Genomic DNA, 72,089 nt, shown 5'->3' with positions numbered 1-72,089 from the left:
TAAAATTCCACAAAAGCATCTGTTATCCCATCCATATTAGTTACCATATTACCCATTGAGTCCTTGATTGGGAGGATTCTATTAGCATTTCTTCTTGCCTTCATGTAGCTATGAAAGTATCTGTTGTTTTGGTCTCCTTTTCAATCATTATACTTTACTTTTTTGTCTAAGAAACCGGTCAGTTGCTTCCTTAAATCTTCTATAGTTGTTTGCCAATTCCTGCTCCCTATCAATAAGTCCAGTATTTGTAGGGTATTGTTGCATCTACTTTTGGCATTCCTCAAGTTCTACCTTGGATTGTTCTGCTTTCAGTTCTATATCATTGAATTTTGTTTTGTTCAATTGCTTTAGTATCCTTTTCAATCTGTTCATTTTTCCCACTGTTTGGTACATTTTAGTCCCTTTAATTCCTGCATTCCAGCTATTGGCCACTTTAAACTTAAAGTCAGGATCCATGCTCCACATGTTGAAGTATTTAAAAGGTCTATTAATCTTCTGTTTCCCAGTCTCCTAGTTGATGATTGTTGGACAGTGATCAAGCAGTCTCTCAATTATATAGTGTACTGTTGAGGCAGGTAGCTGTGATAGCCATCCAAATTAACCAAAACTCTTCAATTTTGCTCAGCACTCTGTCTGTTCCACTCTGTTTGTTGTTCCATGTATAGAAGGCCCCAGTTGATTTGAGTTCTTGAAGATTACATGTATCCACACATTGCCTAAAGTCCCTTGTTTCAGCCACTGTCACGATGCTCCCAATTCTATCATCTTTATTCAACACATTATTGAAATCCCCCATCACAGCCCATGGCCCTCTATTGTTGTTATATAAGTCTATTAACTCCTTCTACAGGTTCCTCCTGAGAGCTATGCCATTGTATGCATATACCATGGTTACATTGAATGTCATCCTTGTACCTTTATGTCTCACAGTAGTGTGTATTATCTGATCAGTAGCTCTTAGTATATCCACCTCGAAGATTACTGGTTTCCATAATATCCAAATTCTCCCTTTAGGGTGTTGTGCCAAGTTTGTAGTAAATGGCCATCCATCACAAAGATTAAGAGAAGCTCTCTGAGCTTTTGTTCTCTTAATCTTTTTTTCCTTGAGAGCAAACAAGCTAACTCCACTATTATGCATAAACAAATGTATATCTCTTTGTTTTTCTAGCCTGTTTAGTCCCCTGACATTCCAGAATCCTAGCTTATCCATTAGGTAGGGGCTTACCCCTACCCCTCCCACGTTCTGGACCCACCACCTTTAGTTCTCCCTCAAGGCAGGGAGTCCTTGGTTTGCTTTGCCTTACTTCCTCTGCATTCCCTCCTTTGTCAAGCACTGCAAATAAGTTCCTTATTGGTAAGGTTTTAGGATCATTTTGTTGTATCTCTATCCCTTTGTCACTAGTTTTATTCCCTCCCTTGTTGTGCACATTAGTCTGAGGTGGAACTTCTGTTGTTTGTGTCTCCTGCTCAGTTTGCTTCCCCTGCTCAGTTTGCTTCCACTGCTCAATTTGCTTCCTTTTGGTTTCTGCTTCTTCCTTATGCAGTTTCCTGCAGTCTTGCAGATCATGTCCAAAGTTCTTACAATTTGAACACAACGTAGGCTTTCATTCATAATACACCTCTTGTTTTATTATTTTCCTCACTTCATTCTCGAACATTACTTGCTTAGGATACTGCTGATTTATTGACACTTCATCTAGCACCCTGGCAAATGCTAATCTCTCCTTATTAGTTGTTGCTCTGTCTGCCTTTAATGGTTTTTCCACCATTCCTGATATCTTAGTAAGGGCTTTCTTCCCCCCAATACTTGATATCCAACCCTTTAAGCCTTATCCATACTGGAATTCTATCTACCTTTTCCTTGCTTACATCCACATCTGGTTCCCATGGCCTCACAACTACAGGCTTTTTGTCGAACATCTGGACTCCATCATCAATAACTTTGATTCTGCTTTCAATTGTGTAAAATCTTATCAGGAAGACTCCTCTATTAACTTGTGCAATTTTATCAATCCCCAAACCTCCCCATATTCTCCTAAATTATCCATCAATTACATTCAGTGGGGGATTAGATCCCAACACGTAACATATCACAGCTATTTTCCAGTAGGTAATTTCTTCCTTGATGTCGTCCATTGTCATTTTTACATTTTCTCCTGCCAGTTCCTCACAATTTAGGTTTAATCCCTCATTGTTCGGTGTTGTGCCCACAATTTTTCTCCTTGAGCTTGTTTCATGATTCAATTGTACCTGGCTTGTCGCCCCTGTCTCTATCATTTCCGCCTCTACTCTGTCCGCCCATGATCCACCTGATTGTTCCAGTGAAATCATCGCCGGAATCAGTGGAGTCGTCTCCGACTCTGTAGAAGTCGTTGCATCTGCGATTGGCGTCCTCGATGAACCTTGGCTTAACCCTAACAACATAATACCTTGAATTGCATTTATGTTCCTCGTCTTCTTTGCATCAGCTGACTGAGGAACTCCATTCCTTCTCAATTGAGTGCTTGAATTTCCTACCGGACATTGTTGCCCTCCCCCTCCATTCTTCGTTTTTCTTGTCATGTTCAGTGTTACCTAAGAGAGAAAGTCATTCTAGAGAGAGAAAGTCTTTTCGGGGAAAGAGATCCGGAAAGACTTTCCATGAAATAATATCCACTCTCTTTTATTTGTTATTTTTACTTTTTGCACATCCTTGAGAAAATATTAAATAAAAAATTAATTTGATTAAATTAGCTTTATTTATTCTTTAATCTCAATTTATTACTACTTCTAGCTTTCACCATATTAATATCTCTCCACATTTATTAAAGTAACGGCAAAATTGAAAAAAATATTTTCTATTTTTTTATCTAAAATGATAAGTATTGTAAAATAACTATTTTTAGTAAAGTGACAGTTAAAATGAAAAGGAGGGACCATTTAGTTCATACAAAGTAAGACCACCAAAAGACGTGGTGCAGTGGATGAGACTGATCTTCCCTTAACTAGAGGTCTCGTGTTCGAGTCCTGGTATGAAAAAATCCTTGGTAGGGAACGCTTCCCCCCGAATGGGGCCCTACGCGGCGCAAATTCGGATATAGTCGGACTCCAATGCGGGTACCGAATGCCAGATGGGAAACAAAAAAATACAAAGTAAGAGCAATTAAAATAGTTATTCAAAGTACTTTGAAAATTGACATCACCTACATCCAAACATGTTGCCAAACAAAAAACAAACAGCTATTAACACACAAGAAGTAGTATTAGGCACGCGCATTCGGTTTGGAAGTTGGAGTAACTAGCATTCGCATTAAATTTGTCCGTAGTGGCCACTGCAATTAATTAATACAACAAGTATATACTATTACAATCAAAATTCTGCTGGCCTAACTGACGATCTTTATCGGTCGCATGATTGCTTAATGGACATCATCGCCCCATTATTTTTTAATGGTTGACTTAAACAAACTCTTTGAGACAATTGGGAAGTGATTAATTTAATCCTAACCCATCCATAGCCCAAAGGGTTAAGGGCCATCAAATCCAAACATATCTGAATCTCGATTAACACAGCACAACACATATACTTCCATTGATCTATTTTAGATGTTTAATTTAAAGCCAAGGATGGAGCCAGGAAGTAGCTCTTTTGGGTGGGGGCACAGGAAGATTATCTTGATATACCATATAATATTCATGATACATTAATAGTATACAAAATATTTGTATTATAATGGCTTTTAACTTGTGATATTAGGTCAGTTACCATTTTTATTATAGATTATCAGTTACAAAATATTTATTATACAAACTTACTTACAATTACCTTGTAAGTCACCTAAGTGTGTAAATATTTTCTATATCATTAATGCATTAATTTTAAACACTTAATAAAGTGATAAAATTATAGCTGTAATAATTAGAGTGGAAAAGAATATACAAGATGATCAGTAGCAAAGTTTTTTTTTTTTCATGATTTGTACTTCTATAGCAGTCGAAATATACGGCAACGACAACAATAACAAATTCAGTATGATCTCACAAGTGGGGTTTGAGTGGGTAATGTATACGCATACTTTACCACTTTTGAAAGTAAAGAGGTTGTTTCCGACAGACCCTATGCTCAAGGACAAAAGAAAAATAAGCAGTAACAATAAACAGTAACAATGATAAGATGACCGAAGTGAAAGAAACAACATGTAATAATAGAAATCTAAGAAAAGAAAAATATGAAAATAATACTAATATTACTGGTATGGGACAGAATTACGCTCGACTACCTGTTGTAAAATATTGGATTATGGAGAATAATATTTAGCTTGAGACGTGTCAAGGACACTGTTCTTAAGGATATTTCTCTCATACCGTAATGAATATAATTAGGCATATCCCCCAAGATTCAACAAGCTCTTCTAGTATAACTAGGAGCAAAAACAACAAAGATTGTATAAAAGAAAACCCGACACAAAAGGAAAAAGGAGAAGAAAAGTTTTATTTTTTCCACACTATCACCTAATGAACACAAGGACACATCTCTATGACTCTATATATAGTCCAAAAATGAAATGGACATCTGATGTAAAAAACGTTAAAAACCATTTAGTATTCAAACAAATGTTAAAACGTTAAATCATTTAAGTCTACAGATTCCATAACTTAAATCATTGAAAGTTATCAACGTAAAACTCATTTAAAGCCAATAGAAATGGTTAGATTATTTTGTCCCAATTGAATTCAAAATTACACTAATTTTATGTTACAAAATATTTAAAATATTTACTACAATAATAAAAACTTACTAATAGTATGAACCTAGACATTAATTTAAATATTCTTTTTGAAATATTATTTTCTTTAACAATCCCCCATATAGCTCAAAAAGAATGTCATAATAAAATAAAAAGAATTTGCTGGGTTTTCACAAATAAGCATAATGTGTCGAATCTGGTGTCTCTTGGACTATGAACCAGACCTAGATAAAATAAGATTAAACTTACAGAACAAATGGTGAAGTTCAGAACTTTTATGAACCAAGAATTCTTTTGTAAGTTTAGTGCCTTATCTATCACATTATATTCACACACACTTTATTGTTTGTCGCGATTTTGCGCTAATAGGCCATGCGCGCGCCTGGTTTTCATGAGTGCTCTAGAAATTTTTGCCATAAATTTCATAGGAGCGGCCCCACTCCACACTCATATAGGTCCATCCATCAAGTGTATTCTGCAGCAAATACACCATCTATAAAAAGGCTATGGATTATTGGATTAAGAGTTTAATAACTCAGCCTCCCATTTATTGCAGTCTTGCACTGCATATACACACACCATAGGAAGGGATATAATTTAATAGTTTACATTTGATCAACTAATGTCTTGTTATTACCCATATGAACCTACTTCATGGGTGTATACGGCGAAATCGGAGGGTCCAATTTCTTGTCATTAAGGCATTTTAGGAAATCATCTCGGGACCTCGAGGTTGCAAGACTGTGGTCGAGTTCCCTCTCTCAAGGTTCATTGACGCCTGACCTAACGACAATGTTGGCCACGGTCGTGATGGGACTGGAGAGCTCCTTAGGCATACAGCTAATATTGGCAGAGCTTGGTGTCATCTAGTTGTCCCATCACCCTACTTTTGTAATTAATGCTTTTGTACTATGTTGGAGTTCCCCTCCTATACAAAGGGGTCCTTGACATTTTGTGGGGCTCGGGTTTTTTGCTCCATCCGCTCCTTAAGAAATATAGAAGAACATTCCTTTTGCTCTCTCATACACTCTCTCTATATTATTGCTTTCATTTACTGTCTTCATATTTGTTCATCATTCATTGCTTATCATTGGCCATAAAGAGCCTTCATTGATTATTTCATAACTGTTAGCCCTACCCCGATCACCCACGATAGCTCGAGTTCGAGCCCTGAAATCGACTTCGAGGCCCCAAATCGACCGGCTCGAGGCCCTGAATAGCTGACCCGACGGTTTGGTTATAGCTCTCTCCTTAACTCTATTTCGTCTCTAAATCTCATATACTTAGCATCAACTGCTTAACAAACTAGCATAAAAATAGATCACGTATTTTTAGAGTCTCATCAACAAATTTAATTGTCATTACCATTTTTTCGGTAAACAGTTTGGCGCGCACCGTGGGGCTAAAAATAATAGTGATTATTTTCTTGCTGGTTTTACTACATAACGCAAGTTATCTTTCATGCTTTTCTTGTCCAAAATCTTCGATTTCAGGTCAAAATGTCTAACTCGGTAAACGGAGATGAAAACAACAATTTTAAGGACCATGGGGAAAATGGTGTGGCTGCTCCAGGTGTTGTTGTGCCACCACAAAACCCTGAGAATGCACCGGAGCCAATCCCCGTGGACGCGGTCTCACGTAGGAATGTGCATTTGGATCGAATATCTGAAATCCGATCTGATCCACTCTATTTCAGATTTTTGGATTTCAGATTTCGAATTTTCGGATTTGATACAGATTGTGTTTTATAAAATTTTGGATTTTCGGATTGGATTCTGATTGGTATTATTTTCATCCGATCCAATCCGAAATCCGGAATTATATGTACTTATATAAATACTACACTAAATTTTTAGGGTTAGGCTTATTCATTTTTCACACACACCCTCACTCACTTAGATTTTTCCGCCTCTCTTTTCTTCAGTGAAGACTGAAGAGTCTCAAAGACTCAAAGTCTCAAACTTCTGATTTTACTTTGATTTTTATGTCTCTTTATTCCGCCTCTCTTCTCTTCTCTTCTGTCTTTTATGTCTTTTTCATATTCTATTCTTCAAATTTTGATTTTACTTTGATTTTTTTGTTTTGTTTTGGTAGATGAAAGATGAGACAGAGACATTGAATGAACTTCAAATTGTTGAAAAATTTGGTAAAAGTGATGCTTCAACTGATTCCACAACCAAAAACAGTGAATCTCAATCTGATTGAATGGTGTTTTATGAGATGAATGATGTTTATTCACTCAATTTTTTTTGATTGTGATTGAATGGTGTTTTAGGAGATGAATGGTATTTTCTGATTGAATGGTGTTTTAGGAGATGAATGGTCCTAAGTCCTAACCAGCAATTTTGTAACAATCCGATCCGACAATCCAAATATTATCCGATCCAAAGTTTAAAATCCGATCCGATACAATGTTAATTCGGATCAGATTCGGATTGCCCTTTTCAGAATTCGAAATCCGAAATTTGAATCCGAAATATGCTAAATCCGATCCGATCCAATCCGTACACAGCCTTAGTCTCACGCGACTCCCAGCGCATCGACATAAGCTCCCACACTGACAGGAGCATGCACCAAGGTGATCAACAAGGAGCGCAGAAAACCCCAACTAGGGAAGAACGTGAGGTTAGCTGTCACACCTCCTTTTACCTACCCCCGGAAGGGGTATAAGAGAGTTTTTTCTAATTTAAGTGACAATCGAGACATGATTTATTGATTTATTCAGAGTCTCCACTTGGAATGATTTATGGTGTCCCAAGTCACCGGTTTAGAATCCCGAATCGACAAAAGATTGACTCTGTTTTTCAGTCCGCGAACACAAAAATTCGGGTAAGGAATTCTGTTAACCCGGGAGAATGTGTTAGGCATTTCCGAGTTCCGTGGTTTTAGCACGGTCGCTCAACTGTTATTATTGGCTTATTATCTAATTTAAATACACGTTTTAGCCTATGATAGATTTTAATTTATTAACCGCCTTTAATTAATTTTGGGAAGATTCAACGCTATTTAAAATACGCCTTGGACCACGCCACATGAAATGCACCCGCGGTTCGCAATATATTTTATCTAACGCTGTTGAGATTTGGATTTGGGTCACATGAAATACACACCCGAGTTTAAGGAAATTAATTTAAATTACGCGCCTAAAGCAACTACGATTACGTATTTTTCAAGTTTGTGAGGGCCATGGAAAATTCAACTAATGGCACACCTCGATTCCAATTTCAATAGATGTTTGAACTACTCTTGTGAGGGCCATAAATTATGTGTTTGTCTAATATGACACACCTCAAATCCATTTTAAGAGCTTAGTCAATTAAGGGATGCTTAAAGAAATTCTAATTACTTATTAAAGCTAAAGGTTCGAATCTACTTGGTAGCTAATCGGCATCGCATTAAATAACCAAATTATTTGAGGAAAATTGCTTCAACAACAACGACTAAATGAGAAAAACTGGATTCAATGAAACAAAACAGGCTCAAATAACATAAAACATACAACCCCATTTGCAAGTGCCTTCAGACTTGGGCCCAAGATGAGCCCAATTCTTTCTAGAACCTGGGTCAGCGAGTGCAGGACTCGAGATCGAGTCCTTATGGAACACAAGTAGTGTTTGAAAATCACAGGGTATCAACGTGAACCCATCTGGCTGTCAATGAAGCACTACTGTATATGCAATAGGATTTAAATCAGTCTCTAAATACTCAATGGATGATTACAGGAGATTGTAACAATGATATGATTTTAAAACAATTAAAAAAAACATCCAGTTCTTTGGCAACTGTACAGTATGTGATTTTAACTTTTAAAACCCCAAGCTAATTTAAATAATGACATGAGAATCTGAACCTCAAATAAATCTCATATTAGCAGAACCTGGGGGATCGACATTAAGCAATCATGATTTTAAAACATCAGGTCTAGCACCATAACATTCAAACGCCAGCAGACAATTTAACACAGGCCTAAGTGTTACTGCAAACATAACCAAAGCATTTCTTTCACCTATAGCCAATTTCAAACAAGGCTGATAACTAAACAGAAGGAACAGACCACTTAAAGCTTCAATCTCATGCTATGACATCCCATTCATGATCAATATACCAATCAACATATCTCTAAAGCTAAATATTACAACCATACATGATGTTAAAGGAAGAAGAAGTAAAATTCAACAACAACAACATCAGTTTTATCACATTTCCAGATCCAAACTCCATATTACACTTAAGTGATGTCCATAATGCCAAAGGAATACCTGGAAAAAGTCAAGAGAATACAAAAAGAGTGAGGGAGTATGCAACAATAGCAAACCAAACGGCAATGTAACAGTAATGAACTAGCAAATCTGAGTGAAATACAACTTCTTCACACCAGTAGGAAACAGACCCAATGAAAACCAATCTATGGAGACTCAAATACTCGGATCAATTATGCAATTTGGGGCAGAATTAAACCAATGCAAGAAATTCAGTTGCTCTTCCAAAACTTTCAGACTCAGTTGTTTCTAATTTCCTTTTGTTCTCCTCTCCCCTATTTTCTGAGAAAGCAGTCTTATATAGAGGGCTTTAGGGCAGTAGAAATGAATTCACATTTTCACATTTTCCCCTTCCCCAATTTTCCTTTTGTTCATTTTAAACCCTGATTTAAAACCTGTTTGACAAACCAATCCCTTCCCCCACTTTCCTGGCAGCTTCCTTAGGCAGCTACAAAAGATTCCCCTGCTGACCTGCTCAATTTTCCTAAACTGACCTTTGAAGATTTACTAATTGCCAAGACAGGCCTTTGAGCCAATATGCATTCTGCCTCTTGGGCTTCTACGTTAGCAGACTCTAACACCTTTGGGCTTCTTTCACTAGCAAACCCAGATTCCCAATAACTCACAAGGGGTTTCGAACCCTTTCTCTCATTTTAAAGGAAAACCAGTGAAGAGGAACAAGGCAGAAACGAACGAAATTCTATATGTTAACTAAAATTGTTCAATTAACCAATCTCTAAATTAAAAGGCATATTATTTAATTAACCAATCTCTAAATTAAAAGACCTATCATGCAATAGATACGGATTTGGACAAGAAAGAAGAGAAGAAGAGGGACACTAGGAGAAGATGAAGATAGAAACATGCAAAATAAAAGAAAAGAGAGAAAATGAAACGACTAACCACAACAGATGAAATAAAGGCGAATCGACTGGCCAACTCGAACTGCTTCATCAAGGGTGGGAAACTCACCCTAATGAACTCTCTCAAACAAGAGTGCTCCGTCAAGGCGAGCTTCGAACCCTGATGAGCAAAATACACTTCAACTCAACTCTAGCTCTGAAATACGGATTGAGCCCTAGATTCCAAATTCGGTAAACTCTAGGGTTCATTTGGGCAAATTGTCCTGAGTTTTGGGTTTGGGGAGACATAGTGAAGGTAGGGTGCAAATTTGGGGAAATTTGGGTAGGTTAAGGTTTGAGTGTCCGACCTTCGATCTTAGATTCGAAGAGTTTAAGGGTGATTCAAAGGGAACGGGTTGTGGATTTGGTATGAGGGGACGAAGGGGATTCTATGGTGTGATTTTGAGGCGGGTTGGGGTGGTGTAAGGTTGTGCCGCCACCGGAGATAATGGTGATCTTTTGGGGCAGCGAGTTCTCTAGGGTTCGAGGTTGGAGACGAAGAAGACTGAGGGAGGTGGGGATGTTTCGGACACTTATATATTAAGGGGGGTCGAGTTCCTAACCGTCTGATTGAAAGAGATCAACGGCTCAGATCTCTCACTTCACGGAACGACGCCATTTCAATTTGGGGACTGGACCGGGTATTGGGGTGGAGCTGGGCCATCCTGATCGGGTTTGGGGTGGGAAATTCATTTAGGCCTGCCATATTGGCCCCAAATCACAGCCCTTTCCTTTTTGATTCTTTCAATTCTTTTAATTAATTTTTCCTATTCCTAAATTAAATTAAATCCTAAATAAATCTTAAACTAAATATTTTACCAAATTAAGCTAATTACTCAAAATAACATTTACCACAACTAATTAGTTCCAAATTAAAAGAAAGATACAAAATTCAAAGCTAAATAAAAAAGCAAAAATGAGTTATTTTTGTGATTTTTCTATTTTTGTCAAACAAATTAATTTACTAATTAATCTAAAATGTAAAATTAAGTCCTACATGAAAATACACTGCATTTTTTGTATTTTTCATGAATTAAAAAAAACAAACGTGCACAGACAAATGCAAGCAATTAAAAAAATGCTACAAAAATCCACGAAATTGTAAACAATGGGAAAATTTTATTTTGTTTGAATTTATGGGAATAATTCATATAGGGCAAAAATCATGTGCTCACATTAGCCTTCATGTTATTTTTGAAATGTAGTAGGCACAACAGCTAGCTATTGCTCAGCTGCAAAGTCACCAGAAACTCCTAGCACGGTAGCACCGGGAACGGCTCCCCCAGCCAAACAGGTACCTGAGAGATCGAGCAATAACAGATCGATAGTCGACCCTGTCATCGTAAAAATGCTCGAGGACCTCACCAAAAGGATTGAATCGGGCGAGAAAATGATAGAAACCAACGATAAGAAGGTCGAGACCTACAACTCCAGGGTCGACCAGATTCCAGGCGCACCCCCGGTCCTGAAAGGTGTGGATTCGAAGAAGTTCATACAAAGGCCGTTCCTAGAGGAAGCGGACCCGAAACCTATTCCAAATAAGTTCAGAATGCCGGAACTCCCAAAATACAACGGGACCTCAGATCCCAATGAGCACGTTACTGCATACACTTGTGCAGTAAAGGGCAACGATATAAGGGACGACGAGATCGAGTTCGTCTTAATAAAGAAGTTCGGGGAAACACTCTTGAAGGGGGTAATGATGTGGTATCACAACCTAACTCCTAACTCCATAAATTCATTTTCCATGCTAGTAGACTCCTTCATAAAAACACATGCCGGCGCCATCAAAGTAGCAACGAGGAAATCCGACGTGTTCAAAATCAAGCAGAGAGAGAACGAAATGCTGTGAGAGTTCGTATCTCGCTTCCAAATGGAATGGATGGAGCTACTACCAGTCTCCGACGACTGGGCAGTGCAAGCTTTCACTCAAGGTCTGAATGAACGAAGCTCTGTGGATTCAAAATAGTTGAAACAGAATTTGATCCAGTATCCAGCTGTGACCTGGTCGGATGTCCACAACCGGTACCAGTCAAAAATCAGGGCCGAGGATGACCAGTTAGGAGCCCCCTCGGTCTCAGTATATCCAAGAAGGCTCTTGGCGAAGGAGCCAAAGCCAAACAAAGAAAGATACCAACCATACACCGAAGACAGAAGGAATGCTTCGGGATGCAACCCACCTCGCAACGATCGAAGGATGGACCGAGGATAGAACCCTCGGGGACATTTCAACAGAGCCGGATTCGATAGGAATGCAGGGACAACGGAGGCGCCTCACTTATCATAATACAACTTCAATGTCGATATATCGAACATCGTGTTCGCCATCAGCAAAATCAGAGACGTCAGATGGCCCAGACCTATACAATCGGATCCTTCGCAACGAAACTACAATTTAGTATGTAAATTTCACAACACACATGGGCATAGGACCAAAGATTGTCGGCAACTCTAGGAGAAAGTGGCCCGGTTACTCGACCGACCATCTTCGGAAATTCCTCAACGATCGAGCCAAAAATCAGTCTCGAGAAAAGGAAACAACCAAAAGGGATAAGGCAGACGAGCCGCAACATGTCATCCTCACGATCTTTTAAGACAACTGCCACTAGTCGAAACGTCGAAGTCCCCTCCAATAGAGGGACTAAGAGATAAATCGACAAAAAATAGCAGCTACAAGACCATCTTCAAGGTTCGAAAGCACCATCGCCACTAAGGTATAACCATCTCCTTTTTGTTTTATATTACATTTCATGCTGACCCTTACGCTGGCGCCTGACCGAAGCAATCCAAGCGTTGATCTAGCTCAAAGAACTTAAGGTTTTAAAGCATCCGTTGCACTCTTTTCCTTCGACTGAGTTTTTATCCCTATAAGGGTTTTTATCGGCAAGGTTTTTAATGAGGCTACATCTACATGCTACCTAAGGAAGACTCGACAAGTATTCCAGGCTTCTTTTTGCAATCAACCCCGAATACTGGAGGGCATCCCCCGATGGTCCCATTAGTAAAATGATGTATCAGGCCAAACAGTCGAACGAACCATGCCTATTTAGTCGGACCCCCGACAACGAAACTATGTATACTTGTGTCAAGCAATCAAAGGATATTTTTTGTCAAAGCATCACATACTCCAAAGGAAACTCAGCATTTTCGCTAAAACGATTCCTCCATCAAAGACGTCCCGAATATTTAGAGACTAGCGTCAACAATTCCATACCCGTATGACCTCAGGTTCGGAACTCCACACTCATAAGCACGAAACATATCCAAGGCCAAAAGCGCCCCGAACACTCAGGGACTGGTGCCGATATCTCCAAAAATGCACGACCTCAGGGTCGGGATCTCCAAAATGGTAAGCCCTCGATGAGGCAATGCAAAGTTTGCTAATAATGGCTCCCGAGTCAAGAAACCCTTGATGACTCAAGGACTGCCGTCAAGCGCCATCTCCATCTACTTATCAAGACCCGAGGCCGTAAGACCCCGAGCAGGAAGATTTGGTCTCGTAAGACCTACACAAGGCAGCAACTATATATGTAAGACCTCAAGCAAGGCATGAACCATATTTGTACCAAGTGACAAAACTGTAAGACCTCAACGACATGAAAAACCTGTAAGACCTCAACGGCATGAAACATCTGTAAGACCTCAACGGCATGAAAAACATGTAAGACCTCAATGGTATGAAAAACCTGTAAGACCTCAATGGCATGAAAAACTTGTAAGACCTTACTAAAGGGATAAACCTGATCTCAAAGTTTTGGCTATATATCGAACTTGTAAGACCCCTAAAAAGGCATACCCTCGATATAGATGCCGAAACTATTTCACTCGGGACTCAAAGGCTCCGGCCAAACACAAATGACTTCGATCATACGGTTGTACTAGCCGAACTAACGCAACTCGGGGATGCCCGACCGTCGCTACAAGGCATAAGAGCCATTGTCGCCAGCCCACACAAGCCTTCAAATTACTCCGAATCTACTTCGGAAAGAACTGGCTAAACAGGCTACCCTCGGCATAGGCAAAAGAGCTTTGACTTTGTCAGCTCCGAATCACAGGCTTCAAACTACTCAGCCTCCGAGCCAAACCTCTCGAGGTGCTCGAACATCGCCGCAAGTTACTCGAAATCGAGGTTCTTCCCGAACCAACGATGAGTCAGGAAAAATTTACTTCAAAAGTCCTTAACGAGAGGAAAATAAAGCCTAATGAGCCTCAGGGACATACACACAAAAGGTCGCATCGACCTAAAATGTAAGAGCCACTGTTGCCAGCTTGAAATCTGAAAAAACTTGAGGGTCAAAATGAGCTTGAGTCGTAACCCGATTCGGAGACTGGACCCAAAATAGTTAACTATATATGCCTAAGGGCAAAGCATGAGAGCCATTGTCGCCAGCTTACATTAAAAGGTCGCTTCGACCCAAAGCGTAAGAGCCACTGTCGCCAGCTTACATTAAAAAGCCACTTCGGTCCATGGCGTAAGAGCCATTATCGCCAGCCCACTGGAACGTAAAAGCCTGAGGGTCAAATGAGCTCAAGTCGAAACTCGACTCGGAGACTAAACCCAAAATGGTTGAACAAAAGCATAAGAGCTCAAAGTCCAGCTTATACTAAAGGTCGCATTGACCTAGCGTGTAAGAACCCCCTGGGCTAGCCTAATGAGCCCTAAGGTTGTATCATCAAATCTAAAGACTCCTACTAACTAAAGAGATCAGATTGATCTGGCCAAAATCTTGGCAAATAGAAACCCAGACGATACAGAACCGCGAGGTTCCCCTCTTATACATACAGGTAATAGAATACAAGCTTCGTTTACAACATACTATAAAAGCTATATACACAAGAACAAGAAGAAAGAAAACGTCCCCCTTGGGGACTAAGGCCTGACGGCCTCGTCCTTGCCATCTTCGGCATCGGACATAAGGAACTTGGCATCATACTCCTCCGCCTTGGCTTGCTCGATCTCTTCTGAAAGATCGAAACCCCTGGCATGAACTTCCTCGAGAGTTTACCTTTGAGATTTGCACTTTGCATACTCTATATTGCTGCTCGCTCGACTAAGATCTCTCCTTAGCTCAGCTCTAGCAGTGGCAGAACTCTTCAAATGGGCCACCGCCCTCTGATCCGCCCTAGTGCTACTCATCACAGCCTCGGCCCAGGCGTTCACCACCTTGGCCTTCGTCTTCGAAATCTCATACTCGAGCCTTGCAATCATGTTCGCCCGTGCGGAATCACTCGCACGAGCGGTCCGGACTTGCATCTCCAGGGTGGAAAATTTAGCCAAAGCACTCTCTTTGGCCGCAACTTGGGCATCTACATGGGCTTGCAGCTCGTTGAACTCATGTTTGACCCTGCCAACTTTGCCCTAGAGTCGCTCCAGCTCCTCCGTTTTGCTCTCCAACTAAAATATCAAAACGTTAACCTCCGAAAGCAAGAGAATGAGCATACATCAACATGAAATACAAGGTACCTGTCTCTCGAGGCAGCTCTCGCGGCTCCGGCTTCGATCCGCCTCACACCGCAGGGGCACCAGCTCGCCTTTTTTCACACAAAGAAGCTTAAGGGATTTCTCCCTATCCAAAGTTCTCCGCAACTGAGCCTCATAACAAAGTAGCTCGTATTTGAGCTTGTCAAAGGCCTGCAAAAGAAAATTCAATGATAAAGGAAGGGTGTGAAACCGGAATATTCCTATGCCGTTTACCAAACTTACCATAATGCCAAGCCGTTGAGCCTCACCAAAGGTCTAGCTAATGTCCGATGGCTTAGTATCCCCCGGATAGTCTTTGTTAGAAGAAGAAGGCACCACGTGCCCCTCGCTCTTAGAAGCGCCATCAGCAGAAACGGGGAGTGTTCTTTCGAGAGCGGAAGTCCCAGAAACCGAATTGTCAATGGAACCATCCGGATTTGTCAATGGACCATCCCGATTGAGCTTCTTCTTAAAAATCTATTTACAACCAATGGGTTTAGCTCCCGGAGGTAAATCAACTAAAATCCAAGTTTTATTTTGTAAAATTAAATTTAATTCTACATTAATAGCTTATTTCCAAGATGAGACATCAGACGAAGAAATAACTTCAGAATATGATAAAGGATCATTATCCATAAGATAAGTATAAAAATCATTACCAAAAGATTTTTCTTTTCTTGATCTTTTGCTTCTTCTTAAGTCCTCACTTTCAAAATCATTTTGAATAATTGGAACATCTGAAATACTATCACTTAGAATAATATGAACATCAGAAATATTCTCAAATTTTAAAGGAAAAATATTTTTAAAAATTTCAGCATTTTTTGTTTCAACAATAATATTATGTTCAAGCACATCACTTTTAACACTAAAAATCTATATGTTGCACTACTTTCAGCATACCCAATAAACATACATTCAGATGTTTTAGAACCTATTTTTGTTTTCTTAGGATCGGGTAATATAACTTTGGCAAGGCACCCCTACACTTTCAAATATTTCAAGTTAGGGAAAGCCTTTCCACAACTCATATGGCATTTTACTTATTTTCTTATAAGAAATCCTATTTTGCAAATGACAAGCAAATAAAATGGCTTCACCCCAAAGATTATACGGGGCACCAGAACTAACAAGCATGTTATTCATCATTTTCTTTAAGGTCCTATTTTTCCTTTCTGCTACACCATTTGATTATGGAGAATATAGCGGAGCTATCTCATGTATTATACCTTCTTTCTCACAATAATCATTCAAAAAAATAAATCCACCACCTCTATCGGATCTAACTCTTTTGATTTTCTTATCTAATTGATTTTCTACTTCAGATTTATATATTAAAAACTTATCAAAAACTTCATCTTTATTTCTCAACAAATAAACTTTTGTATATCTAGAAAAATCTTCTATAAAAGTCATATAATATTTTTTCCCTCCTCTAGTCATAGTTTGTTTTAAGTCTCCTAGTTCAGTATGTATTAAACTTAAAAATTTATATTCTCTAAATACAGAAGCACATGATTTCTTAGTTTGTTTAGCTTCTGCACAAATTTCACACTTATCAATATTCAAAAAATAAATATTTGAAATAAGACCTTCAGAACGCATCTTCTTAATATAAGATAAACTTTTTCGAATGTCCATATGCAAATGCATTGTGGAGTAAACTGTTAGTATGGCAAGGGATCAAAAGACCAGTGTATGGATGGGATGAGGAACTAAGATGGGCTGAGAAGTGGACTAAGAGGAAAAATGCAGCAGCAGAATTATATAAAATGGCATTAGCAACAACTATGTACTATGTGTGGCAAGAAAGAAATGTTCGAATTTTCCAAGCCAAGGCAAGAGGATGGGAGATAATATGCAAGCTGATAATACAGGAGATTCACTGTCGAAGTAATAAGTATATAGAGAAAACTCTACATAGTTTAGACAGGTATCCAATGTAATAGATAGGAAATGTGTAAATAACATAAAGGTGGTAAGGGGGTGAAGCATAGGAAAGTAGGAAAATATGTAAGGGTTTTCGATTTACTTGTAAATATTTCCCTGGTAAATGAAAGTTTTAATTACCCAAAAAAAAATATAAGATAAACTAACATGTCCTAATCTAGCATGCCATAAATTAAAAGAGTCAATCAAATAAGCAGAAGTACTAGCATTTTCATCCATAATATTGAGTACAAACAATCCATGGTTATAATAACCCTTGCCAACAAAACTATTATTCTTGGTCAACATGGTCTTATCAAATTCAAAAGAAATCTTCACCCCCACTTTTCCTAGTAATCCCACAAAGACCAAATTGGATTGACTAGGAACATGCAATACGTCATTCAATGCCAAAGTTTTGCCAGATATGAGTTTGAGAAGAACTTTGCCTTTTCCAAGAACTTGAGTAGTTCTTGAATGTAACGACCCGGCCGGTCGTATCATAAGTTACCGCTCCATTTCCCTCATTTATGCTTCTTATTGCTTTTTTAGTTGTATTATATGTTATCGGGTTGATTGGTTCGGGTTCAGAGAGGTTTTGGTAAGGTTTGAGACACTTAGTCTCTTTTTAGTAAGCTTAAGTTGGAAAAGTCAACTAGATGTTGACTTATGTGTTAAAGGGCTCGGATGTGAGTTCCAATGGTTTGGATAGCTTTGGGAGGTGATTTGGGACTTAGGAGCGTGATCGGAATGTGTTTTGAAGGTCCAGAGTAGATTTAGGCTTGAATTGGCGAAATTGGAATTTTGGCGTTTTCCGGATGGTAGGTGAGATTTTGATATAGGGATTTTGATATTGGAATTCCGGGAGTTGCAGTAGGTCCGTTGTGTCATTTGGGATGTGTGCGCAAAATTTCAGGTCATTTGGACGTGGTTTGATAGACCTTTTGATCGAAAGCGGAATTTAGAAGTTTTCGGAATTCTTAGGCTTGAATCCGATGTGATTTTGGTGTTTTGATGTTGTTTTGGGTGTTACGAAGGTTGGAACAAGTTTGAATGAGGCTATGGGATATGTTGTCATGTTTGGTTGAGTACCCGAGGACCTCGGGTGAGTTTCGGATGGTTGAACGGACCATTTTAAGTTAAAGGAAGTTGCAGATTTTGGTTTCAGCTGTTGCAGACATTTTGTTCTTCGCGTTCGCGAAGGGTCAAGAAGTGAGGCTGGAGATTTGGCCTTCGCATTCGCGAGGGGTTCCCGCGTTCGCGAAGGGTCGGAATGGGAAGCATCGCGTTCGCGAGATGCCTGACCGCGTTCGAGATGGTTGGTGAGGCTGAGGCATCGCGTTCGCGATGATATGGTCGCGTTCGCATAGGAGAATTTTGGTCAATGAATTTTTTGTGCTTCGCAAACACGAGGCTTTGACTGCGTTCGCGAAGAAGGACTTCTGATCGCTAGGCAGAATGTTTAAAAGGCCATTTTCGCGAGTTTTAGCCTAAGTTCACCATTTTTTACTCGGTTTTGGAGCTTTTTGAGAGAGATTGAAGAGGGAATCAAAGAGAACTTGTTGGAGGTAAGAATTTTGGACTTAATAATCAATCCTAGTATGATTTCTACCTAATTAAACATGAAATTTGGGGAATTTGAAGTCTAAATTGGGAAGTTAGGGCTTGGAAACGTGAGACTTTAATCTAGGGATTTGAGGGGCCATTTGTGGTCGGATTTTGGTATTATTGGTATATATGAACTCTTGGAAGGATAAGGATTCCGTTGATGTAATTTTTATCTAGTTTCGAGACGTGGGCCCGGGGGTCGGGTTTGGCCAATTTCGGGATTTTTGGTATAATTTAATTATTTTCGCTTGGACTTCGATCCTTTAGCATATTCTAATATTATGATTCTGATTTTGGGTAGATTCGGCACGAGTTGAGGCTGAGGCGAGAGGCAAAGGTGTCGCGGAGTAGTAATTCACCCGGTTTGAGGTAAATGAGGTGACGCACATGCTAGGTGACGAGCGTGTGGGCGTGCACCGGTAGAGATTGTGACTTGGTCCATCCCGTAGCGACTATTAAGCGGCGTACTTGATTTGAAACCTTATGATATCTCATGCTTTAGACATTTATACTGTATTATGGGTTGTATGCCATATTTGGGGCCTTGTGTCGACCTGTTGAGACCCTTAGGGGCACTTTTGCTATTTTTCCTCACTGTATTTGATTAAAAGCATATCTTCAGTCATGTTTTACCTGTTTATTGTTTTAAACTGTTTTTATCACTCTACTTCTTAATGTGAGAACTGTTCGGATTGAGTTCCCTGATTTCTATTGTTATGCCCGAGTGGCTGTGAGGTTAATGACTGAGAGAGGTTGAGGACCTAATAGTGAGGACTATAAATATTATGGATTGGATTGCACGCCGCAGCAATATTTTATGTATATATTATGGATCGGGTTGCACGCCGCAGTAATACTTATATGGATCAGGCTGCACACCGCAGCGATATATATATTGGATCGGGCTGCGCACCGCACCGATATGACGCTTGGGTTGTAGGAGCCCCTCCGGAGTCTGTACACCCCCAGTGAGCGTAGTCGACTATAAACTATGGATCGGGTTGTACGCCGCAGCGGTTATTATGATTATTACTATTATGATGTGTATTTGAGCCTGAGTGCTGAGTGTGAGTACTGAGTGACGAGAGCTGAGTCACGAGTGACTGAGAGTCTTGCTCGAGAGGCTAAATTTATGAGTGATACCTTGCCCGAGGGGCCCATTTATGATATTTTTTGCCGATTTCGCTTTTCTTTTAAAATAAGCCTCTGTTGAAAACTGTTAAGTAAATGAATTCAAGGTATTTCAAATGAAACTGAAGCTTTATGAAGAAACTGGTTTTAAAACTATTGAGTTTAACTTGATAATCTATCGTTTATCCTTCTATATGTTTTTAAACTGCTCGTCACTGCTTTCAGACCTTATTTACTTTAGTTACTTACTGAGTTGGCGTACTCACGTTACTCTCTGCACCTTGTGTGCAGATCCAGGTGCCCGAGCGGCAGAGTGAGGGTCCTCAGCATTGTCAGAGTTTGTCGGAGATTGCAAGGTAGCTGCATGGCGTCCGCAGCCCTGCTTTCTTCCTCTTATCCTTGTTTTCCCGCATTTTAGACTTTTTATGTATTAGACAGTCAGATTTGTATATTTAGATGCTCTAGACTCGTGACACCAGATGTTTGGGCTGTGTTGGTTTAATGTTTTATTGATTTCCACACATTTTTAGTTGTTTTATGCATTTCTTATGAAAATTGAGATTTAAACTCGTGTTAGAAAATTATTTTATAAAAGAACTTTGTTGTGATTAATGGTTTGGGTTGGCTTGCCTAATAATGTGATAGGCGTCATCACGACCGGGCATTTGGGGTCGTGACATTGAGTCACCAAGATAGACAACTTCTTCTCCCTCCTCAACTTGGGTGTAAGACATAAAGTCGTTTTTGTTAGCACATATGTGCCTAGTGGCACCAGAATCTAACACCCAATCTTTCACATTGGCCACAAGGTTCATTTGGGAAACAACCGCAACAATTATATCATCCACTTTGGCTTCAGTCAAATTTACTTTAGCCTTAGTGGGATTGTCATTTCCAACCTTTTTTCGGCATTGAGCAACACAGTGACCAGGTTTGCTACAGACAAAGCAGTTGTCTTTTTCCTTGAAGATTTGGTTGTTGGTTTTGGGCTTATAACCATTTCTGTTGTCATACCTGTTACTTGATTTTCTCTGACGGTTGTTGTCCTCCACAAGGCTGCTTCTAGTAGTAATTTCTTTTCCTTTGTCAACAACATCGTGCTTGCGGTTAAAATTATCTCCACCAAAAATCATAATTTTTGAAACATCGTGAAAAGATTTGGCACATGTAATTAGCGATGGAACAACAACAGAAACAGTAGGGGCATCAGGTGTAGTAGCAACAACAACAATATTAGTAGTGTTATTCTCCATAATAACAGCGTGTAAATATCCTTAAGATTGTTGTAAAAATATTGAATTATGGAGAATAATATTTAGCTTGAGGCGTGTCAACGACATTATTCTTAAGGATATTTCACCCACACCGTGATAAATATTATTAGGCGTATCCCCTGGATTTCAACAAGCTCTTCTAGTATAACTAAGAGCAGAAACAACAAAGATTGTATAAAAGAAAACCCAACACAAAAGAAAAAAGGAGAAGAAAAGTTTTGTTTTTTCCACACTATCACCTAATGAACACAAGAACACATCTATATATAAATATAAAGTTGGGAATAAAAAAAGTGGCGTGGCGCTTCCTATGATCAGCATTAGTATTTATATATTTTTTCCTTTTTCCTGCATTTCTTCTTCATTCTGCTCTAAAAACAGGTTCGGAAAAAGACTAATGGTTTTGCTTCTGAAGGGTCACATTGGTAACGTAAAGTGATCATCTGAAAGGTCACATTGGTAAGTAATGTAAAATGCTAACCGTTATGCTTCTGAAAAGTCAGACTCAAATTAATTGCATTTAGTTTAGGCTTCCAAATATAATGACCAGGTCTTTCACGTCTTCCTTCTTCCATATTTACCCATGGAAATTGGAAAGCGCATCAATTTTAAACACACCGCAGTACAGGTATGTCTCCATTTATTTTGTCTTGCGATATCGCTCTTCTTCATTTTATGAAATTATTAACAATGATATGATTGCTTAAATTAAAGTATCGCTATTCTTCTTTGTATGTAGTTTTAATTTTGCAAAATAGAGAGATGTGCCCACCACCGGAAGTAAAACCTCGCGGTAGATGTCGCCTCAACTTTCCTATGCTTATTACTGTCTTGACGTCTGTAAATAGATGCAATCATGTACACATACCATCCCACTTGAGAATTCAACTGTTGAAGGAAAAAGTAATAGAAACAAGAGTTTGTAGCTTCATTTTTTGTCTTCAATCTATTTTTTGGGGGTTTTTTACATAAGATCAACACGTCAGACTAACCACATGATAAAAAATATCTCTCTTCCCTTTTTAAATTCTTAGCTTTTTCGTTTATTTTCTTCATGACCTATTTTAATTTCTTGATCTAAAACCTTTAATCTTTCTCAATTTCTGCCACGTTATAAGATATAATTGACTAAAGGTGTTATTAGAAAAAAATTATGTTCTAAAGAACTAAATAAGTTATCCAGAATGACAATTGCCCGTCTTATTCTATTGGAACAATGGATAAAAAAGAAGTTATAGAAGTTGAAGAAAAAATTGTGAAGTTTGGGTGCAGATAGAAAAGGTGCTTGAGTTTTTGCATCTAAAATTTCTTTAGCTCATAATATATATTGCAATTTCTTTACATACAGGACAAGACGGTTATTTCAAATTTTTTGGCATTGAAAAATGAATAATGCATACGGCCAATCAATCAATTCCCTGAACTGTATAAGCTCATTAATGCTTTGAATCCCTTTACTTGCATACCATTGTTATGCTTTGGGGTCTCTTTAGTTACTTTCAACGCAGAAGAAGAAAAAGAAAAGGAAGATTTGGAAAAAGCAAAATATGCTCATGTAATGAATTAAAGAAATAAGTAAAAATAAGTGTTAATATAAGATGTATTAAAACATGAAATCTACTTCATATTTGCTCTTAAGGGCTAAATATTTTTAATACTCAGATATTAGGAAAAAATTATGTTAGTATTATTTTTACGACCGCGTGAAGCACGATGATTTTACTAGTCTCTATATATAGTCCAAAAATGAAATGGACATCTGATGTAAAAAACGTTAAAATTCATTTATTATTCAAACAAATGTCAAAACGTTAAATCATTTAAGTCTACAGATTTCATAACTTAAATCATTGAAAGCTATCAACGTAAAATTCATTTCAAGCAATAGAAATGGTTAGATTATTTTGTCCCAATTGAATTCAAAATTACACTAATTTTAAGTTATAAAATATTTAAAATAATTACTACAATAATAAAGACTCATTAATAGAATGAACCTAAACATCAATTTAAATATTTTTTTTGAGATATTAAAAATATTATTTTCTTTAACATTACCTACTAACTTTCTACCCTAATTCTCGACTTTCACACTCTCCTATCAAGAGTTATGTCCTCAATAAGCTGCAGTAGCATCATGTCTTACCTAATCACCACTCTCCATAACCGTAACCGTCCAAATATATAAGGAAAAATACTAGGGAGGGCGGCGCTAGAAGGAAAAATTTCTTTGGACCATTAACTCTGCATATATAGGTTCATGTTTAGAGTCAATTCAAGTTTTGTTTCCTAAACATTGTATTAGAGGTATTAATTAATAAATCAAACTTCTTATTGTCAAATTATAAAATATTTACACTGCTCTTTTGGTTCATCTACTCTCCCTTCAAAAAACAAAGGGGTCTCCTTGTTCTTCTAATATATTTCCAGTTTTGGGCCATTTGACTTTATTAGTGCACCATTTTTTGAAAAAAATATAAAGGGGCGGTTTTAAACTACATTTCTTTCATATTAAAATGGAAGTCAGCGGCATGACCTTCTCTTTTATCCTAATATAAATTGTTCCTTTTACATTAGTTTAGTGATTAAGGCCAGTTGGGCCGTCCTCCAGATATGGCGGCAGACAAAATCTGTTGAGTAATGTATTGCACCGTCGGTTTTGACTTTTTTTTTGGCTCGAGGTCGAAAGAAAACTATATAAACTGAGTGTAAAGTCAGTGGTTTCAAGCATTAGCATATCCTATTAAAGAGAGTTAGTGAGAAGAGAGCAGTCAGAGAGAAAGATGAGAAGCTATCAAACAATGCTAAACAATGGCGAAACCCTACCAATTATAGGTATGGGGACTTATTCTGGCGAAAACGATAGAGAAATAACAGAGAGATCCATTAGAATGGCGCTCAAGGTAATTAAGTACATCAATCTTTACTTTTCATTAATCAATGGTATGTTTACATGGAAATTTATTTGGGTTATTGTTTCGAGCAGATGGGGTACAGGCATTTTGATACAGCAAAAATATACGGTTCCGAGCCGGCTGTGGGAAATGCATTAAGAAGAGCAATTGGTGAAGGAGTGGTGGAGAGGGAAGACATTCATATCACCTCTAAGCTATGGTCGAGTGATCACAATGATCCTGTTTCTGCACTTCACCAAACTTTACAGTAAGCTCACCATATGCATGCTTTTTAATTACATTTTGCCTGGTACTATTTCCTAAGTTCTAAAAAAAAGGATACATTTTTCTATTTGGCAACAATTATAACTTCAAAAATTCTCATTTTTACTTTTAATAGCATGTTTTTATATCAAATAAGTCATCAAAGTTTAAAACCACAAGTTCTAAAAAGATTTCTTGTTATTTTTTTTATAAAAAAAAAATTGTGTCCAGTCAAAATAAGCCATATAAATGGAAACGGAAAGAGTAGTTGTTTTCCAGTATTCCTAGAAAACCAACATGCAGCACATGAAAGATCGACCAAAGGTGTTAGCTTTTGATAATAGTACTTGAACTATTGTTTCTGCAGGAGGCTAGGGATGGAATACATAGACTTGTATTTGGTGCATTGGCCAGTGGCTTTGAAGCCATGGGTTGATTATCCTGTTCCCAGAGAAGAAGATTTTGAGACATTAGACATGGAGAATACCTGGTCTGGCATGGAAAGGTGCTTAGAAATGGGTTTGTGTAGGTCTATTGGCGTCAGCAATTTCTCATCTAAAAAAATTGAAGACCTGCTAGATTTTGCTTGTATCACTCCTGCTGTTAATCAGGTACTAATTTGCAAATTGCAATATGCCGTAGTTGCTTGCTTCTAATTTATATATGCAGTCTTGTAAACATTTGAGATTGTAAAATTCTGAATTAGGTATCTCTTTAGTTGGCCACCGTTGACCAGTTTATTCTGCTTGTGCACGATATTTGATACTAATTAAATACATGGGGTTCAGGTGGAAATGCATCCAATGTGGAGGCAAAGAAAGGTGAAGGCATTATGTAGGGAATATGGGATTCATGTAAGTGCATATTCACCTCTTGGTGGACCTGGAAATGCTTGGGGAACTACTGCTGTGGTTGATCATCCCATCATCCAATCTATTGCCCTCAAACATAATGCAACTCCAGCTCAAGTAAGAAACGTCTCTAAACAATGACACACACAAAAACACGTGCAAATATATACTACATTATAAAGCTACAATATGGAAAAAGTAACTAATTGCCCTCTTTCTTGAATGTTTCTTTGATTAGGTTGCTCTAAGATGGGGGTTGTCCCAAGGATCAAGTGTTATAGTGAAAAGCTTCAATCCAAGAAGAATGAAAGAGAACATTGGAGCCCTTCAGTTGAAATTAGACGAATGGGATTTACTTAACATAAATAAGATGGAGGAGAGGAAGATTATGAGGGGAGAGTGGCTATCCAATGACACTACAAGCCCTTACAGAACCATCGGAGAACTTTGGGATGACGAGATATAATTCTCTCTCTGGAATTGACTTTTTGGCTAACTCTTAAATGTAAAAATAGAACATGCATGAATGTACTTGCTACTTGCATATATAAGATTTTGATAAAAGAAAAGGAGTCCAAATTTACTCCTGATCTATGATTGGAAATGTTTAATATTATCTTTGTTATACTTCAGATCACTTATATTCTTGCTATTAGCAATCTGTCTTATATTTGGGCTTTACTATAGTGGAGCTCCAGCGTAGATAATGAAACTTTGAAACCATCAAAATTGTGACACTGGAAATTTCAACAACATCCTTTCAAAATCGCTACTTTCATCCTCTCTCACCCAATTTTGGCACGCTTCCATTCTCTCATTAAATTTCCTCTCTCTTTCTCTCTCTAGAATTCCGAGCCGCCGACCCGTCCCCTTCTCATCTTCGGTCCGGTACTTATCTCCATCAGCTTTCCTTTTAAGCAAGCTCATTTGCTTAAAGCTTGCGACCTTCGCAGTTGATTTTGGCATCTGGGTTTTGTTTGCCTACTTTGTTTTGAGTTAATTCTGAGTCATGGGGATTTGCTAATTGGGCTTGGTTTGATCAGAACTGGTAGTTGGTTACAAAGAAGAAAGAAAAACAGAGGGCAAAGATTGACTGGTAGATACGGCAAAAAGTTCATGTCATCATCAGTATCAAGAATTTACAGTGCAAAGATGGCGGAAGAAATTACACAATGTCTTCATAAATTTATTTTAACGGAGGAAGAAAAGGAGGTTGTGGCAATAGAGTTTCCAGATACTCAGGCAAGCATGAAAGAATGTGAAGTAAGTCTTCTTGGTAAGATAATCTCTGACAAAAAGGTGAATTTTCATGGAATTAGGAATGCTATGAACTCTGGCTTGGGGTAGCCCTAGAGGATCACAAATTAAAGAAATCACATGAAATTTTTCCAGTTCAACGTTAAAGACGAGGCAAGTTTAGATAAAGTTAAACTTGGTACTCCATGGTTATATGATAGATACCTTCTCAATATTCATCCTTGGGAACCAGGATTGGAGAGTGACTCTCCAATTTTTAACAAGAGTAATATGTGGGTTCAAGTTTGGAACATTCCTTTACACTGGATGTCAAAGGATGTTTGTCGGAAAATAGGGCATGTATTAGGAGGTATCCTAGATATTCTAATTCCTGAAAATGGAAGTAAAGAGCGTCAGTATATGAGGCTTAAAGTCAAGATTAATATTAATAAGCCATTGCTTAGAGGGAAACGGATCAAGCTAGGCTTTGAAACTATATGGGTTGAATTGAGATATGAAAATCTACCTTATGTTTGTTACTATTATGGTGTGCTAGTACATAATGATAAAACCTGTATACAGAGGGAACAAGATTTACGTTCAGGAAATCTTAGAAGCGACCAGTTCGGGACATGGCTACGAGCAGAGAACAATGCATCTTTCTCGGAAAGTCAAAAGCATCAAGATTTTAATAATGATATAGTGGGGAATACAATGATGAGAAATCGTAACTATAAATTAGTTAAGGAGAAAAGAGCTACAGGAACCAGGGAAGATTTGCAACATCTGGAAGGCGACGGAGACTCGATGGATATGCAGGATGGTCTAGAGAAAGAGAATGTCCAGGTGGAGGAAAATAGATTACAGGGGAAGGAAGTTCTGGATTTGCAAGCAAAGGACGATGATAATTTGAATGACAAAAAGAAAGTGCACCGAGTACATTCTTTGGAGGAAGAAACAATCCCAATCTCTAATAACAGTCTGCCACTTACTAATTCACAAAATAAAGATACTGGACAACTCCATACGAATACTTTGCAAAAAACTAAACTTCAAGTATATTCATATTCGCAATCACTTTTTAAAAGAAAAGGAGATATTGCAGGAAACAATCATGAAGCTGCGATTATACCAGGTAAAGGGTTAGTTGTGGATGTTTGTATACATGAGTTTGGGCCAAAAGACAAAGAGCAAGATGGTATTGAGATGACGATGTTACAGAACCAAGACAAAGTTACCGATGATGCACATAATGGAGTAAAGGTGAGTGATGTTGTTTCTGGGAATGGAGCAGTCAATTTAGAAAAGCCTAATATGCTAATTGATATTTCGATTATGGAAGAGTTTGGGTTAATGGGGTAAAACGAAAAGATAAGGAGATAGTTACACCAATACCTAGTGCAAAAAGTCAAAAAGAAAGAGGTGGGGTGGGAGGCCAGCCTGGAATGGTCTCCCTTGATGAAATGAAGTTGCTGGCATGGAATTGTCAAGGGTTGGGGGGATCCTTGACACTATCTCCACTCCCCGGATTGTATTCTTCTATGTGAGACAAAGAACCAACAATCACGACTTCAGTGGCTACGACAAAAGGTTGGGATACAAAATTCCTACATTGTGGACCCTGTTGGACTCTTTGGTAGACTCGCCTTACTCTGGCATGAAGACACTCAGATAAGTAACATTTACTCTTCATCCTATTTCATTGAGTTCTCCATTTATGATAATGAAAAGAAGATTAGTTTTTGTTGTATTTTTGTATATGCTAGCACAGATAGAGAAACTAGAAAGAAACAATGGGCTGAACTTATTACTAGATCAGTATCTTGGGGAATCTATTGGATGTTACTAGGGGATTTTAATTATATTATTGATAATTCTGAAAAATCTGGGGGAACTACGCGGGCTTCTTGGGCTTTTAAGGATTTTAATAACTTTATTTATATTCGAGGAGCGATAGACCTTGGTTATAGTGGGAAACCTTAGACTTGGTCTTGTTATAGAATTAATGAGGGACTTATTCAAGAACGCTTAAATAGAGTTTTGGTATTTCCTGATTGGAGATTAAAATATGATCAGGTTATAGTGTCTCATATTCAAAATGATGCTTCAGATCATGAATTATTTCGTTGTTCCATAAATGGACTAAATGATCGCTGGAAAAAAGATTTTATTTTGATAAAAGATGGGTTGGAAACTCTGAAGCCCGTGAATTAATTAAACAATCTTGAGTAACTAATTCTTTTGGGGATTGTCAATCCAAAGTGTGTTCAAAGATAAGAAAATGTCGAAATTCTTTAATCTTATGGAGAAAGAAGGGCGAATCAAACTCTATGATAAAGATTAAGCAACTGAAAAATCTTCTTAAGTTGGCACAAATTAATCCAAAAGGACCTGATCTAACTGTCATATCAAAGCTGAAAAATAAGTTAGGTAAAGCCTATAAGGAGGAAGAAATTTATTGGAAGCAAAAGTCTAGAGTTCAATGGTTAAATGAAGGAGATAAAAATACTTCTTTTTTCATATGTCTACTCTTCAGAGAATGAGGATGAATCTAATTAAAGGAATTAAGAATGGATCAGGGGAGTGGATTTGTGACAAAAATGGTATGGTAAAGGAAATTGAGGATTTCTGTAGGGAACTATTTACTACTTCTAATCCTTCCTCCTTATCTCATGTTCTTCAGTCTATTCCAACTTCTATCGATGAAAACATGAATTTGGGCTTGATTAATGAAGTAACTAATGAGGAAATAAAAGAAGTTGTTTTCTCTATGCATCCTAATAAGTCCCCTGGTGTTGATAGAATGACTCTACTATTTTTCCAGCAGTTTCGGCTGTTAATTTCTCATGATGTCTGTTTGGCAGTAAGGTGTTTTTTTGAGACAGCTCAACTTTTACCCGTTTGGAATCAAACTTTGATAATGTTGGTACCAAAAATAAAAATACCTACTACAGTAAATCACTTTAGACCTATTAGCTTATGCTCTACCTTATATAAGATTATTACAAAAATTATGGTAAAACGTATGAAACTTTTGATACCTTTACTTATCTCTATGAATCAAGCTGCCTTTGTTGGAAAAAGACAAATTGTGGATAATGTCGTGTTAGCACATGAATTTATGGGGGTGCTGAAAAACAAACGAAAAGGAAAAGATAAGTTAATGGCTTTAAAGTTAGATATGTCTAAAGTATATGATCCTGTGGAGCGATCTTATATCCAGCAAATGATGTTACAAATGGGTTTTCACCAAATTTTTGTAAATTGGATTATGACGTGTGTTATGACTGCTTCTTTTTCGTTTAACTTCAATGGAGAGATTAAGGGTTGTGTAAAGTGATCTAGAGGATTAAGGCAGGGTAATCCTCTATCATCTTACTTATTCCTAATATATGTTGAAGGATTATCTGCTCTATTACACTCAGCTGAACAACAAGGAGTTAAAAGGGTTCACATTAGGGAGAAGTAGTCCTTCTGTTTCCCATTTATTTTTTGCAGACGACTCATTTATCTTTTGTAGAGCTGATATGAATAGTGTTGCTACGATTAATAAAATTTTGGACATATATGCAAGATGCTCAGGACAAATTATTAATTTTGAGAAATCTGCAATTTTTTTTAGTAAGAATACTATGGAGGAGGAAAAAGTTTTAATATGCTCTTCGTTGAATAATATACGAATGTGTGAAAGGGTTATGTATTTAGGATTGCCTGCTATTGTGGGAAGATCTAAAAAAGAAATGTTGGCTTTAATAAAGGATAGAATTTTATCTAAAATAAAGGGTTGGAAAGAAAAAAATTTAAGTCAAGCAAGGAAGGAGGTTTTATTAAAGTCTGTTTTAGCTGCTATTCCCTGATATACTATGTCTTGTTTTCAGATACCTGATGCGCTATGTAAGGAAATTACTAGTTTATTTTCAAACTTTTAGTGGGGTACGAATGATGATAAAAGAAAGATGCATTTTGAAAAGTGGAAAAAAACTATGTGAACCAAAATTTAAAGGGGGGTTAGGCTTTCAGGATTTAAAGGCTTTTAATATGGCTCTTTTAGCCGCGAATTCTAACTGAACCGGATTTGTTAGTTTATCAAGTCCTTAAAGGTAAATATTTTCCTAAGGAATCTTTCTTACAGACACCGACTAATAGATATACATCTTGGGTATGAAAAAGTATTTTATGGGGGCGAGATCTATTAAGTAGAGGTGTTAGATGGAATGTTTCAAATGGTAATTCTGTAAGAGTATGAAGAGATACATGGCTGCCACGAGATAGCTCCTTTTACCCCTTAAGTATGATGACTAGTACTGCGACAAATATGAAAGTATCAGAACTGATTGATGACAGTATTAGCACATGGAATATGCAAATTTTGAATACGTTATTTAGTGAAGATGGTGTCGAATCTATTTTAACTATTCCAGTTTCTTCCGTAGGGGAAAACGATCAACTGATTAGGCATTTTACTAATTCAGGTAAATACGAAGTGAAGTTTGGGTATTATTTGGCGAAATTGCTCCTCACAAATGATAGAAGTTTGGCTAATCATGCGGAAAGTAGTTCTCATGTGTTCCCGAAATCCTTTTGGAACCATTTATGGTCTTTAAACATTAAAAACAAGCTCAAATATTTCTTAAGGAAGTGCGTCTTAAATACATTGTCTGTTAAGAATCTTATTAAAAAAAGAATTTACTCTATGGATGACATATGTCCTATTTGTGGGATGGAACCTGAAACTTTAGAGCACATGTTCTTTAAATGTCCTAGATCAATTCATGTTTGGAAAATGAGTCTGATTCATTGGCCAAATTTGCATCTGATCTCTGATTTCGCTTTATGGTGGTATAAATTAGTGTTAGACACTAAAAGATTCTCGGAAAGTAATACCTTATTGCAACTAGCAGTATCTATTTTATGGATGATTTGGAAGGCTAGGAATGATTATATTTTCAATTCGGTGATATGGCATGATAATGATGTTTTATCTAAAGCATTAGTTGAATTTAATGAATTTACAGTTGCAAAGAAACATGCTAACAATATAAGCGATGCTTCTACTAATTCACCATTACTAACTCTTTCTTCATAAAAAGTGTCGCTTTATGTGGATGCAGGTCTAGATCCAAAGACTCGCAAAGCGAGTATCCGAATAGTAGCCTTAAAGGCTAATGGTGACGTGCTTTATGCCTATGGTAGTCTAATTCCTTTTGTTGGAAAAGCCATAATAGCTGAAGCGTAGGCAATAAGAAAAGCAATTCAACTGGAAGTGAAGTATAGCTGGAAGAATATAGATATCTTGTCTGATTCCTTAACAATGGTTCAAATGCTTAATGGAAGCAGAGATCCTTCATGGGAGGTTCATACTCTTTGTGAAGATATTTGGGCACTTCAGCAACATCTGAGTGATGTACGTTTTAAATATCTAAGTAGAGGGTTCAATACTTGTAGTCATAAGCTAGCTAAATTTTCTTTCGCACTACTTAGTGAAGTCTCTTGGTTTAACAACTTTCCTGTTTGGATTGTCAACGAGGCTTCATCTGGTTTTGTACCATTGACTGTTGGGTTTGATTAATGCATGCGTTATTTCCCCGAAAAAAATAATTCAACAACAATAAAAATCCAGTATAATTCCACAAGTGGGGTCTGGGGGGTAGTGTGTACGCAGATCTTACCCACACCTAGAAGGTAGAGAGGTTGTTTCTGATAGACCTTCATCTCACGAAAAGCAGTTAACAATAAAATAAAATAAAATAAACTATAGCACCAAATAGTAACAACAACAAGATAGTAAGAAATCGAAGCGAAAAGAACAACAGGTAAAAAAGGACTAACACTAATATTCTCGACTACCTACTAGCCGTCTACCTTGATTCTCTACCTCCGCACCTTCATATCAAGGGTCATGTTCTCGGTAAGCTGAAGTAATGTCATATCATGCCTAATCACATCACCTAATACTTCTTCGGCCTGCCTCTACCTCTTCTCAGCCCCGTCTGGTAGTTCTGGTTGCCTTTCCACTCCTCACTTTGGTTTCAACCAAGCCAATCAAAGATGTCTCTTGTGCTCTTATATAATCTTTGGACTCTCTCTATTTCTCAACTTTACCGATCTTTTTGACATCCACATAAGGACCTTCATGTGGAACTATTGTTGTTTTTACATTTCCTTCGCACCTTAGTGCTACCTCTGGTTTTTCGTCTTGTGTAGCCCTTATTTGTCTTTTGTTCTTTGGCCTTTACTTTTTCCCTCTCCCCTCTTTCTTAGAATTCAACATTTATGATATGTTTTACATCTTGTTCGCTTACTCTTCATTCAGGGTGATTCGAACCAGGGGAGGATCTTCCACCTTGTTGGTCATAGCACCAGTGCTTGAACGTTTACTCTTACTGCTCTTCTCAGGTTCAACTCTTTTGTATGCCTTGAGCTTCTTGTTTGAAGTTATTTGTTTATCACAGAACAAGTTCCCTTCAGTCACGGTCATAGTTGACACTCTCATCCAGATCTTTGCCTCTATGAGTCAAATCACTCTCCTCGGGAGTTCTCTCCTTGACTACACCGTCCTCGACTTTGTTATCCAAAAACTCATCTTGAGCAATCTCTTTCGGTTTAGCAGTATCCAAATCTGGCATCTTTGCCACTTTTTGTTCAGGGTCCTCTAGAACAACAAAACGGTTCGGGTTGACTAGGTCCAGTTGGGTCATTCCACTAGCACTACTAGTGTCCAGCCCCTCTTTGCTATTGTCACTACTGGTACCTGACCCCATCAGCTCGACATTTTTGCAAACACCGACCCTTACTCAATAGGACAATTTAAAGAGGAGAACGAGGACAACTGACTACCGCTAAAATTCAAACTAAGAGTAAACATTGTATGATTGAAAACTATCGTTGCATACTCGGTGCCTTCTCTAACACAATCGCTTCAATCAATGTTAAGTCTGACTACACCGGTAGCTGATTCTCCAATAGTTGCTTTAATCAATGTTAAGTATGATTACGTCCGTAGCTGACTACTTATTGAAAGACCGAACAGGAAATGAAAATCATACTACAATAATTGTAAATAAAACATTCCGTCCCTGCTCTGACTTTGATCGACTTGCCCGCACAACGTCTTTTTTTAGAGAAGAGGTCAAGGGGCTAAGTGACTTTCGAAAGTCGTCTTTTGTATCATGTCAAGAGAAATGAGATAGATAAGATCATTGCTTAAAGAGTTTCATTGTTGAATTGATCTCGAAATTGGATCCCAATAGTTGATTCTGCCCAAAGGTGCTTTATGAAAGTCGATCCACAACGGTGAAAGTACAATTGATTTCGTCAATCGAACGAAAACAACTTCTTGTTTTTTTCCCCTCTCTGGTTTGACTACTCGGCTTGCTTAACACAAGTCTTATTTAACCTTCACGAACCATTTCCCTATCCAACAAGCTCCGGCTCAAAAGCAAGAAGCAAGGGCACAGCAGCTGCGTGAAGTTGCACCTTAGCACATCCGTTTTCTGGCTCGTTAGCGCTCTTTTTTTATTGCAGCTAGCGCGCTTGACTAATCAGATAGAAAGGGCCTTTCTCGCTTGTTTGAAGCCATATAATGCTTTCTTCAATTGGTAAGGGAAGTCTAATAGGGCTTTAATAGATAGGGATGTAAGCACAGCGGTAAGAAAAAGCCACTCAGTGAATCGGTGGATCACACACTTGGAGACAGGGACAGGGGCATGCTTGACTCTTTAGAAAGTATACAAGTGTTGAAAGGATGAAGCATGGGGACAACCGTAAACGTGAGGAATGGCACCTCCACCCTACTAAAGAAGTTCGAAAACAAGGGACATGTCGAACACCTGCCTTTCAACTAAGTCCAAGGCGAGGACCTGTTAATTGACGATGCGTTCCGTCATTAGCAAGCGATGGACGACAAGGCCCCTTTCCCCAAATATCTTGGGAAGCGAAGTGGCAGGTTTGAAACTCATTCGGTAATCTTCTCCTGAAGATAAGCGTTTCCCCAAGGCACTGGAAATTTCATTTACCAAAATACTTCAGGAAAATATTCAAATTTATTGCTCCACTTTTGACTATGTTTTAAAATTATATATACTCCATTATACTATGGCGAAAATTAATTTTATTTTATTTTTAACGACTTTTGCAAAGATTTCAAATTATAGTTCTTTTGAAGGTTTTGGTCGAGTTTTTCTCTTTCTGTACTTTAATAATTAAACTAGCCACCTCCTGATGGTTTATTGGTTATTTTTTAAAAAGAAGGCAACACTTTTAAATTAGACACGCGCTTCTAAATTGGGAGGAACTTAGAGCGAGCACCAAGTGTGCCTCTGGTGTGTACGTCTACACTAAAATAAAGTACGAGTAACTACATAATGAGTGACATACTGCAGGCGTAACTGATATGATCATTACTGGTAGCATGATTGCTCAGAAAGAGCTCCCGATTGATTTTCCAATCGTTGACTTAATAAGCTTTAAGGCTAATAGGGCAAGTGCGTTAATTAGCACTAACCCAAAGGTTCAAGGACCATTGAAAAATTCGAACGTATCTGAATCCCTGATGCACAGTTGCACTCCTATGCGCAATAACATATGCATAAGGATAGCTACTCTACAATACAATATATACAATAAAATACAAAACCTTTTTCTTTTTTCTTTTTTCTTTTTGGGGATGGAGCTGGGGGACTTGAATTTTGATGTTTAAAATGGACATTGACCGGTGGGCCACCGCATAAATGATCCAAGATTTGGGGAGGGGGAGCACCGGAGCAGCCCCCCAAAACTCCTCTGCCTCAGTCAATGTTTAAGGTCAAATTTCTGTTTAAGCATTTTACTAATAATATATTGGCTTCTTTCAAATATTAAAATAGCTACCCTTAGCACTAAACTACTCTTCCTTCCGTTGGACAAAAAAAACAAACGGAGATCTCCATATTCTGCTAATATATTTCCAGTTTTGGGCCATTTGACTTTATCAACGCACCATATTAAAATTTAAGCGGGCGGCTTTCAACTAAACTTCTTTCAAAATGCCGCTTGACAATTTTCTATTCTGTCCTAATAATAATTTGTTCGTTTTTTTTTTTTCATTATTCTTGAGTGATTAGGGCCAGTTGGGCCGTCCTCTGGATATGGCGGCAGACAAAATCTGCTGAGTTAGGAAATCGTATCACGTGAAACAAAAAGAGTTGTACTATAAAACTGTCTACACATTCTTCTCATTCAGGTGGTAGATGTAAATTATGGGCGCCTTAAAGGCAACAGAAGATACAAGATGATGTTACTCTTAACAGCTTAAGACTTCTCAGGTAGTCAAACTTTCAAAACAGAGCAGGATTGCCCTTGGCTGAATGAACTACACAAAAAACCATATGGTAGAGACAGCTTCTGTGCAGCTCATGCAAAGGTGAAATAGATCTACCATGCAAAGCTTTATACATCTGCAAAGGTAGTAGACGGACTTAATAGTTGGCTGAGTACCTTGTTCATCAAGAATATGGCTGCCAGTAATCTAGTCTTTGACTATCTGCTCATTGTTCCCCCTAGAAACATGTGCTGTACCATGCTCGATACACTGAGAAGCAGAAGAAAAAGTAAGTAATGATTTTCACTTGGATTATATCATATCCTCTGTTTCAGCTGTGTAAAACATCAGACAACTCAGATCTTTGACTTTCCCAGATGAAATCAGCAGTGACCCAGTGACAATCAACAAAGTAAGCCCCAGGAAAAGAATAACACTGACAAATTACCTGTAGAAGATGGTTGTGCAGCCAATCCAATGTTTGAGGAAAAGTTGTAGCTGATATGTTTACAACTGTTAAACCCTGTCAATAAAGAATGCAGCCCCATCGGATAAAAATTGTGAATCTATACTTTAACAAATCAATAATTCAACTAAACCTTAAAAGTCAGGATGTACTAGGTAAAAGTCGTTCAGACATATCAGACATGAAAAGAATTGACAAATGGTTACTTTCTCTTTTTTATTTAATTAATAAGTTTAATAAGAAAATCATTTCTTTTTAGCCAACTTGCACACTAATATCAAATAAAATTTTACAGTGCTTTTATTTTATTATAACCTGTGTCCATAATTCACCGTGCGTTAAATTGGTTTTTTAGTGCATGCACAGTCCCATGAAGCAGTATCAAGAATTCTAGAAAAGGATCACTCTTCCATAACTCGACAAATTTATATGAACTGCTCAGCAAGTCCCCCAGACCACAAGAAAAATATACTACTCTACATTTTTTGTACTCTGCTTTTGGTGTTCCCCATTTTGCATCTTCCACTATATTTTCCATAAAGTTATCACACAAAAAAGGAACAGACCAGCCAATAGCGAACTAAAACCCATGACTTGGATGCTATGCTCAATTTAGGGGTCCCCTTCTTTCCTCTAGCTCTATTTATTCATCTGGATAAAGAATAGAATTTGAAAGAAATGGACTCCTAGATTCAAACTACAGATACTAACTGGCTAGCTGCAAGAACACGCTATTGAAATAGCATCGTGCATGACTAGCTGCATTGAGGAGGATGGCAGTCGACTCTAGTTCAGGAAGTGTGGCAAGTACTTGAGGATTGGTGCCAACTTTTTAAACTTGAATAAGAATCAGATCTTTAATCATGGCATTGTATGGGTTATAGTAATACATGGCTTTATGCATCAAAACCATTACTCCCCCTGCGGAACATGTTTAAAATCAAATGAAAGTTTCATCACCTAGGGGAATTCCACTATTAGTAACACTCCTTGAGGAGCAATTTTTCCGTATAGCGATAGATTAGAAAGCTTTCATCACATTTGCACTCATTGGATTGCTTAAATTTGCCCACAAAAACACGAAAGCTACGTGAATTCAATACCAATAAGACTCATAAATAGTCTGGTGAAATTTCTCTGTTTCATTAGATACTACAGTAGGTTTTCAGTTTCACAATCCAGATTAGGCTCTTATTGGCAGGTTGATTAGTTCTTGATTTCTCCTTGGATAGTTTTTTATCTATCTGGAAGAAGGATTTCCAAATTTGTATATGGATGCTTATGAAGATGATAACTCAGGCTCTCAACATGTTAAGTTTATAGAAACAAACAGAAATCGAAAAAGCATACCTGTGACGTAAACGAACAGAGATAGTCCTGTATAGTCTTCAAGTTAGTTATCAATTTATCTTTGTCCTGAAAAGAAATTCAAGAGAGGATTACCAGCTAAAGAAGATAAGAAAAGGGAAAACATTCAGATAGAAATACACTATGTACATACAACAAGAATCACTAGGCCTGTGTTCCAAACAAGTTGTTTGGCTATATGATTCCTCAGTGACCATATTTCTCCATTTAAATTCATCTCAAGCCAACATTATATAGAATGAAAATAAAAATAAAAAGTACTAGAAGTTCTCTATCTTTTCTCCTGACATAAAAATCTCTAATAGGGCTAAAAGATTCATACAAAGCATAGGACCAAAAGAAAACGAACCAACATGACTAAAACTTATTCTCAACTAATCAGTATCACCTATATAGATAAGAAAAATTGTGCCCTATCTTTCCCTAAGTTTGCATGGATTCCAAGAGCAAATACACTATGTATCATGCGTGTGCTTATTCATAACACACGCATAAACATAGAGATAGGATTGAAGCCAGATATAGAGAGAGAAAGGGGTGCGAATTTTCTTAAATTCTTGTAGAACTGATAAGCAGTGGTGGAGCCACATATAAGGAAGGTTGTTCAATTAAATCCCCTTCGTCGAAAATTATACTGTCCAAATAGGATAAAGGTAATGTTTTTGTACGTATATAAACATTTGAATCCCTTTAACATAAATGAAGCTTTTACTGTAACGACAAATAAGCATTTTTGGCATTTTGTTAATCCCTTTATTAGAGTTTCTGGTTCCGCTACTGCTGATAAGCTTTATGAAGATAATTTGTTCCAGCTTTGCAACGTAGAATATCACTGGCTGTAGTAGGTATGGGGATAACAAAAATTCATTTCTTTATCTTTTCTTTTCCTTTTCTTCTTTTTCTTTTGGGGGGGGGGGGAGTGGGTATGGGGATAACAAAAATGAACTGTCATATCCCTAGCTGATGACCAGAAGACAATATGGTACTTCAATTTATTATGAAGTCACCTCACTTGGATAGATAAAAATACGAATAAAGATGAAAGGATCATTATATTGGTGATCTTCGTAATGAGTTTAAACTTGGTAATCAGTGTATATATATATATATATATATATATATATATATATATATATCATTTTCAAGCTCAAAACATTAACTATTCTCTTTTTCTAAGTGTAAGTGGAAAACTGATGTGTGAAGAAAACTAAGGAGAAACAAGGATTATATATCTTCAAAAGGGTTTTTCAGCTTTCCAAATTGAAGGAGAACAAATCTTGAACGTTTTATATGCTGCAGAAGACATCATTTTGGACAAGATATTCATGCTCTTTCTTACTCATTCTTCCTCTTTTTTTTCTTAAAAGAAAAAAATTATTCTTAATTGTCAGAAAATGTCTCCACCACTGTATCAGAAAGTTGAGGGCAGCTGCCCCCATCTGCACATGTGCAAAGATTAATCCAAAAATCAATTTCTTATTAATTTAGAGCAAAAATAAAAGAAGAGCACATGTGTATATCAATCACCAGTGATATTTTACTGATAAGGACATATATCACAGATTTTGCAGAACTCAGGTGCTACTATATCAAAATCCACCCACTTGAATTATGGATATGTTAAACTTCCATGTTCACAGATAATGATAAATAAGAGATCTCAACAACTTGTGGAACCTGGGTAGGATATTTCTCACTGCATGTACGAGTAGCTACCCACTCCTCCAGCAATGCCTGCATAAAAGACATAGTTAGTCAATAAGGTAGCCGTGGGACAAAATATGAAAAACAGTTTACTCCCTGTATCGTGCTTTATGCAATGGATAATAATTTAAGATTATGATTGAGGATGATAACAATGGACTCAAATTCAGTTGCATACCATATCGGCAGCAGGAAGGAGACAAGTCAAACAACTATATTTTTTGGGTAGTTTTCATAGATAGCTCGGTTACAGGCAAATTTGATTTGTTTAATCAATTTATAGTTCTAAGATTAGAGGACACTGTATCGCTACTATTTTTTATATAATAAAAAAAACTATCAAAACTTTCGGGATGTTTGAAAAGATAAGTGAGCCGCAAAGGAGGGGGAGGATGGAAGGAGTAAGACAATATTATGGATATCCTACTATTCCTGCGCATAACTGAGGTCCTCATAAAGTATTGGGAGCAGAAGTAGCAAATTTGGGAAGTAAAAGACTCCATAGAAGTAGATGGTTGGCTATTTCAATTTTACTCTTTTGTTCTACTGGAAATGGATAAATCTACCTTTAGTGGTTGTCTCTCTAATTAACCTCATCTCTCATGTCTTTGACTGCAGCCAATAATCAATCAAACAATTTAACTTTTGGAAGAATGTAAAAACTGAGGTTCAATAAGGAGTATTTCAACCAATGAAGATATTACATGAACCATTACAGTTTACGCTTTCATAATCAGCTGGAATATATTTACCAACCCCACCGTCATATTGCCCTTTTCTTTCCTAACTATTCAAGGGTTCTTCCTTAGTAGCTGTGGGTTGACTACTGTGCAAGCAAGGAATAAGATAAGCAACATGAGAAACATGTTTTTCCACTAAACAGGAAAAAAAATTCAAGCTATTTCATGAAGTTAGTTTAGTGTAAGTTAAGACATCAGTTCAGAGTGAATAAAAGAGGAAAGGACAGTTGGGAGAAGTATTACGGGATATGAGTAAGGTGTCATGTAAATGGGTCAACTTGTCGCTCAAAAATAGAAGCTAGAACTGGGTACTTTGGAGGGGAAGATAAAGACTACACCTCTTTGGGTTCAAACAGACTAATGAGCAGATTAGTAAGAAAAGATAGCTGTTCCAAACTGGTACTTAAAAAGAAACTCCATTTTACCTTGTCATCTCTAAGATAACAAGAAACTCCATTTTACTTTGTCATCTCTAAGATAACAAGGCTTAGAGAATTTAGATCTGCTCTTTATCTCTCAATCTATTTTAGAGAGAGCATATACAAAGATAGAAACAAGAATTTGAAGATAATATATGATAAATAGACATAAGGTGGCAACCTTATGGTCAAACTCAGCCATCCTTAAAACTATAGGTACAATTATTGGTTGAGCACCAGATTTTTCTCTTCTATGAGAAGGATTTTGGTCTGCTCCTGAATCTTTAACTGTTTCACCTGCATTACCTGATAGGCAGTGAGGAAGCATCAAGGGAGGAAAGAAAAAAGAAATAGCTCGAGTAGAGGATTAGATTTTAGAGATGGAAAACTAATAGAAATGTGCAAAGGCACTTACCCGTATTTTCAGAAACTCTATTAACAATGTCCAAGGATTTCAGAGCAGCTGTGATCTTGTTTGACTCAGAAGATTGTTCTGAATTCATATCCTCAGAACAGCAATCCTTGTGGCCACTCCGACTGCTGTCTCCAACATTACAATTGTTTTTCTGTTGTAATTCCTTCTGTTCGTCCACCTTCAGAGATTTTGGCCCTGCTTGGTTTGCTGGAGAAGACGGGGGCAATTTATTCTCTTCATCCATTAGGTAAATACTAGGATCTAGGTGTATCCCCTGCCATTGATATACCATCCAACTGGGATCACTCAATGTTCAAGCATTGCTTTAAAATTGAACTGAATACAGAGCCAAATGATTTTCGGCATTCACTACCAATTAAAAAAAAATAGTTGATGTGATACAAACACTGTGATAGAAAATTCTCAATAATACTGCAGCTACAAGGATGATTATACTAGACATCAGCCCTGCTATGCGTGCTCACATGTCAGTACATATTATTTCTTTTTTGCATAAAATGCTTTCTTGACTGCCACCACACACTCAGGCATCTGTTTTTCGAGAAAAAGTAAGGTAATCTTATTAAATTTATGGCACTAAGGGGGTGCTATGTTGGAAAATTATATTCAAGTAGGCCAAGAGCTTCCTTGTCTCTACCTGTACAGGCAGATTATAATCACATGGCATACAATGGTCTTTTACTGTTTTTCCTCGAATACTGATAGCCCAGTGTCGCATTGTTGGAATGGTAACAGCTGGTGTCTCAACTTTAGAAGACCATGTTTTGATCGGGAAATTCCAAGATTGGCTCTCTTGCTACAAGATCTGGATAAGATGACTTTAATAACTGATGAAGCAGATCAATTAATCTGGCTGAGGCAACAGAATGATATCTTTTCAGTAGGCTCTTGCTACAGTGAGTTAAACAAGGTGCTGGAGAGTACTCTCAACTTGCCTTGGAAGATGATATGGAAAACTAAAGATCCTCGAAAGGTAGCCTGTTTTATGTGGTTGTTAGCTTAATGCCTGTCTGAACCAAAGCAATTTACAGAGAAGGGGAGTGAGCATTTGCAGCAGATGCTGCTTATGCAACAAGGATGACGAGTTCAGCAGCCATCTTTTTTTGCATTGCACAGTGGCAAGGCAACAATGGAATCTGTTTTTCAATCTTTTCAACTTGTCTTTTGTCATGCCTTTCACTGTTAAAGACCTGTTTACCATTTGGAGCAAAGTGGGATCAGAAAACCAGCAAGAAGTCTGTGGGTTACAGTGCCAGCTTGTATCTGTTGGGTTTTGTGGACTAAAAGAAATGCAAGGTGTTTGAAGGGAAAGCTGTCTCTGTACAAATGTTAAAAGTACAAATGTCTTTGGTTTTTGGCTTTTTGGTGCAACTTACAGGATGTAAAGGATGAAAACAGTATGTTAGATTTCATCGATTCACTATAGGAATCAATTTCCGTATAGATATTTGCCCCTCTTTTTGTTTTTCTGTACAGGGGTTTTTCTGACTTGTACCTAAACAGCACTTTCTTAGTGCTTTGCTGTTTATTTCTATATAATATACTTATCACTTCAAAAAAATCTGCCTGTACAGCATCCCAAGGATAGAAAAAGCTCTTCCGATACTGCTATCAATGCAGATTCACCAATAATATGCTTTGGGACTTCACCTATCTCTCTTCCCTCTCTCCTAGTCTCAAATTCAGATGCTCCAGATGACCCTGGGTGGAGATTTTGTTTTTTCCTTCTCCCAGGTATCTTTCTCCTTCTACGTGTTAAATAAGGCAAATTTTCACTTTCTCATATCATTTGCTTCCCACTCATAATTTACAATGTGATTGCCACTTTTTCTAGTATTATTTTTTGAGAAAGATACAAAAAATACTAATAGAAAAAGTGGCAATCACATTGTAAATTATGAGTGGGAAGGAAATGATAGAAAAAGTGCCACTTTTTCTATTAGTAGTGATGCATAACCACATATAAAGGAGCTCAAACTGTGTTATCAGACAAGCAGCCTTTCATTTTGATGGTGCAAGTGAAAGTCCAAACTAGCAAGTGACAAGATCAAGATAGACTTAGAAGCAGAAGAAAATACTCATATCGATATCAAATGCATATATAAAGACCTCCAAGGGTTTAGAACTACTTGGTTAATTGGGAAAGAAACAAAATGCTAATATAGAAAATTAGCTCCAACACATCCATCACTTTCTTAAGTGATTGGGTCCTCTTACCGTGAAGCGCAGTACCAGATGTTTAATAAATATACAATTATTTGCTTTAGATAGATATATCAATATTAGGAGATAAAGCTGCTTTAAAGATTAAAGTCACCCTCTGGGAGATTCGAAAGAGCATGTTTCCTCCATAAAATTCCTTCAAAATTCAATTAGTTTTAACTGTGGCTGGGGCATAATGTATGATCTTAGACTTCTTATCTTTAGGACCCATTTTCTGCCAGTCGTAATGCTACTTCTTTTCGTTTTTTTCTTTTTCTTTTTCTTTTCTACAAGGACCAGTCGCAATGCTTCTTTTCCAATCAGATGTCAAAAAGAGGATTACTAAGAAAGACAGGGAGGGCATAAGAAGAAACATCTAAGCATGACAAATAAGCAACGACAAAAACACAATATGCAGTTTATGGAGGACAAATAATACCTCAATTATAATTGGTTTTCCATCTTTCATAGCTTTCTTCAAATCACCAGCCAAACCTACAAAAGATATTGAGATACTGATTGAATTCCTTGATATGTTCCAGAACAGTTATTTACACCAACAATTACCTTTCCTTACTATTCTGCATTCTCTGCAAAATTCGGTTATTATCTCCTCTGGTGAGCTGAAATCGCGTCCCCATACAGGAGAAGATGCCAAAGGTGCACTAACAAAAATAACAAGGTACATAAGTATTTGAGTGCCACATAATATCACACTTCTCAGACAATCTTTAGCTAAGCATGAACAAACATGAGTATGCAATTTTCTGGAAGGAAGTGGTAACCGTAATAACTAAATCTGCAGTGTAGTTACATACTCTGTTGATGTCCGTAGCAATTCATACACCATGTCAGTCTGGAAAAAAAGTTGCATATAAAAGGATAAGCAAGCCGGGATAAATAGTAGGTGTTTGCCCAACGGAATAAATTAGAAGCAGAACCAGTAAGTGTATAAGGACTAAAGAAGACACCTGCAAGACGTTTGGCAAGTTCAGCCTTTGTGCAAGCTGGGTTGCAATAGTAGATTTTCCAACGCAAGCAGTACCACAAACAAGAATTACCAAAGGAACTCTCAGATGGTGAAATCTAAGAAGATAAAGATAGCCAAAGAAGAGTAAGCAACATCAAATGTTAAATTAGGCCGTTTCAATCACTCCCTTCCTCATTACTCCCTCCTTTACAAAAAAAAAAAGTATAAATAGAAAAAACCACAATAGGCAAAGGAAGGAAAGTTGACAAAGCAAATATCAACTACCTCGTAATCATTTTATAACGGTTTATATACTCTTGTCCAAAACCTCTTCGCTCCATAAGCTGCACGACATCCAAAATCAGTGTTATTCATCCACTTTCAGAATTTTGAAAAACTTCTATGAGAGAGGAAGATCAAATCACAACAGTGTCAATTTTTACACAAACTAGTATAAGATGTTCACAGAATTAAGAGAAGGAAATCACAGAAATCTGCTCTAAATATTTTTGTGGAAAATCTCTTCTTGTATGACTTTTTTGATTGAAGCAATAGGTTCTGCACAGATTTCTTATGGCAGTGTTGTTCTCATCAGACAATCAACACATGAATGACCGTTAACACTCCAACCAAAGGGTTGGTCCCTGACAGCATAACATTTTTATTAGTGAATTGAAAGCGTGAAACAATATTGTGTGCATATTAGCACTCCTACATGGGTAATTCAATCTGAAACACGAACATTGTTGTGTCAAATATCAGTCCTAGACACCACTAGGTAGGAATAATTAATTGCCAAAAGACATAAAGCAAAGCTCAGGTTAAACTGGATCATCATCAGGACTCTGTTTTCACCACCTTGAGTGCATTTGCTAGTTAAAGATGTCAACCAAATAAGATCCTAAAATAGAAATTTCTCAAAATGCCTAATGGATGAAATAATGAAGCAATTTTGCTTATGCTTAGATTCATTCAATAAAAGCGCAGCAGCTCACAATAATTCCCAACCACAGAGAGAAAAAATGAAGATGTTTGATGACATGTTGCAACTGGGTAATGAAATCCACTTACTTGCTAGAGGTGCAATTCTATAATCAGCATTAGCCTGCCGAGGAAGGGGGGGGGGAAGCATAGGTATGTATTTATATTCATAGCAGATTATTTTAGATAGTTCAATATTCATGGGAAAGTTATTTGAACCGCTGAGAAGAATTGGAAGAGGAACATAACCGAGAGCAAGAAATGTGGTACCTTGAACAAGTTTGCCTCCAAATCTGATTGTGAGCTGCGCAAGAAATAAGTGACTAAGTTTTATGGATCAACTAGGCTAATAACCCAATGAGAAGAAGACATAAAACTTTGATGTCATACACATCGAGTAGGCTGTTGTCAACAAGAAGCTTCTTAAGCTCAAGAGCAATTTTGATAGCCACGTGATTTGGTATCTGCAAACGAGAAGCAGTGAATATTAACTCCACATTCCCAGCAAAAGATCTCTAGAAAAGAAGATGTAGTAGTAGGTCATCCCAACCTTGGAAACTAACAAGGGACAGCATGAATAATCAATACAAATTAGCCAATTTTAGGAACAGCAGAGTAAATCATTATTTTTCCCTCTGATGTTAGAAGTTGAATAGGAACAATGCTGGTAAGTAACAACTTAATCAATCAACTAAGAGCAAGCAATGGAACTTAAGCCAATACCTACAAAGATACTTTTTGCATTATTTACATCACAACTGATAAGCTGCTCGAGCCGATTCTCTCGTAATTCCAAGTTGATAGTAAATCTTAATATGTTAGTATAGAAAATAAAATCGGATTCAATTCATAGAATGATTACTTCCTGATTATGAATTTGCATGTGATACAACAAACTTAATCTGCAGCAGTAACTGCCTCCCAGGTAAAAAGGTAAGAAATGCAGTAAAAAGAGAGAGATGTTTTCACCTTAGTGACAGTGAGCATTCTGCTGAGCAAAAATCTAGAGAGAACATAGTAGTGATCGGCATTGTCACCTAGCCATACTTTCACCTGAAACACAAACAAAACGAGTATATATATATAATAAACTAGAAATTAATCGAACTAGAATTGTAACTATAGAAGCAGAACGATATAGACCTTAACGAAATCGTATTTGGAAGAAGCATTTCGGGTGGAGAAACGACGAGCTGGAGCATTACTTTCGGCAGCATCATCTTGTTTTTCGTCTGCTTCATTTGTGCTAGGGCTTTCTATTAAAACCGCCTTATCCTTCTTCATATCTGTCGGAGCGTGCCCGCCGGGAAGGTGATGCCGGTAATTGCGACGGAGAATCTGAACAATCTGCTTTTGTTTGCACTTTGCACCAATAAGAAAGGAACATAAAACTTTCGTCGCTTTTTTCGAATTCTGTGGGAGTGTTCCCCTCGGTGGGTGGGATTCCACCTGGCTTCTGGCGTCTTCCCTAATCTTTTGGCAACTTGTAAAGATTAGAAATTAAATTTCAGAAACCTTCAATTCTAGGAAATTGTACGGGACATTGGGAGGAAATATTTTAACATAATTTTTTATAATTTGAATAGAAGAAAATAGTTAGTAAAAATTTCTTGTATTTATTTATAAATTAAAAAGAAAAAACAGTCTGAAAACCAATTGATCTCATCTCGCAGTTTGTCCTTTTTCTCCTAATAATCACCATGTAGTAATTACAGTAGTAAATATTTCTTGCAATTTTTTTGTGAAAACATACCTTGCAATATAGGACATTGTCTTCTAAAGAAGATGGTTGCAGAAGGATTTAGCATACATTTTGTATTGGTCAAAATCTAACCAGATAGGAGTCGGCATGGGAAGAGACGGCGAAAAGTTAGTTGGGACTGTCATATCCATATCACGTCGTAACGACACGTACCTCGACCACAGTCGAGGTCAAGTATTCAGAACGCCTGAGAGGCGAATTGTATATTATGGTGCTTTAAGAGGTCAGCCCGTAACCTAATCAAACGATTGAAGCACTATGGTTAATGACCGTTGGGTAAGGGAGAAGACCTAATATATAAACTAAGTGAGAAAAAGAAGAAAGTGGGGCGGAAAAAATCCAAACACAGGCATGTTCCCTGAAAGGAAGAGAAGCTTCATCTCTCTCCAACACAAAAAGAAGAAAGAAGCAAGGAAGCTCAGATCATCAACGTATATTGTTAGTCTATTCATATCAAATGTATGGGATACTACTTTGCTAAAGATCGGTGACCTTTCATATTTACATCCTCCTAATTGTTGTTTGATATTATGAGAATTACCATCATCTCCTTGTATGATAGGATTCGATCACTGATATAGTTAAATCTTATATATGCTATGCTTGCTCACTCTCATTTTCCATCTTAGATCTAGAGTAAATTGTTGTTGGTTAAGATTTGCCTAAAGCCTTCTTATTAATTAGTTTAACAAAAAGCTAAACACTTTTTGGTTAAACAATTTGACGTCGTCTGTGGGGATTTCTTAGCCAAAATTTTAGTTTCCTCTAGAACTAAAGCCAGCCAAATTATCGCTTTCCGGTTGTCATAGCCTCACCATCTCAGTACAAATACCAACTTGAAAAAGTGGTAGACAAGCTTTTGAGATAACCAAACCAATCAGGGTTGGGTTTTTGCATGAAATCGAAATATGCCTCATATCTGCAAAATCTGTGTCTCGTTGTAGCGATGGGTTTGGTACGTCGTACGAGTACACAAAGCGGGATTATGGCCATTACACACTTAGCACGTCTGCAATCCTATTCGCTATATTAATTTTATATATCGACCTATACTTTCACCTCTTAGGAAAGGACAATAGCCTACTATGTGATTCTTTGAAACAACCGGCTCATCCTGCTTTATTTTTGTACCTGTATACACAGTGAATAATTTATGTACAGAGTGTAACTTATGTTTCCCTTATTTTTGCGCACATCGGATGTGATCGGACCGGGATCCGAGCTCGAGATCCCAACGGGCAAAGCATGTTCAGCCCATAAGAAGCCTAGACACGAACCACAGCGAAGCCAAACACGAGGTTACCGAATCTGAAATCGCCGTTCGAGTACGGGATAAAATGAGTCATCCTACCGCGTCCTTCTCCCTTCGCCGACTTATCAGGTCAAGGTAATAGGCAATTTCGTTTCGGCTTAACTTGTCATTTTTCCTTTTTTCGGGATAGGAACATGAGCACTCTCACAGGCACGTGAACAAGGAACAAACACCACCGAACACATCAGGACAATGTTTTGCACCGTACCATCTAGCAAGCAACGGTCGAGCAGAACCCTCCACACCGTACCACACTACAAATAACGGACAAACGGCTTAAAACAAGCTGAAATTATCAAGAAAATCTCCATAACCTGGGACTAGGCAATGAGCACATGGAACGTACAGCCTCTCCAACACAGGCATCATAAGCACAAAAAGGCTGCAAGGCCGCTCGCCATGGCAATCCTATGTTGATTCAACCGACTAGATATTACGAATCACGCCCGAACTTCGTTCGAATCAATCGAGTCCCAGGGTGTCAAAAAGCACAAGCGACAAAATTCATCACACATCCCGCCAAAGAAGAGGCTAGATAGACTGGGACTCACGCCAACGCACAACACTCTCCAATGAATGTAAAATTAAGAAAACCGGGACTCACCCCCGACACACGCATAAACAATGCAGCAACGAGTAATGTTCTCCAATAAAAGTAATGCAACGGGCAAATCTCACCACCCCACCAAGCCAGTATATCTCCAAGTGAAATGAAAGTTCGACTTCGTTCGAACTCACAACGTGTTACAATTTCGACCTCGCTCGAATTTACACCCTTACAGCCATCGGCCATCGGCAAGTGAAATCAAAGTTCGACTTCGTTCGAACTCACAATGGGTTACAATTTCGACCTCGCTCGAATTTACACCCTTACGACCATCGCCAAGTGAAATCAAAGTTCGACTTCGTTCGAACTCACAACGGGTTATAATTTCGACCTCGCTCGAATTTATACCTTTACATCCATCGGCCATCGCCAAGTGAAATTAAAGTTCGACTTCGTTCGACCTCGCTCAAATTTACACCCTTACAGCCATCGACCATCGCCAAGTGAAATCAAATTTTGACTTCATTCGAACTCACAAAGGGATATAATTTTGACCTCGCTCGAATTACACCCTTACGACCATCGACCATCGCCAAGTGAAATCAAAGTTCAACTTCGTTCGAACTTACAACGGGTTACAATTTCGACCTCGCTCGAATTTACACCCTTACGGCCATCGGCCATCGCCAAGTAAGATCAAAGTTTCACTTTGTTCGATCTCATGACGAGTTGCAATTTCGACCTCGCTCGAATTTACACCCTTACGGACCCCGGCCATCGCCAGGCAGAAGTCAGAATTCGACCTCGCTCAAATATATAAGTCAAAACTAACTTCGCCCAAGTTCGCAAGTCTGAATTCAACCTCGCTTGAATATACAAGTCAAAACTCACTTCGCCCAAGTTGGCAAATCTAAATTCTACATCGTTCGAATATACAAGTTGGAACCGACTTCGCCCAAATTGGCAAGTCTGAATTTGATCTCATTCGAATGTATAAGTCAAAACTGATTTCGCCCAAATTGGCAAATCAGAAGTCAACCTCACTCGAACTTGCAGATCAAAAGAGACTTCATTCAAACTCACAAAATGAGATTCGATCTCACTCAGATCAAGGGAACTAAATTCGACCTCGTTCAAATTCCCAATTAAAATCAGGGACTCATCATGAAGAAATCTGAAGATCCTTTCAAAAAAAAACAAGAGAGAAAGAAGATACGTAACCAAAGACAAAGCGACTATTTTATTCAGATGTACATGAGAAACATTTATGCCTTACAAATGGCCAAAGCAGGCCCCCAAAAAAGATGTAAACAAACAACAACAACAAAAATAAGTACAAAAGCTACAACAAATTTTCACTCGGCGTCATCTCCACCGTCGTTCTCCCCAACATCATTGTCATTAGAAGGAAGCCCGTCTTCAATCTCAGCACCCTCACCGGCCTCCGATGTCGTAGGGTCATAACCGTAGGCAAGACGAGCCTCGCGTGTCTTTGCCTGAGCATCTTCAAAAGCGGCCTCACGGATACTCCCCGCCTCCCACAAGCCCTTATATATATCTCGTTGGGCCTCAGCATGAACCCATAGCTCATACAAGCGGCGTAGGACAACAGTAGGGGCAGATTCTTGAGGGCGGGCCTGAGCCAACCGTTGCACCTTCTCGGCCTTGAGAGCTGTAACTTGATCTTCCAGGCTCGAAGCATCCCGATCAAGTTCACTAATCCGCTCTTCGAGTCGTGCCTCCCTTAGTGTGGTCGTCGCCCTCTCAGCTTCCCGTTCAGACCTAAGGACACGGATAGTGTCCTCCAGTGTTGTCACCCTCGCCAAAGTCGACACTCGAGCCCTCTTGGCTTTATCCAACTCGGCCACTTTCTTTTACAGCTCAGCCACTTTCTCTATCGACTCTGCGCTTAGGTCGGCAACACTGGTGGCATTTTGTTCCAGCTCGGCTCGCAAAGACAGCACCTTCGCCTGAAGGTCTTCACATTCTACCGCAACCCCCTTGCCCAATTCGAGCTCCTTGTCTTTAGCATGGAGTAACTCCTCGAGCTCACTGTATCTGCAAATAGACCGCATCAGTTCCTCGTCCCTTCTTTCCAACTCTTCCTTAACGAATTGAGTATTACCGCCTGCCTAAGATGCGCGTGCATCTCATGGCACTTGGTGTGATAGCGACGATACTTTGCGGCCATTTTTAGAAAGACTTCGGCCCTGGTCTTAGCCTTACGAGCACTCTCGATCTCCAGCATGTAAGTCTAAAAAAGAAAGAGAGAAGAAAAAGAGGGAAGGAATCAGTGAAAGCAAAATAACACAAAACAAAAAAAATGGCGAAAGGAAACTCACACTCAAGGTGATCCCTGCAACACCACATAACAAAGTGGAATCATTGATCTCCCAAAGAGACTCACTTTCGTTCAGCGGAACACAAAAGGTCTAACTGAGGCACCAGCTCCACCGTGTCCTCCAACAAGTTAAAATCTGATGAAATCTCGAGCACACGAGAAGGACCCCCGCCCTTACATCGACCCTCGTAAATCCTTCCTCGAACATCCTCATGTCCTTAGGATTGATGTTAGAATCCGACTCATAGTCATCCACCACAACGCCCTCCAACCTCTCATTTGCCAAAGAGGGGATGCGACCCTACTAAGATGATGATAGGCCACTCAGAATAATCACGGCAGCCCTCGAACTTTGTCCCCTACCATGGTGGTCTCCTCTACGACCAAAATAGGTGACGCATCTGTGCTCAGGTCGGAGTCATCGCTAGCTTCAGATAATGCCGCAGTAGGACTGCCCCTAAAGGATGTCTCAATCAAAGATGCCCCCTCTACCAACCTCTGCCTCTTTGATGGTGCCCCTTTATCACTACTACGAGAAGGTTCCTCCATTGAACGGACTGTGAGAACTGGAGTGTCTAACCGGGGAGCAACCTCCAAACGAACAGGTCCATTCGCGGACATGGTCTACCAAGCAACCAAACTTTGGGTATTCTCACCCGCGACTGCCCTTGGAACAGGCCGGGCAGAGGAAGCCGGCTGGTGGAAAGCAAAAGCAGGAGCCCTCGCCCTTCTCACTCTTCTCCGACCTGCCAATGAGAAGAGATTCGATCAAACAAAGATAAGGTAAAAGAAAATACGAAGCAAAGAATAAAGTAACGGACCACAACGAGCTGACTCACCAACAAGAGGCTTGCGCCCAAACTTCTCATAGAAAGGTATCCATTCGCGAATCCCCATTGTATGGGGAAGAATCGCTCTCACCCACTCGCGAATATAGGCAACTAGCGGGAGAGGTACTCTCTTGGCTATAAAAACAAAAACAAACCCTTAACAAAGTCATTAAAGGGAGACGACCGACAACTACAAGAAAAAATGCATAAAGTAAAAAAGAAAAGAAGACCTACGGGAGAAATTCCATGTCCCAAGAAACCCTAACGGGTTTGACACGGCGTGCTCTATTTAGATGTAGAAGTAGCTATCCCAAAAGCGGCAATTTACCTTGTCGTCCATCTTTACCACCAAACTCTTTGTTCCTCGGTGATGCATGTGAATCATCGTACCCCAAAGAAAATGTGGGGCGAAGAGGTGAAGCATGTGTCATAGAGAAATTCCTCGGTCGGCCAGCTCCGCATACTTGATGAGCATAAGGAAAAGCTTGTACACGTACGGAGAAAGTTGAGCTGGACACACGATAGAAGCGGCAGAAATCCACTACCAAGGAAGGAAGGGGAAACGTGTACCCGATGACAAAGGGATACGCATAAAACACACAGTAGCCCGAACGGTGTAAATGCACTATTTCCTGATCCACCGGAACCAATTCAATATGATTAGGGATCCCCCAATTGGCTTTGAACGCTGTGAGTGCCGCAACATCCATCGTAGAATGAACGGGCTCCAGCTCGTCTCCAGCAGGGCTATTGAAGTCGATCTTTGCCTTCCCTGGGCGGGAACCACCTCATCTACCGTTAGAAAACCCTCATCCTCCACCATCTCCACTCCCTCTTCGATTAGGGGTACATCATTTTCCGGCACCGAATCACGAACAGCTCTATCAGAGTTGGAAGAAGCACTAGCCATCTTTTCTTTGATTAAAAGAAATAAGAGTCATGAGGGATAAAAGGTAGCAGTCACAACACATCCTCACAGAAGCAAAAATATGAAAAACAGAAGAAGAAAAAGAAAAAGAAGAAGAAGAAGAAGAAGAAGAAGAAGAAAAAAAGTTGCAAGAATCTCTTGAGCGATTGAGAAGTGTAACATTCAAATGAAAGATTCTCCCCTATTTATAAGGATATGAATACCCTAAGCGGGAAACCCAAATGCTGCCATTTAAAAAACAGAAAGGGCTCGGGAAAAAATGCAATGCATATAAAATGTGTGCCATAATGACGCATGAGAAGTATTTATGACATTTTGAACTAATGTAACGGTTTGACGCAGATCTCTAAACATCACGTCCCTACCTCACCATGAGTTTCTCATCTCTCGCATAAAGTGTTCAAATTTCTCCTAATTTTCGAATCAATAGAATCCGCCCATCGAGCTCGCCAAGAGGTGACCCCAACGGGCGGAGGGACTAACTATATGGGTCAAAATCTGACCAGATAGGAGTCGGCATGGGAAGAGACAGCGAAAAGTTAGTTGGGACTATCATATCCATACCACACCGTAACGACACGTACCTTGGCCACAACCGAGGTCAAGTATTCAGAATGCCTGAGAGGCGAATTGTATATTATGGTGCTTTAAAAGGTCAGACCGTAACCTAATCAAACGATTAAAGCACTATAGTTAATCATTGTTGGGTAAGGGAGAAGACCTAGTATATAAACTAAGTGAAAAAAATAAGAAAGGGGGGGCGGAAAAAATCCAGACACATACATGTTCCTTGAAAGGAAGAGAAGCCTTCATCTCTCTCTCCAACACAAAAAGAAGAAAGAAGCAAGGAAGCTCAGATCATCAACGTATATTGTTAGTCTATTCACATCAAATGTATGGGATACTACTTTGCTAAAGATCAGTGACCTTTCATATTTACATCCTCCTAATTGTTGTTTGATATTATGGGAATTACCATCCTCTCCTTGTATGATAGGATTTGATCACTGATATAGTTAAATCTTATATATGCTATGCTTGCTTACTCTCATCTTCCATCTTAGATCTAGAGTAAATTGTTGTTGGTTAAGATTTGCCTAAAGTCTTCTTATTAATTAGTTTAACAAAAAGCTAAACACTTTTTGGTCAAACATTAAACCCTATTGTATAGGGTAAAATTGGTTGATAACTGGTGGTCGAATGATAAAGTGACACGTAAACCCGAAGACAGGCAAAGGACGAGTCGATAAGTAACTGACACCGGGTGCAAAGTTTATAGCCCGTACCGAGTGGATACTGAAGGAAGTGTAACCGAAAATAGAGATTCGGATTTACATAGCATAAGCATTTATTGAGCAGTTGTTACAAAAAATGTTTGCATCCAAAGCCAGTTGTTATACACCCATCAATAACATTTTTATTCTCATTCAAGAGGAGCTTGATTCTAGGATCTTGTCTTCCTAAGTATAGCTATAAATAGCAGGATTGACAACCATTGTAGAGACATGAAATATTCTACACACAAAGCTATAATTTATATTCTTTCTACATTGAAATCAAACACTTGACATATTTCTTGCTTTTGTCATTGGAACGGCTAAGTCCCCAGCGAGACTTATTATTTCCTTTAACTTTATTTGTTAATCTAATTTGTGTTCTTACTTATTTATCATTTTTGGATCAAATCGATTCGTTTGTCTATAAATCATGCTATAAATTCAACTGTACTGTTTTACTGGTACACAATTTGGCGCCCACCATGAAGCATAGAAAGCTGCATAATTACTTTGATCCATTCGTAAGTTACTAACGAGTTTTGATTCTTTCCTTAGTAAAGACTAGATATGGCAACTGGTGATTTCAACAATGCTTACAAAGATGGAGCATGCAGTAAACCGGAAGAAGTGTCCCACCGTGATGATTCCATTAGAGAGAACCACAACTAAGGGGATGAAATAACCCCAGTTTGTGAAGGGCAATATCCTCAACATGTGCGGAGCCCAACCCCTGATGATGCGGAAGCCGAACACGTTGTTTAAACGGTTAAACTCCTGCAGGAACAACAAAGAGGAATCATGGATCACCTCTCGAGACAAGATCGAGTGATGACAGAGTTAAAACAAGTGTTGTCGGGTACCTCCAATAATGCGAATGGAGGGACCCTGATTCCTTCCAACGTTCCCATAAATCAGACGCCGTAGAGAATCAATAATAACACTCCTACGGACGAGGTCGATTTTGATGGGGCCAGAGGGACCGGTAGTGGATCTGGGAATAACAACTTAAGTGACCTTTTCAAAACCGAGCTCATGAGAGAGATGACTGAGCGAATGAATCAGAATGCAAAAAAGTTTCATGCTTGGATGGATCAAATTTCGGGCGCGTCGTCGGTGTTAAAGGGCTTGGATTAATAAAAGTACATGCAGTTGCCGTTTAAACCAAGTGTGACACTAGAGTTGATCCCAAAGAGGTTCAAAATTCTAGATACACCAAAGTATGATGGGGCTTCGGATCCGCATGAGCACATCACGACCTATACCATAACAGTAAAAGGAAATGATTTGGCTCAACACGAGATCGAGTCAGTCCTGTTGAAAAAGTTTGGTAAAACCCTCACGAAGGGGAACCTGACATGGTATTCCCTTTTACTTGAACACTCAATTGATTCTTTTGAAATACTTACAGATTCGTTCATTAAGGCTCATGCTAGAGCAAGAAAGGTTAAGGCTAGAAAGGCCGATATATTCAGAATTTCGCAAGGAAAATCCGAATTGCTATGGGAGTTCATAATCTGATTCTAGAAGGAAAGGATGCTATTACCAGTGGTTCCGGATGAATGGGCAGTAGAGGCATTCACGAAGGGCCTCAATCTATTGAGTTTTGATGCCTCCCGAAAATCGAAGGAAAGCTTGCTCGAGTTTCAGGCAACCACATAGGCAGATGTCCATAATCGCTACGAGTCAAAGATAAGGATAGAAGAAGACCAATTTGGTTCCCCAGTGTCATCCAAGGGACAAGGTCACGATAAAAATCAGGATAAGTTTAACAATGACTTTGATACAGATTGGAAGTCCTCTATGAGTCCTCTCCTACCGTACGAGAGGGTCGATGGGCATAACGGTAAAGGATTTCAGTCATTACATAGGTTTGCTTCGGACAGAAGGATGGACCGTGGTTGGAATAACATGTTGTTACAAGAAAAAGAGGTGTTGAGGTCCTAAGATCCTGCATATCCCAGGCTATCAGATTATAACTTTAACATCAGCTTGGTAGAATTGGTATCAGCGATGAGGAATATCAAGGAAGCACGGTTTTCAAAGCTAATTCGATCGGATCCCAACCAGAAAGATCCTAGTTTATAGTGTGAATTCCATAAGACTCATGGCCATAGAACTGGGGACTGCCGACATCTACGCGAGGAGGTGCCAACATTGTTAAAGAATGGTCCTCATAGAGAGTTTTTAAGTGATCACACCAAAAACAATTATGGTCGAATTAGGGACAACACGGAGTCATAAAAGACAGCAGGAGGATCACCTCAGATGACTATCAACATGATCTTCGGAGGAAACCAGGCCAACGGGGTCACTTTTTCGGAGGTAAAGTAAATAAAGATATCGGTGACTCATGGCAAGAGAGTCCAGGAAGTTTCGAAAGATGACATCACCGTCATGGAAGAGGATGTTGATGGACTTCTTCTTCCACATAATTATGCCTTGGTAATCTCTCTGAATGTTTTAGATTTTAAAATTAAGCGTGTTTTGGTTGATCCAGGAAGTTCAGCCAACATCATATAATGGAGAGTTCTGGAGGAAGTGAAGTTAATTGGGAACATCATCCTGGCGACAAAGATTTTAACTGGATTCAATCTGATAAACGTGATGACCCGAGGGGAGATCTTGCTGCCCATGCATGTGGAATGAGTAACGAAGACTACTCTAACAAGTGGTTTTGTTCGAGGAGATCAACTGATGAAAAGGAAAATGAATGCTACAACTATTTCCAACAGCAAGGGCATGGAATCCAATAAATAGCAATTACATGAATCGATGTCTTCTTCCATCCAAATCGAAGATGAAAAGAATGAGGAGTCATCGGAATTATATCAGGTACTGAGGTCTTTTCAGGTACTGGAGGAGATGGATGCGACCAAATCGACTGCAGAAGAGCTCTAACAAGTGGCTCTATTCGATGATTTTTTGGAGAGAAAATTTCTTATGGGGACAGGATTAAGTCCCGAGCTCATATTAGAACTTATAAATTTCCTTAAAGCTAACGTTGACTTTTTTGCATGGTCGCACTCAGATATGACAGGTATACCACTGAAGGTAGCAGTCCATAAACTAAGCCTAGATCCAAACTTCTTACCAGTAAGGCAAAAGAAACGCCCGATAGCGGAGGTCAGAAATAGGTTTGTTACATAAGAGGTAACTTGATCGGTTCAATCCGAGAGGTAAATCATCTGAAACATCTCCAATAGACTTTCGACATCCTAAGAAAGTACAATATAAAACTCAACCCGGAGAAATGTGCCTTCGATGTTGGTTTCGGTAAATTCTTAGGGTTTCTAGATCACAAAGAGGGATCGAAGTATACCCCGACAAAATAAAAGCCATCGAGAACATCCCGAACCAGCTAATAAGTGTAAAAAAAGTGTAGAGGTTGACTAAGCAGATTCATATCAAGGTCCTCGAAGAAGTTCCACCACTTCTTTTCTCTATTGAAAAAGAAGAACGACTTTGTGTGGACTCCAAAATGCCATCAGGCGTTAAATGACCTAAAAAGGCACATGTCTAGTCCTCCATTGTTCTCAAATCGAGGGAAAGTGAACAACTGCGAATTTACTTAGCGGTCTCGGAAGCAGCGGTAAGTGTCGTTCTAGTCAAGAAGATGAAGGTATGCAATTTTCTATTTTTTACGTTAGTAAAATATTTTCGGGAGCGGAGACACGATATCCGCACCTAGAAAAGTTGGCATTAGCTCTCGTAGTTGCTTTTTGAAAGCTTAGGCGTTACTTTTAGTGTCACCCAATAACCGTTGTGATAACTTTTCCCTTAAGGAATGTCCTTCATAAGCCTGAGTTATCTGGCCGTTTGGCTAAATGGGCAGTCGAAGTTAACGAATTCGACATTGAGTACAAATCCAGGACTGCAATCAAGTCGCAAGTTTTGGTCAACTTCGTGGCCGACTTTAATCCCGGGTTAATGCTCTTGGGTTCTATGGAAGCAATGATGGTGTCGTGGATGACATCGGGAGTTTGGACTTTGTTTGCAGATGGAGCCTCCAACGTAAAAGGGTCCTACCTCAGGGTAGTTCTGATCATGCCCTGGGGGAAACCCTAAGCCAGGCCATGATAACTATATTGTTAACTAAAAATAAAGCTGAGTACGAGGCTGTGGTTGCAAGAATTGAACTAGCTCGAGGATTAGGTTCTGAGCTCATCGAGATAAAATGCAACTCCCAGCTGGTGGTAAACCAAGTGTATGGAATTTTTGACGTCAAGGAGGATCGCATGCAATAGTACTTGAACAAGGTTCAAGCGTTACTTGCACAATTCAGGGAATGGTCGATCGTTCACATTCCGAGGAAGGAAAATATAGAAGTGGACGCATTGGCTAATTTGGGGTCGTCCACGGAGATGAAAGGATCTGATTCTGGTACGGTCGTCTAATTGCTGCATTCGGTGTTTGATGTGGACGGTTACTGCAAGGTAAACTCAACCAACTTTAATTTGGGACGGAAGGAACAAGTTCATTGAATATCTCAGACATAGTGTTACCCTAAAGACCCAAAAGTGTGGACCAAAGCAGCTCGTTATTGCCTTATTGATGGGCAGTTGTACAGGAGATCGTTCTAAGGACCACTAGCTTGGTGTTAAGGGCCTCGGAGGCGGACTACGTGATGAGAGAAGTCCACGAAGGAGTTTGCGAAAATCACTCTAGTGCAGACTCGTTAGTTCTCAAGTTAGTTACAGTTGGCTATTATTGGCCCCGGATAGAACAGTACGCAAGGACATTTGTACAAAAATGCGGCAAATGTCAACGTCATGCGCAGCTAGTGCACCAACCAACAGAATTTTTGCATTCGGTGGTGTCGTCGTGGCCATTCATGAAATGAGGTTTGGACATAGTTGGTCCTTTTCCATCGGGACCCGGGAAGGTAAGATTCCTTTTAGTTTTAACTGATTACTTCACAAAATGGGTTGAAGCAGATCCTTAACAAAAAATCGGAGAGCACGAAGTGGTTGACTTCATATAGGACCACATAATCTATCGACTCGAAATACTAAAGGATATTGCTTGTGAAAATGGGTCGTAGTTCGTGGGTTCAAAAGTCACTAAGTTCTTTGAAGGGTTAAAGATCAAACGAATTACATGTCCAACATACCAACCGAGTACTAACGGGCAGGCAGAGTCAACTAACAAGACAATCATTCAGGACCTTAAAAAAAGTTAAAAGACGCTAAGGGCAAGTTTCCAAATGAGCTATCGAGTGTGCTATGGGCATATCGGGATGGCAAAGTCGAGCACGGTGAAACACCATTTTCTATCATATACGGCTTGGAGGCTCTGATACCGTTGGAAGTGGGGGAGCTGACTTTGAGGATTTCCTGAGAAAACGAAGAAGCAAATAATAAAGTATTGTTGGTAAAGCTAGACTTGCTTGAAGAACACCGGGACCTGGCATACGTGAGGATTGTAGTCATGTGATTTTTCACCCTCCCCAAGATTTTATATATTTTAGCGTGTAAATATTTAGTTTAGGCCTAATATAGTTATTTCAACTAATTTTGGCTCTATTTGCTTTATTTTATCACAAAAAATAAAAATTACAAAAATATTTTCTCTTATTTAGCTAGTTAATATTTTTATCTAGTTACTTTTAATTTGTCTACTAAATTCAAAAATACAAAAATAATTCTAGGAATGTTATCTTAATTTTATAATAATTTTTCTATTTTTTTAGTACGATATTTTGAAAATACCAAAAAATAGTTTTATTTTAATGATCAGTCTTATTTTAACAGTTATTTTATTTAAGTAGGACTAATTAATAAATGGGATCGTATTTTAATCTCGTTCGCGAGGAAAGAGTAAAACTTGGGCTCGAGCAACTCATCTTTAGGCCTAATTTTTGGACCTAATCCATAATTACCAAGCTCATAATTCCTAGGCGCATACCCCTAACCTAATCTCTAACCCTATATAATAGTACCTAATACCTACATAGACCGACACCTAAAAAACCTGGAGCTTCAGCCGCAACACCCTTCTGGAAAATTTGATCCTCCAAAAAAAAATGGCCCAAATATCTGAAGGAGAAAATGCCAAAAAACTCCATGGAAACTCCTTCGTCTTCTAAAAATTTCTAGCAGCAGCTCACCTCTGCCAAAAGGGCTCTATTCCAGATCTGAAAACACCATTGGAATAAAAAAACGCAGAAACATAAAAAAAAAAACGCAACAGCTCCTGCTTTCCTCTTCCTCAGCACCCAAACGCAGCCACCAAAAAACTCCACCTTCTTTCCTCCATTTCCAGCTATGTAAGATCACCTTCAACTACCTGAAACTCCATTGAAATCACCAAGAAAATGAGTTGAAAACTGCTCATCAACCAGCCTTTAAACCACCTCAAAAAAGCTGCAAAAGCGTTCAAAAGAGTCCGAAAATCAGCTACAAAGCATCATAACCTTTTTGCTGTGAAACAACCTCGAAACAGTCGCGAAAATACAGGAAAGCACTCATTTTCTCTTATGGATTTCAACGAGTATTAGCTGAGGTAGCGTGCGAGTGTGCCGACGGTGTTTTTCGGTCTCAGTTCATTCGAAGAAAATACTTTGTATGCTATCTTAGAGGTAACATATTTTGGTTTGAATGTTTGTTTAAATGTGAGATGGAGCTCCAAAACTGAAAGAGATCTAGACATTTCTTATACTTGGTCTGTTATATATTTTTCTCTCATTTACGAATATTTCCATGTCTCAAATAAAACATGCTTATATATTTGTTTGGTACCGGTATGATATTTGAGTTTTTTTAGTTTCATGTGATTTTGTTATGGCATCCATTTTAACTGAAATTTTGTGTCATATTACTGATGTATCGTCCATGTCCTAATGTTCTTCAAGTGTTATTGAATACTGAGATCCCATAATATCATATTAGTTCATTCTCATTGTTTTACTTGAAAAAAATGCACAAATCGTTATGGGTTTATCATGTCTCTAGTGACTATTGAAGTGTAAATAGGTATTGTCCTCAGTTTAGAGGCCTTACAAAAATCCCCAAAGTTTTAGGAACAAATTATGAATATCTGTAGTTTGTCTTAAGTTGTGTGCAATCTTTTGAAACAATTTCAGGCGCCATGCCAAATAAAATCTCAAAATTCATGGCCCTCACTTAATTAATGTTAATCTTTTAGAAATCGAGGTGTGCCATTTAGTTGAAATTTCCATGGCCCTCGCAAAGTTGCAAACGCGTAGTTGCTTTAGGCGCGTTATCTTAATAATTTACCTTCCTAAAATGGGGCGCGCATTTATGTGACCCAAATCCAAATCTCAACAATGTTAGATAAAATATGTCGAGGACCGCAGGTGCATTTATGTGACATGGTTCAAGACGTATTTTAAATGACGTTGCAATCTTCCTAATAATTAAATAAAAGCGGTTACAAAGTTAAAATTGAACCATAGGCAAAAACATGTATTAAAAATCAGATAGTAGGCCAATTATAACAGTTGAGCGATCGTGCTAGAACCACGGAACTCATGAATGCCTAACACCTTCTCCCGGGTTAACAAAATTCCTTACCCGAATTTCTGGTTCGCGGACTTTAATACAGAGTCAATCTTTTCCTCGATTCGGGATTTGAACCGGTGACTTGGGACACCACAAATTATCCCAAGTGGCGACTCTGAATCTTCAAATAAATAAATCCCGTTTCGATTGTCACTTTAAGTGGAAAAACTCCTTTATACACCCTTTCCCGGGGTGTAGGTAAAAAGGAGGTGTGACAGCTCTGGCGACTCTGCTGGGGATCGAACCCAGAATCTCTGGTTCAGGGTTCAAGAATTCGAGCTTAGATGAATTGTTACATTTGATTTTATCTGTTATCTGATTTTATTACATGTTTGAGCCTAATGTGCTAAATGTTGCTTTTTGCCGTTTTGATATTATCTGAACTGTATATATAAACTGCTACGAAACCCCTCTCTGCTCTCTCCCGAGGAGTGCACGCTGGTCGTGACTTCTTTCTGTTAGTGTCATATCCCAAATAGAACGAGGTTCAAACAAGTTGCAAAGCCGGATAATCTTTTGGTTACCGGTACGCAGCCCCCCCTCGGCTCGAGTTGTCCGCTCGGGTAAGCCAGGTCTAGAACAATAAACCCAGGTTTTGAACCTAGAATAACTCGGCCTCATGTCGGATCCCTAGTAGGCACATTTGTTTGCATCATGTGCATTTGACTTTGGGGACTCAACACAGGGGTTGGGTCCGTCTAGGACAGGTATACCCCAAAATATAAAAGACCATCCTGATGCATCTTATGTGCTACATGTTGTATTTATTCAAGGGTAAAAGGGTCATTTGGCGGACCAATGATAGCTGAGGGTAAATGAAGAAATGAAAAAAAAACAATGAAAAAAGAAAGAAGAATAAGAAAAAGAAAAAGAGAGAGGTTGAAGTGTGAGGATGAAGCAAGTAGGGCCCAATTATATTTTTATTACATTTTATTAAGAAAAAAAGAGCATGGAAACTTCAAAAAGATTTTGCACACTTTATCATTTTTCAAAAAAAAAAAATTGAAAAAAAAAGAAAAGAAAATCCAAAAAGATTTTATATGTTTCATCATTTTTTGAAAAAAAGAAGAGAAAGGATGTGTTTTCTATATGTCAGTTGTTTTTTTTATTATTCTCGCCCGTATCCAATCTGCCCGAACTACGCATACCTGATTCTCGTCTTTCGGGGCGTGATACGTAGGCAACCCACATAGGGTCCAGTCTTCCTAGTAAATCTTAGGTCTTGGCTTTGCGGGGTCATAGCCAAATTTTGCACTTCTAGCCACCTTTTGGCCAAATAAGGCATTTTGCAAAAATAGCCTCAATCATGTCTTGCATGTGGCTAGTAGGGAATGTTATTGTCTCACATAGTGTTGGTTTAAGTTTTCTCATACAGGTGTGGATCCACTTACCGGAGTTTGAGCATGACAGATACCCAGGACCATCGCGTTCAGGAGTTGCTTAAGGAGATTTGTTTTATTTTTATGTTTTGAGTCTGTTCCTCATTTTATGTCGTCTTTTACTTTCTACTTTTGTACAGTAATGTCAAGTCTTTTTATTATTGTTATTTTCTATTTTACATTTGAAAAAATGTGCTGTAACTCAAAAATCCAAAAAAGAGATGTTGCATTTTTATATTTCCGTTATAAGTTTTCTTTAGAATACTAATTGTGGAAATGAAAAATTTGAGGTTGTTTCTCCTTTAGGCAATTAATATCTAGGACTTAAAATGAATTATGTTTATGTTTCCTTTAGTATATTAGGACCAAAATTCAAAACACAAAAGAGAGAATTTTATTTTAGTACTTCTTTAAAAGCTTTCTTTAAGGTGTTAATTACAAAATCCAAAAAGATTTTCTTTTGAGGTGTTTTTTTCGGAAAATTAATGAAAGATGAAAAAATATTCTTTTTATCTTCATTAGAACTTTAGGATATTGTACATAGAAAAAAAACACTTTATCTTTTGTTTATCATTAGAATTTTTCCTTTAGGCAATCCAAATTGAAATCCAAAAACATTATGTTTTATCTTTTTCATTGCTTGCTTCGAAATCTTGCGTTAGGATATCAAATGAAAATTCAAAATCTCTTTCCATGGTTTATTCTTTCGATCTTCTTCCTAAAAAAAAGAATCAAAAAAATATTTTTGTTTTCTCTTCTAGAGTTTTCCTTAATAATTTCCCATGGAGTGTTTGTTTCAAAGAAAAGAAATAAAGCAAAATATATGCTCGTTAAGCTTGAGTTCGCAATAGGTTATAGAACATTAAGTCTAGAAAATTTAAAAACAAAAAAAGAGATTTGTTTCTTTTATTTCCCTTTTCTCGTCAGAGTCATTAAGGTAGAAACAGAGAACGTCAGTTTATTTCCTTTATTCCTGATCTTCCTGAACTACGCAAAGATCTGATTCATGCGGCGTCATGATACGTAGGCAACCTACATAGGGTTCGATTGAATCATTTTTTTTATTTTTTAAAAGAAAAGAAAAAAAAAGAAAAGATGGTGAAATTATGGGATGTGAGAATTGAGAAGGAAGAAAAGAGCGACAATCAGAAAGAAAAAGGGAAAGAAAATGAGCGAGCTAAGAAGTGCGAGGAAAGAAAAGAAAAGAGAAGATTCAAATGGACAGATTGAGATGATGCCAAGTGACCTTATGACCCTCGAAGTCATTCTAGAACCATTAATTGTTGCTAGGTGCATTGCACACAATGTGATATTTCTGGTGTTAAATGCCCTAACGCTAACGGGATGACCCCATTTTGTTCCTTTTGATATTTTCATAGCAGAAAGGTGGTTGGTTTGTGGTTCTCGAAGTAGTAACTCCTCTCCACAACATAAAGTCAAAAGGCAATGTCAGACAACAACAAAATTGAGTTGGATGATACAGGTGCCCAAAAGCAATTGGTTGAACAGAACAATGGGTTGATTGAAGAGGTGAGGATGTTAAGACAACACATGGTAGACATGTATCAGGCTTGGATGAGTGGGAAGGCACTACCCCCGCCACTACCTAGCTTCCTAAATACTACCCTTACCCAAACACCGGTCACAGTGCCAGATGATCCCCCATACTCTCCAGATTCACCCGCTTATCATGGCTTTCCCAACCACCCTAGTAGCTCTGTCACTCATCTTCCAATTATCTTTCCCAAAAATTGCCCTCCTGTCTTATCCACCATCCCTAACAATGAACACCCACTCAAAGCTCACGATGCCCAATATTACCCCTCAAAAGTTGCCCACAAGGTTCCTAACTCATATAAGCAGGGCTCGCGGGATGAACCTCATGTTGAAAATGAAAAATTCATAAGAAGAAAAGGGCGAGATGGGATACCCAGGATGCTGGAAGGCATAGAACAGTCCTTAAAGAACAAGCAAGGAATGGGAGACCAGGGTAGCATGTCTTACAAAAAATTGTCTATGTCCCCCAACGTTCGTCTGCCTGCGGGGTTTAAAGTGCCAAAGTTTAACTTGTATGATAGGTGTAGGGATCCGGTAGCCCATTTGAGGGATTATTGTAGTAAAATAAGAAGTGTTGGCGAGAAAGATGATTTGTTGATGGCGTACTTCAGTGAGAGCCTGACTAGGGCAGCTTTGGAATGGCATAATCGTCAAGATGTTGGTAAGTGGCCTACATTGGGTGACATGGCTCAAGATTTTGTTCGGTACTTTCAATACAGATCAGGTGTTGTCCCAGACCGCTCCTCCCTATCTCAAATGGAAAAGAAACCCAAGAAAAGTTTTAGGGATTTTTGGCTCAGATGGAACGAACAAATTGCTCGGGATAGTCCTCCCATTGATAGAAAAGATGTTGGTGAGCCCCGCCGATGACAGGGTCCAGGGGTCATTCTTGCTAAACGCTTTCAGCCTCAATATTGACCTCATGGATATGCTTGTAATCCTCCCCAATGATACTTCTCCCCACAGAACTTCCAAAGTCATACATCACTTTCCCAGTACCCTGTCCACAATGCACCACCATATGCTCTACACCCACAAGGCCCGCGATGGCCCACACCACTTCCCCAAATGTTTTACCCGCCCCCACGAGCCTGCCGAAAATCCCCTGGATCAGGTTTCCGGCCCAATCAAACATTTAAGAATGAGAGGTTGCTGAAAAAAGAAAAAGCTTTCACCCCTATTGGAGAATCATATGCAAATTTGTTCCAAAAGTTGAAGCAATTGGACATGTTGAAGCCGATTCATATAAAAATGCCAAACCCTCTGTCAAAGAAGTTTGATTTTTCTCAAAGGTGTGCATATTGCTCAGATGCCCCGGGGCATGACATAGAGAAGTGTTGGAATCTGAAGAAAGCAATTCATAAGCTTATTGATGCAGGCGACATTGTCGTGCAAAATCCAGATGTAGCAGACACTAGCCAAAGCCTATCGCCTGTTCGTAGTGAGACGCATATGACGAGTATGATTTGTTTTGAAAAGGAATATGAGAATTCTTTTGAGATCCTCGAAGGTCCACGCGCTGCAAAGTTTTCAGTGCTATCAGAGGTTGATCTTAAGAATAAGCCAGCAAAGGGAACCCAAAAGCAATTTGTTAAGAACAATGTGATGGAAATTTGTGAAGGTCCTAGTAATGTTGATGTAGAATTCAGTGGCTAAGATGCCGAGCTTGGCAATTGGAAAAATGCTTCTTTCTTGGTTAGCCAGGGAGGAGTTTTGGTGGTTTAGTTTGTTGTCATTTCTGTTGTTCGGGTTATTGCAGGGTTGTAATCTGGATATCGTCTTGTGACTCAAATCCTTCTATCCTTTTATTTTGTCTAGTTCCTTTAGTCGTATTATCTCACTTAGTGTTTTCTAGATTTGTTCTAGGTTTGTAACCCTAGTCTAGTTTGTCTGTTTTATTGTCCAAACCCTTTCACCATTTGTCTAATGCAATTTTCTGTTTTCTGTTATTTCTAGTCATTTTTGTTTAGTTCTCTTTTCCTTTTATAGTCCTTTTCCTGTTGACTCTAGTGACATGACATGCATGCGTAATTCTCAGCCTGGCTTTAAAAGTCTGTTTAGTCACGAAGCAATGAAACAATGTTGAAGATGTAGGGACGTTTGAGGGAAATAAGTGAAGGCATTTTGAGATCACTTCAAGCCCGAGTTGTGTGAAACTGGGGCAGATAGAACATAAAAATACACTATTGAAATTCATCATGCTGCATCGAGTGAAGCTAAAGGCAAGTTTGCCCCAAATTGGTAGGGGCCATTCGTGGTAACGAGAGTGTTGCCCAATGGTGCTTAGTGTTTAACATATGGCAAATGTGTGGATATGGTTATCAATTCTAATGCAGTCAAAAGATATTATGTAAGATTCCTTTGGTTTGTTTAACTGTGTTTGTTTGTACTTGGCATGTTTTGAAGATTGGAATCACAAAAGCATTTTGTTCTGCTATCTAAACACCATATCCTTCGTTACCCCTTTGAGTCTTGTTTATTTTCATTCATACGCCTCTTTCGGGATCAGTAGTAAAGATCAGAAACACAAGCGTGAAAGATAAGTAAAGGAAAATGAGAAAAGAAAAGAACGAAAAGGGAGAGAAGAAAAAAAATGAAAATGAAAAAAAAGAAAAAAAAAGGAAAAAAGAGGAAAAAGAAAGAAAAAAAACAAAAAAACAACAAAACATCAAAAAGAGAAAAAGGAAGAAAGAAAAGAAAAGAAAAGAAAAGAGAAAGGAAAAATCACAACAACAGAGCAATTCCTATGGCATGAACTACGTTCGACCTGATTCCTTTTAAGGATACGTAGGCAGCCTCACGGTTCGGTCTCATCAAAATAAAAATCCAAAAGTCCCCAAGCAAGAAACTGGAGAAGAAGTTGTGGTTGTTGTAAGAAATCTGATTCCGAAAGTTGTAATTTTGAACCCATGTGAATCGTTTTGAGCCTTTGATATCCTTTCTTTTTAACCCTATCCAAAAGCCCACATTACGGTCCAAAGAAAGACCTTCCGATCAGTCTTCGAGAGATGCTAAGTCAAGCAAGAAGAGGTAATTCATATCAAGGGCAACACTCTGGTCCAAGCAGAAAAATAATGAAAATGAGAGAGTCTTATTGGTGAAAACCCTCAAGGGCACCGTAGGGCGACGAGAGCTAGAGAAATCCAAAAATGAGAGAGTCTTATTGGTGAAAACCCTCACGGGCACCGTAAGGCAAAAGTAAGTTGAGAGAAAGAACAAATGAGAGAGGCTTGATGGTGAAAACTCTTTGGGCAACACAAGTCGAATAAGGATTGTGAATCAGATTAGATAATTAGAGCATTGAAGCCCAGTTTCACGGTTTAGAGGTATAACAAGAGTTGAACATCAGATCTGTTTGACGGATTATGCCACTTAATCAACATGTGCATGTCATGGTCATTATAGTTGGTATCCACATCTGATAGGTTTTTACTTTGTAGTTTTCTTGTTAGGAATAATCTCTTTCCTTTGTCTTTTACTCTGTTCCTTTTGTCTTGCTTACTTCTTCTTCCTGAGTTCGTTTGGTCAGAATAAGTGAGAAATGACTTCAAAATTTCTCACCAGCTTTTCAATTCCACAAAACGGGATCTGGCCAGCACATCAAAATGGCATAAGTTAGGAAAGGACAACAAGCACACTGAGTTGGTAGCAATGAACATGCTTTGGAGTCCATGAGAGATATAAAGGTTTGGTATATTTCAATTCGTGAATAGTGCAACAGATAGAGGATGTTGGGTGAACGGGTCCAAGGTATTCTCTGTGATGAGATCAACAAAGAAAGTGTTTAACTAGTGACAAGCAAGGTATTCCAAGCAGAAATCAAAGTTATCGTGACAAGTGAGGGAACAATAGACTTCAAGGCCAAGGCCAGTGATTTAAATCAGGAAGGAACAACATGCGCACTAAGTGGATGGCAATTAACATGCTTTGGAATTCATGTCAACACAGGAGCACGATGCAACAGATGGAGGGTGTTAGGTGGACGGATCAAAGGTATTTTATGTTCATGAGTAATACAATAGATAACAGGAATTGGGTCTGAACGGAGAAGGGGTATTTTCTGCGATAAGGATGACAAAGAAAGTGGTTAGTCCATAAGCAAGCAAGGTCCTCAAGTGGAAATCAGTTATCATGGGAAGTGAAGGAGCAATTGCCCTCAAAGTCAAGGCCATAAGCCAACCACCACATTTTAAATTGACAATATTTTCTTTGATTGAAACAGGGGCAGAAAATTTCGTTTGTTTCGGAGAAAACCTCCGCAAGGAAAAGCAAGCACCAGACAGGTTTGACCGTAAACTTTCAGGACCCTCCTGGAAAATGGGACCAATCGTAAAGTTTAGAAATAGCGTAAGCTAGCATAAACGTATCCCAAAGGAATATAAGCAGGTTTAGAAGTTTGCATGTCCGAGATAAGATTCAATTAGGAGTTTTCACGACCCTCCTGAATAATGGGACTTAGTTTTAAGATTTCGATTAGATAACAACATTTAGCATAAATTCTGTTGTAGGGTAGTATAATTCAGCCATAAAAGTTGTCACTCTTAAGATAAAATTTGAACTTTGATTTTTAGGATCCTCTTAGATAATGGGGAGTAGTTTAAAGACCCTCTTAGATAACAAAATTTAACAGAAGTCACACCTTTAAAAGATATAGCTTAGATTTAAAATTGTCATTTAGTTAAGAGTTGTAAGGACCCCTCTGGATAATGGGACCTAGCTTTCAAATTCTTAGTAATATTTAGTAATATGATTCAGTTCAACACTCACATATGTGCCCAATTACCAAACTGGGGCAGGAAATTTTCTTTGTTTTGTCTTTTTTTTGAAATCAGGTACCCACTTGGAGAATAGGGAGAAACAGTTCAAGTCTAGCAGTCAGGAGCCCGCCTGGAGAGCAGGGAATGAATTCAAGTCTAGCAGTCAGGAGCCCGCCTGGAGAGCAGGGAATACATTTCAGTTCCACAGTCAGGAGCCCGCCTAGAGAGCAGGGAATACATTTCAAGTTCAGCAATCAGGAGTCCGCCTGGAGAGCAGGGAATACATTTCAAGTCAACAGTCAGGAGCCCGCTTGAAGAGCAGAGAATGCATTTTAAGTCAGCAATCAGGAGCCCGCCTGGAGAACAAGGGAGTATAATTCAAGTTTTAGCTTTCAAGTTCTTATTGATATTTGGTAATATGATATGTTTTACACTTACATGTGTGCCCAGATACCCAAACTAGGGCAGAAAAAAATTCTTTGTTTTTGTCTATTTTGTTGACGTCAGGAGCCCGCCTGGAGAGCAGGGAATACATTTCAAGTCAGCAGTCAGGAGCCCGCCTGGAGAGCAGGGAATACATTTCAAGTTCAACAATCAGGAGCCCGCCTGGAGAGCAGGGAATACATTCAAGTTCAGCAGTCAGGAGCCCGCTTGGAGAGCAGGGAATACATTTCCAGTCAGCAATCAGGAGCCCATTTGGAGAACAAGGAAGTACAATTCAAGATTTAGCTTTCAAGTTCTTATTGATATTTGGTAATGTGATTCGTTTTACACTTACATATGTGCCAGATACCCAAACGGGGGCAGAAAATTTTCTTTGTTTTGTCTATTTTGTTGAAGTCAGGAGCCCGCCTAGAGAGCAGGGAATACATTCAAGTTTAGCAGTCAGGAGCCCGCTTGGAGAGCAGGGAATACATTCCAAGTTTAGCAGTTAGGAGCCCGCCTGGAGAGCAGGGAATACATTTCAAGTTCAGCAGTCAGGAGCCCGCCTGGAGAGCAGGGAATACATTTAAAGTTAGCAGTCAGGGGGCCCGCTTGGAGAATAGGGTCAGTTTTTACTTTATTCAAGCTTAGTTTATAGTTTTCCTAGTCTATTCTTTAGTTTACTTTCATCATTGCATCAATAGTACAAGTGGTTTACAATTTTGCTAACAACTCACAAATCTTCTTAGTACAAACTGGGGAAGAAAATTTCTTTGTTTTGTCTGTTTTGTTGTAATCAGGCACCCACCTAGAGAACAAAGGGAGGACGGCACAAGTTCAAAGGAAAGTGAATCAAGTACAACAATCAGGAGCCCACCTAGAGAACAAAGGGAAGACATGCAGTTTCGAAGGAAGATAGTTCAAGTTTCAAAGGAAAATGGTTCAAGGTGCAAGGGAAAACAGTGTCAAGTAACAAGAGAAGATGGTTCAAGTTCAGCAATCAGGTGCCCGCCTAGAAAATAAGAGAATTCAATTCAGAATGCAATTCAGGTCAGCAACAAAAGTAGCTAGCGTCAAGAATGAGAGTCAGCAGGCCGAGATGATCAACAAAAGTTAGTCACAATCCAAAAAAAAAAAAAGATAAGAAGTAAATCCAAATGCAGAAGTTAATGAAAGATGTGAGATGCTCAAGACAGGGCTGAGGTCACAAGCTCTGCATGTCCCGTCTTGGTTTGAAAAATTGAAGAAGATTGAACCAACACCTGCGGCTAACAAGCATCAAGATTCAGATCAGAGTCCGCATGAAGAACCAACCAAGACTCAAGATCAAGCTTCAGAAGACTCATAGATAGGAATCTTGTAACTCGTAACTGATAGGCTTAGTTTTTTTCAATTTTGATTCCTGATGTAATAACGGGACAACGGACCGGAGCCTCGGACGGAACCTCACTCGACTCTCTCATCCTCTTCACACACTTCATCACCTCATTCACTTCTAAACTACACGTGGCCTGATTCCTTTATAGCCAAGGATATGTAGGCAGCTCAGATACCAGGGCTCGGTCACATTCTCCTTCCTCTTAGTTTTTTTGTCTCCTTAAATAAGGGTCGGGTCAAAAAACCTGTCTAGTCATTCTTTATCTGAAAACTCTTCGAGTTTCCAATCAAAGAGGGGAAGCTATAGATATGTGATTTTTGACCCTCCCCAAGATTTTATATATTTTAGCGTGTAAATATTTAGTTTAGGCCTAATATAGTTATTTCAACTAATTTTAGCTCTATTTGCTTTATTTTATCACAAAAAATAAAAATTACAAAAATATTTTCTCTTATTTAGCTAGTTAATATTTTTATCTAGTTATTTTTAATTTGTCTACTAAATTCAAAAATACAAAAATAATTCTAGGAATGTTATCTTAATTTTATAATAATTTTTCTATTTTTTTAGTACGATATTTTGAAAATACCAAAAAATAGTTTTATTTTAATGGTCAGTCTTATTTTAACAGTTATTTTATTTAAGTAGGACTAATTAATAAATGGGGTCGTATTTTAATCTCGTTCGCGAGGAAAGAGTAAAACTTGGGCTCGAGCAACTCATCTTTAGGCCTAATTTTTGGACCTAATCCATAATTACCAAGCCCATAATTCCTAGGCCCATACCCCTAACCTAATCTCTACCCCTATATAATAGTATCTAATCCCTACATAGACCGACACCTAAAAACTTGGAGCTTCAGCCGCAACACCCTTCTGGAAAATTTGATCCTCCCAAAAAAAATGGCCTAAAAATCTGAAGGAGAAAACGCCAAAAAACTCCATGGAAACTCCTTCGT

General features: G+C 38.6%; 2 protein-coding genes across 3 annotated transcripts; one reads left to right on the top strand and one right to left on the bottom strand.

Annotated features, from left to right (window-relative positions):
* The first annotated feature begins 23,823 nt into the window (after nt 1-23,823).
* LOC104235727 (NADPH-dependent aldo-keto reductase, chloroplastic-like) lies at nt 23,824-25,911 on the top strand. Its single transcript, XM_009789537.2, has 5 exons — nt 23,824-24,194; nt 24,278-24,453; nt 24,817-25,060; nt 25,238-25,417; nt 25,539-25,911. Exons 1-5 carry the CDS (start codon nt 24,075-24,077, stop codon nt 25,764-25,766), a joined length of 948 nt encoding a protein of 315 aa, XP_009787839.1. The 5' UTR covers nt 23,824-24,074; the 3' UTR covers nt 25,767-25,911.
* A 9,793-nt stretch (nt 25,912-35,704) lies between these two features.
* LOC104235730 (P-loop NTPase domain-containing protein LPA1 homolog 2-like) lies at nt 35,705-46,920 on the bottom strand. Of its 2 annotated transcripts, none has more exons than XM_009789539.2 (16): nt 46,874-46,920; nt 46,264-46,603; nt 46,090-46,173; nt 45,511-45,584; nt 45,391-45,424; nt 44,425-44,483; nt 44,141-44,255; nt 43,988-44,025; nt 43,737-43,834; nt 43,609-43,664; nt 40,947-41,220; nt 40,713-40,837; nt 39,346-39,402; nt 37,651-37,716; nt 36,283-36,357; nt 35,705-36,104 (listed from the first exon to the last, which is right to left on the bottom strand). In XM_009789539.2, the coding sequence occupies exons 1-16, from the start codon at nt 46,888-46,890 to the stop codon at nt 36,042-36,044; spliced, it is 1,575 nt and encodes a 524-aa protein (XP_009787841.2). In that variant the 5' UTR covers nt 46,891-46,920; the 3' UTR covers nt 35,705-36,041. The 2 variants fall into 2 exon arrangements, with proteins under 2 accessions (XP_009787841.2, XP_009787843.2); XM_009789541.2 differs by having other exon boundaries at nt 40,713-40,828.
* Nucleotides 46,921-72,089: the final 25,169 nt, after the last annotated feature.

This window comes from Nicotiana sylvestris, chromosome 3 (assembly GCF_000393655.2).
Source record: "Nicotiana sylvestris chromosome 3, ASM39365v2, whole genome shotgun sequence".
Classification (NCBI taxonomy): Eukaryota; Viridiplantae; Streptophyta; class Magnoliopsida; order Solanales; family Solanaceae; genus Nicotiana; species Nicotiana sylvestris.
The sequence above is the reverse complement of the archived record's forward strand: the minus strand, read 5'-3'. Positions and strand labels throughout refer to the sequence as shown.

Bases quoted from the DNA above. Each gene is read 5' to 3' on its own strand.
- LOC104235730 (XM_009789539.2), bottom strand. The intron at 44,256-44,424 runs GTAGTTGATATT...TTATCTTCTTAG, and splicing joins CGTTATAAAATGATTACGAG to ATTTCACCATCTGAGAGTTC. The intron at 37,717-39,345 runs GTTCCACAAGTT...ATTTCTTTTCAG, and splicing joins GTGAGAAATATCCTACCCAG to GACAAAGATAAATTGATAAC.
- LOC104235727 (XM_009789537.2), top strand. From the start codon at position 24,075: ATGAGAAGCTATCAAACAATGCTAAACAATGGCGAAACCCTACCAATT. The intron at 24,454-24,816 runs GTAAGCTCACCA...TTGTTTCTGCAG, and splicing joins GCACTTCACCAAACTTTACA to GAGGCTAGGGATGGAATACA. The intron at 25,061-25,237 runs GTACTAATTTGC...CATGGGGTTCAG, and splicing joins TCACTCCTGCTGTTAATCAG to GTGGAAATGCATCCAATGTG.